General features: G+C 38.7%; 2 protein-coding genes and 3 long non-coding RNA genes across 9 annotated transcripts; 3 read left to right on the top strand and 2 right to left on the bottom strand.

Annotated features, from left to right (window-relative positions):
• The first annotated feature begins 8880 nt into the window (after positions 1-8880).
• LOC138189358 (uncharacterized) lies at positions 8881-10178 on the top strand. Its single transcript, XR_011176030.1, has 3 exons — positions 8881-9057; positions 9179-9306; positions 10002-10178. It is a non-coding gene; the product is annotated as an uncharacterized LOC138189358 (long non-coding RNA).
• A 10855-nt stretch (positions 10179-21033) lies between these two features.
• LOC138189355 (RRP12-like protein) lies at positions 21034-23898 on the top strand. 4 transcript variants are annotated; one of them, XM_069131419.1, is made up of 10 exons: positions 21034-21170; positions 21258-21381; positions 21470-21767; positions 21848-22005; positions 22098-22360; positions 22434-22597; positions 22667-22852; positions 22957-23004; positions 23140-23296; positions 23368-23898. In XM_069131419.1, the coding sequence occupies exons 4-10, from the start codon at positions 21967-21969 to the stop codon at positions 23456-23458; spliced, it is 948 nt and encodes a 315-aa protein (XP_068987520.1). In that variant the 5' UTR covers positions 21034-21170; positions 21258-21381; positions 21470-21767; positions 21848-21966; the 3' UTR covers positions 23459-23898. The 4 variants fall into 4 exon arrangements, with proteins under 4 accessions (XP_068987520.1, XP_068987519.1, XP_068987518.1 ...); XM_069131418.1 differs by having other exon boundaries at positions 23137-23296; XM_069131417.1 differs by having other exon boundaries at positions 22957-23067.
• LOC138189357 (glutaredoxin 3-like) lies at positions 23711-25124 on the bottom strand. Of its 2 annotated transcripts, XM_069131421.1 has the most exons (3): positions 24998-25124; positions 24012-24648; positions 23711-23932 (listed from the first exon to the last, which is right to left on the bottom strand). In XM_069131421.1, exons 1-2 carry the CDS (start codon positions 25045-25047, stop codon positions 24024-24026), a joined length of 675 nt encoding a protein of 224 aa, XP_068987522.1. In that variant the 5' UTR covers positions 25048-25124; the 3' UTR covers positions 23711-23932; positions 24012-24023. The 2 variants fall into 2 exon arrangements, with proteins under 2 accessions (XP_068987522.1, XP_068987521.1); XM_069131420.1 differs by having other exon boundaries at positions 23711-24648.
• A 13139-nt stretch (positions 25125-38263) lies between these two features.
• On the top strand, positions 38264-40998 carry LOC138189359 (uncharacterized). The gene is made up of 4 exons (XR_011176031.1): positions 38264-38551; positions 39059-39188; positions 40658-40747; positions 40850-40998. It is a non-coding gene; the product is annotated as an uncharacterized LOC138189359 (long non-coding RNA).
• Positions 39026-40122, bottom strand: LOC138189360 (uncharacterized). The gene is made up of 2 exons (XR_011176032.1): positions 39704-40122; positions 39026-39578 (listed from the first exon to the last, which is right to left on the bottom strand). It is a non-coding gene; the product is annotated as an uncharacterized LOC138189360 (long non-coding RNA).
• Positions 40999-57106: the final 16108 nt, after the last annotated feature.

The following is a 57106-nucleotide window of genomic DNA, read 5'->3' as shown; positions in this document are numbered from 1 at the left end:
AGATTCTCTCCAATGTTGATAGAAGGCTCGACATACACTTCGTTCTTGTCCCGAAGCTTTTCGACGAGGAGAGCTTTAACCTCGTCGTTCCTTTTTATTCTTAAGCCCTTCGTATGTTGGCAAAGCCCCAAAATGTGTCCTAGGGTCTCGGGCTGGGCATGACACCTCCTGCACGTTGTATTTATCTTTTTATCCGCTTTTGCTAGAGCTACTCTTGTGCGAAAGGTATTAGTTCTTAACCTTAAGGCGTTGATAAAGCGAGACGGCCTCAACAGGTGGTACTCTTTGAGCCACACGTTGCCAAGTTTCTCTCTTGCGAAGTCTGCCACCCCGTGGTCTTGACTCCGCAAGTCAGCCCATTGTTTTATATACTCATTTTTCAATCTCTTTTTGGCCTTTTCAATGTCCGCGGAAGTGGCGGGCCAATTAATCCTCAAGGAGTTGCGATCCTTTTGAGTTTCAATTCTGTGCTTATTCATTAAGCTAGATGCTGCTGGATCTAATGAATCTTTGATTTTAATTCCGTTCTTAAGGATACCGAGTTTCACTAGGTGTTCAAATCTCGGTAACCCTAGTCCACCATTATTTTTGGGCGTGTAGAAGAACCCAGCCGCCGTCGGAGGTGTTAAATGAAGAATAGCTTTGGCCTCTTGCCTGATTTCACTGTCCAAAAGTTTTAAAACACCCTCGCTAGGTGGATTGATCAATAAGTTAAATATATAGCGAGGGAATATATATTTTTGCAGAAGCTCCATTTTCTGGCCTGACTTTAATGACAACTTTCTCACTCTCTTAATTGTGCCTAGTATTTCTGGCACAATAATGCCACATTGCAGGCCTTTCCATGGTCCAATTTTTGCGCCGAGATACCTGAAGGTTTCCTCGGGTGCGATGTTCGGTAGCCTTTTATTATTAATTTCTATCTCTGGATCCCTTTCGTACCAGGTGTCCTTCTTTGAGACCACCTGGAATGGTTGGCTTTTCCCTTCAGAGATACTCATCCCGAGGCCCTCCAAGTATTTTTGGACTATCGATAATTGTTTTTGAGCTTCTTTGCCATTCTTTCGCGATAGGAGAATGTCATCAGCAAAGGCCAAAATGGGGATTTCATAGTTTTCGTTTATCTTGATCTGTTCGATGGATTGCTGTGTTGCTTCCAGCAGCGGTTCTAAGCATAGGTTGAAAAGTAGTGGTGATAGGGGATTGCTTTGTTTAACGCCCCTGAGGATTTTAATATCAATCGTCTTGCGCTCTTTTAGTTTTATATTTGTACTGATACCTTTCTACATTTGCTGGACCAGGCTAATAATAGACATTGCTATTCCCTTTTTTGCCAGACACGGTTTAATCGCTGAGGGGGCACTGTATCAAAAGCTTTGGAGATGTCGATAATGGAAAAGACACCTCCTTTATCCCTCTTACTATTTTTAAGGGCTGCGTTAAATAGTTCTACGTTGATTTTACATCCGTTTTCGGATGTAAAGCCCTTTTGCCTTATGGTTTGCTCACTGCCCCTTCTAATTTTCCGGTCAAGAGTGGAGGAACAAATTCTCGCCAAAATAGGACCGATAGTTATAGGCCGCCAGTTCTCGGCCTTATTTAGATCTTTATTGAACTTGGGTATTAATACGGTCCTATTTTCTCTCCAACTCTCCGGATAGTGAGAGATATAAAACAGCATATTGAATAACAATGCTAGAATAATGTCCATGCCCGGGATTGCCAGGTGTTTCTTTTCTATTCCATCGGGGCCTGCTGCTGTTTTATTCTTAATCTTTTTGACTCTCTCAACTATTTCCTCAGCGATAACAGGTGGAAAATATTCATGTAATAATACTCCCGAAGCACAATTTGGCGGTATAGGAGGATCTGAAGGACCCTCTATACCCCATAAATTTTTATAAAGCTTGTCTATCTCACTGGCTTCGGGAGATTGTCTGGCAGGAGCCAAATATGCCATATCGTCATTAACAACTACATCCGCCAGCTTCTTCGGACATTCCTTAAACATATCCTAGCAACGTGCGTAGGGATACCGTCGCCTGAGATTCCTGTATATTTTTCTGTTTCTCTTACTAATTCTATTATTATTCTGAGCACTAGTATTTTTGTCAGAGATCCTGCTTCCCTTTTTAGCATTATCTTTAAATAATGCCTTATGTAGAGATATACCGACGAATTCATCTATTTTAGCCGCTAAAATATTCGGATCATCTTTAAAATTGTCCCACACCATCTTTCATTCGTTATACAATTTTTGTGTGGGAGGAGGGACTTCGGAAGTCTTCTTTATAGCTATTTTCAGTCAACGACGCCACTCGTTAATAGATTCTTCTTCAAGGAAATCATTAACATTCGTTACTGGCGCATTGCCTGAAGTAACGGGATCGCACCCTCCCTCTGTTTCCTGAGCAACCTCCTGAGAGCTCGTATCCTCACCACTTGCTTTCATTGCCAATCTCTTTTTCTTTATTTGTTCCACCGTTTTCGTGGTGAGGATTTTGCTTATTTCCACGTTGGGAAATCGGTGGTCTTTGTAAATTTCATTAAGCTCTCTCAGGAGATTTATTTCTTCTACCTTCCATAGTCTTGTATTTGGGGGGTCCGTTACCCTTCTTTTAATGTTACGGATGGCAGGGTGCGCGTGCCGTTCATGTGTGGATAACCCCCTTTGTGTGCCGAAGCTCATGGGACAGGCTTCGCATTTAAATAAACCTTCTGTACTTGTGCTGGTGCCTTTACATTTTGGTAAATGGCACCTTGCCCTAAGAAGCTTCGTAAACGATCTATTGCAATTTACGCACCCCCATTGGATTTGGGTATCCACATGGTGAAGACGTAGGTGCGCATCCAGGTCAGATAGTGTGATAAAATAGAGGTAGACTCCCCTCTTTTCGCAGACCGGACACGCCACCTTGTCCCCCACAAACGGCACCATTACTTTCGTATTCGTAATCATGGACACTGTCAAGTCGTCATCATTGGTCCCCTCCTGAGCGGATGAATCGGCCACAGCGCCTCCGGTACCGAGAGACGCTGCGTCCGAGGCATCATTATTTGTGGTATCGAATTTTTGGCATAAATTTTGCTCCTTGCATGGTTTCCAATCATATCCAATTCTTAAGCCATTAACGAGCCTGTCGTCATAGATCAATCAGGGAACAAGTTCCCTTAATTAAATGATTCTTCTTTAAGAACTTCACGGTAATTTACCGTTAATCGGCAAGTCGAGATTGAGCTTTTCGCCTTTCGCTCCTGCATCGCCGCAGTCCATTTAGCCATGCCAGCCGCATCCGGGAGATTATACCCCACATTGATGCGACTTAACGTGTTACCGGCGGTACCACTGGGAGGTAGGAGTGCGACTTGGGCAGGCGGAACCTAGATCCCCCTGCCCCTGAGTAACTATGACACCTATGTAGCTTGCGACATGCCGTTTATTGGCGGCATGCCGTCTGGCAAACTCGCAAGATCACAATACCCAACTAGCCCAGCACCACATAGCTCCTCAAACTCACGCATAGACACCAGTCACGAACAACTTTCCAGCACCCGCGGCCAAGTCCCAGCGGCGTATTGCTTTCTCCATACCGTCACTAGCCAGATGACGAGGTAGTTGTTCACCTTTTTCTTTTTATATAAAATATAAAAAAAGCATAAAAAAAAAAATAAAGCAATATGACGCCGAGACCAGCAGCGTATTGCTATATAAGCAAACGCGACTTAGCTCCAGCAGCATATCGTCACTTTTAATAGCGTCACTAATTAGATGACGAGGCCTTTGGGTACAACCTGTGGAATCTCAAAAGGGGCTCCATACTTCCGAGGTACCCCCTCGTAGGGAATTAAAATTAAAATTGTAAATTATTGTCAAAAGTCAATTTTAATAAATAATTTTGATAAGATCTTATGTACAAGTTAATATGTATAATAAATAATAAATATATAAAACTTTATTGATCTAAAAATATATTCCCCATCTCTATGGAACTCCTTAATACATTCATAATTATTGTTTTTATTTCACTTTTATTTAATCTCAAGTCTTGTAAAATTTCTTTTCTCTTTGTGGGGATAGCCCCTCTATTGCCGAGCACAACTGGCAATATTGCACCTTCTCCCTGGCCATAAGTAGACTTTAAAAAACTCAGGCATGGCCGGTATTTGTCGACCTTTTTTTGATAAGCTCTTTGGAGGTAATATCTGTTCTCATAGCGGACTGTGACGTCGACTATGAGAATCCGTTCCTCGTTTTTAACGACGAGGTCCGGCTTATATTGATTACCTTCTACGTTAATAGTAGGCTCGACAAACACCTCGTTTAGTTTCCTGAGTTTCTTCGCCAGAAACATCTTGGCTTTGTCATGCCTCTTGATTCTGAGGCCCTTAGTAAATTGGCATAACCCTAGGACATGTCCTAAGGTCTCCGGTTAGGCATGGCACCTCCTGCACGTTACATCTATGTCTTTTTTGGTTCGTGCTAAGGTGGTCTTGGTGCCAAAGGTGTTGGTTCGGAATCGTAAGGCATCGATAAACCTCGAAGGTTTCAATAAATTGTGCTGTTTTAGCCACACGTTGCCAAGCTTTTCTTTTGCGAAGTCGGCCACTCCTTGTCCCTGACTTCTAAGCTCAGCCCATTGTTTCACATGTTCACCTTTAAGTCTTTTGCTGGTTTTTTCAGTGTCCTCTAAAGTGGCCGGCCAATTAATCGTCAGAGAGTTGGCAATTTTCTTTAGCTTCCTATCTGTGTCCTCGCCGATCAAACTTGCTGCTGCTGGATCTATTGAGTCTTTAATTTTTAATGCGCTCCTTAGGGTACCGAGTTTTACTATGTCCTCGAATCTGGGTAATCGTAGGCCTCCAAAATTTCTAGGAGCGTAAAAGAATCCGGTGGCAGTTGATGGAACTAAATGCAGGATTGATTTAATCTTCTGCCTGACCTCGCTATCCATAAGCTTTAGAACACCGTCTTCTGGTGGATTTATTAAAAGCTGGTAGATAAATCGAGGAAATATATATTTCAATAATAATTCTATCTTCTGACATGGTTTCAAGGAGAGTTTTCGGACTCTCCTCACCATGCTAAGAATTTCAGGCACAACTATGCCACAGTGGACGCCTTTCCAGGACCCAATCTTTGCGCCCAGATACCTGAATGCTTTCTCTGCGTTAACCTCTGGTATTTTGTTTGAGCCAACTTTGATTTCTGGGTCTTTAATGAACCAGGTGTCCTTTTTTGTTACCACCTGGAACGTTTGGCTTTTTTCTATCGATATTTTCATTCCCAGGCTATCCAGGTATCTGTGGAGCTCGTCCACTTGACACTGTACTTCCCCTCATCTTCACCAAGTAGGACGATGTCATTGTAACACCAATCTTATCCCAACCATAAGATGTCGACCTCGAGTCTTAGGCACATCACCACCTTGTCATCATAGCCTACACCAAGGCTGTGACGCAGCTTAGTCCACATCACAGATAAAGTGTTCGACCCCTGACCTTCGAACACTTCTCCGACTACACAGAAGCTATGACACACCTTAGTCTACATCATAGATAAGACATCGACCCCCGACCTTCGAACACTTCTCCACATCACAACCCACACCTAGTCCCTCAACATCCTAAAACCAAAATATATATAAACCGAGACTTCACCCAGCTCGGGCAGTTCTAGTTCTTGTTCTTGTTCTAGTGGCTGTACTCATACTACCTCTTTTCTCCGGTTCAGTGTCATCTCTGTAAGTGTTAAGATTTATAATAAAGCTTTATAAAGGAAAACTAGTAGTTGGGTTACGACTCAAACTCCTTACTACATTCCAAGTACCCATTTTACGTGACATCTCCTTGGTAAAACCGTGAATTAACTATACCGCGTGACGCAACTTTCGTCGTGAAATATCGATCGATTAATTTTTCAAGTTTACTTCCGAATTTGGAAATTCCGCACCGCAGACGTGGGCTTAACGATGCAAAAATGTAATTGGCATTTATGGTATGTTAATTGTACGAATTGGTAGCAACATAAGGAACGGGCCTCGTTCAACAGAATCCTCTGGCATTAAGAAGGATTTGTATCTCAAGGTGTAATAAACGATAACGCAATACTTCTACGATAGCCGCTCGGATCATTACAGCACATGATTGAAAGATCGACGCAAGATGCATTTTATCACTGTCCTCGATGTGATTATGTGAAACTTGTTTTTAGCATGTTCGTTTGCGTTGCTAAGTAAAAATGTTGCCCGCTTGCTTAGAAAAAGAAAGATTCTTTTATTTATTATTAATTTATTGTTATTTATGCATTATTAAACAGTCAGCACTAGTATCAGTTCTAACTTGAAACTCGTGACCTACGAAATATTTTAATTTAATTTTTGGATCACAGATCCAAATTAAAAGTTATTTAAAAAATTTAATGTTCTTCGCTAAGGGGAATTTTTGTAACACTATAAATTTTTTAATTATTCTATCAACTTGTATCGTTGTATTTTTATCACAACGATCTTCAAAGTATTCTGAATATTAGCATAGCCATCTTGGTATCTTAACTCTAGGAGATGATATAAACTTTCGAAAATCCACATCTCAAAAACAAGAGACACGAAAAAATAACTGACCCGTCCACCAAATATTGATCGAAAATGTTCGAAAAAGCCATTCCTTAATTACGAGTAACGTAAATTCCTGGATAAGGTTGGATAACCGGAAGCTAGCTAGGAACGAGGAGGAATCTCATGAATTCGGCGGCACGCTTATTGCGTGGGACGTGTTTTCGTGACGTCACGGAATCAATACGCCATCCAGTCTCAGCTCACCACTTACGTCACCAATGACACCATCGCTTCTTGTCCGTGTTCAATTACTGGAAACGAGGGTACCTTGTCGTTGTGGGTCGAACTTGTTCTTTTAATGCAATTTGCCAAGAGCACGGTGTCGTTTGCAACTGACGAAACACGCGTTCAATTACCACGGCAAGCAAGATCGTACCCTTCTTCCTTAATTTCACTCTATTCATTCGTGGATCTCTGGTGAGAAAGGTTTCTTAAATCGCAAACGTAGTCTTCGGATCGAAGTTGAACAGAAAACGTGATTCTTCCAGGAAATTCTTCTTTGGAAAAATTTCCCAGTTTGGAGCATTTGTCACTAGTAGATCGTTTGATCGATCGGACTGTTTGGAAGATTGATGGTCTGGATGTTAGAAAAGAGATCGAGAGGATTTTTGATCACTCGACGCGTGAAACCGAGATATAGCATAACGAGCAACGGGTCTACGTTATTTTTACGCTCTTTAAGAAAGTAGAGTTTTTTGTATTTTACGCTGTGTATCTTTCGCCTGTATTCCTCGTATCTCTGCTTTGTTTTAATAATGCCACAATCCAAGAAATGTAAACTTTAAAGAGGAAGTGTTTTGAAATTTATAAAGACATTTTCCTGAGCCATAGCCATACTATCGTATGTTATCGTATAGTTGTAAGGCCAAATTGATAACGATATGTGAAATAATTTTGCCCTCTGACGTGAAGCATTATAAATATGCTGCTTTACATGATAGAACATGCTGGTAAAAAAATTCTGTAAACTTTGTATGCAATAAAAGCAAATGCGAAAGTTTTTGAGTTGCCCCGCCATAAAAGCAAAGCAACTATACGAAATCCAAAATATAGTAGATGAAGTCAAGAATATGAATTTGTATAAAAATCAGCGGTCTAATCAATCTAACACGTTCAAGGACATAAATCGGTACATACCATTATTCACATTCTATTCTTCCATCACGCACAATATACTATATGCAATATGCAATAATTACAATATATTTAATATAATTAATGATAATACAATAATACATACTATGTCAAACGCTTCTTGAAACGGACAATTCATTCACGATGGTCATGGCCTCATGCAAGGAGGATCTATTCTTTACTACCTGTTAATGATTCCATCCGGCAAATGTTTCCTTCACGATCGAATAACATATGTATCTCCATCAAACGAGAACGTGACTGTTGATTCATCTAGACTCATAAGTCTAACTATGACCGTCCTAATTACACGCTTAATCATCGATAGTTACGATAAAGATCATAACGTGAATAATCATTCCGAGCAACGGACGTTTAGATTCTTGATTCTCGATTTGCTTTCCAAGATCGAGTCTCCTTTAATTTGTAGATAAAGTTATTTTTATTATTGATAGATCTACAAACTTAACAAACTTAGATAGATAGGTTTGAAACTTAACAAATTTCCGAACTTAAGAATTTGAAAATTTCCAATTTTGAGAAAATAAAACTTAAAAGCTTACGGTCTTGGAAATTTGAAACTTGGATGTCTTTCTGCCTTGAAGGCTAATTTGGCTGGTCTGCTATGACATCTGTCAAAAGGTCAAAAGTACATGCATAGAATATGATGGCTCCCACTTATATTTAAGTTACACAATGGTGCATACATGCTGCCATCTTTCGACAGTCATTAGAATATCGTAGCATTTTGCCATACGACGCCATCAATAGCGTTGTAACAATACTTGTAGCACGTGCAGTATGGATTTAACCTCTCTCTATCGTTGTGGATAAAAGAAAGAAATATCTGTCTTGATAAATTTCGTACCTTTCAAGTATATATTACTCAAAAATTAGGTAGGAGAAGATGGGTAAATTGGGACCGCGGTTAAATAGCCGAAAAAAGGCGAAACGTTGGCCGAAGGGTCAGAGCTCCAGTTCTAATCCACAAACTAAAAAGCATCGGGAACAGGCATCCTGGATGTTCTTTAGAGATTCAACAGATATAAACTTACAAATATCAATGATTAGAATTTTTTTATGAATTTTCTTTTGTCTTTGATATTATATTAAATTTTGTAATTCTCTTAGCCCCTGCGAAGCCTGGTATAACAGAGGAAAATTAAAAAAAACACAATGCTATTCAAGGGATTGAATCACAGGTAGAAACACCTGATAGCGAAGGTAACTCTTGGGAAACATGTACAGAAAACACTGCTGATACCTTTGCTACCAATTATAGTAATTGTTCAAATATATCATTTAGTAGGTTAGTACATAATCGTACTTAAATCAAACTTAGCTTTAAATATCAGCAATATGTATTCGAAGATATTATTAAATGTTAAATTGAGCGATTAATTGAATATTATTGAATAATGATTTTACAGGTTTTTAAATCATTTTCAATCGAAATCACTGTTGCATAAGGAAATGTTAGCTGTGTTGTCCGCTTGTAACAGTGATTATAAAACAGCATGGTGGTAATGAGTCTAGCACAGAATATTTTGCTGCATTGGTATGTATTATTATACAAAACACTTTTTAACCCTTTGCGGACGGGGCTGCTCGACGAGCGGATGTCGCTGTGGATAAGAGGTATTGGCACACACAGTTGAGAAAATATACACATTGAACGATTGCGTTGTTGAGGGTTTATATTTAGTTCATCATCGCCGTGACTATCACTAGAAATATTGAAATGTCTGAGCCATGTCCTAATTGAACAGAATTCATTTCCAATGTCTGAAGCACTGTTGTTGTCTTCTATCTTGTTACGTTCAAAATAATATTCGTCATCACTACTGTCAATATCGAACCTTTTCTGAATCTTTTAGGCATTGTGTACATATAAGGTATTATAAAAAATATATAAAATTTATAAAAAGCTTGCCGATTCGTCTGGTAATGCCATTGAAAGACTGAAATTCGTTCTCACTCGGTCACCATCCTGCATCGCGAGTTTACGTTAAACGGAACATAAGATTTCTAAAGATCTATAATTTTCTCCCATTAAAAACATAGCACTGTTTAGTTTACTATACCCATGTGTAAGTACGCATAAGACTATCCCTCAGAAAAATAGACGTACGTCAGACATCTCAAAATAAGTACCCGGAACTGTGAACAGACTCTGGCGGCTATATACCGATACTCGTTCGCAAAGGGTTAACAAAGGTATGCACAAACTAATTATAAATATTCATATCTTAGATGAGCACTTTGGAAGCGATTGAATCGGATACGTCAATCGCAGCCACGCTCTCGTTATTAGACATGAGCCTAAAAACTGTCCCAAAAAATGTTTTAAATATCCAATTTGGAGCTGCAAGAGGAATTTTCTTACGTATCTTTGTTAGATATGCATCGTCGGAAGAGTACATAATACTTCGCCATGTAAATCGTTTTTCATTCTATTTCTTTATATGATTTTAAATATTACACCAAGGCATACTATCTATATTTTTCATTTTTCACAGTGTATTCATTGTTTATCTGTGCTCCTTCGGGCACAAGTAGCAGCCACATGGTCTAGTTCATGTACGATGCAAGTGTTAGAGACTATTTTGTCATTTAGTATACATTGTAAACCACAATTGAGAAAATCAGCACAACATGGAATATGTGCCATATTAAGCGGTAGCACAAATTTGAATGAAGAAATTATTCAAGTAAATTTCAAATAAATCAATTTTTGAAAGGGTTAACAAAGGTATGCACAAACTAATTATAAATATTCATATCTTAGATGAGCACTTTGGAAGCGATTGAATCGGATACGTCAATCGCAGCCACGCTGTCGTTATTAGGCATGGGCCTAAAAACTGTCCCAAAAAATATTCTAAATATCCAATTTGGAGCTGCAAGTGGAATTTTCTTACGTATCCTTGTTAGATATGCATCGTCGGAAGAGTACATAATACTTCGCCATGTAAATCGTTTTTCATTCTATTTCTTTATATGATTTTAAATATTACACCAAGGCATACTGTGTATATTTTTCATTTTTCACAGTGTATTCATTGTTTATCTGTGCTCCTTCGGGCACAAGTAGCAGCCACATGGTCTAGTTCATGTACGATGCAAGTGTTAGAGACTATTTTGTCATTTAGTATACATTGTAAACCACAATTGAGAAAATCAGCACAACATGGAATATGTGCCATATTAAGCGGTAGCACAAATTTGAATGAAGAAATTATTCAAGTAAATTTCAAATAAATCAATTTTTGAAAGGGTTAACAAAGGTATGCACAAACTAAGTTATAAATATTCATATCTTAGATGAGCACTTTGGAAGCGATTGAATCGGATACGTCAATCGCAGCCACGCTCTCGTTATTAGGCATGGGCCTAAAAACTGTCCCAAAAAATATTCTAAATATCCAATTCGGAGCTGCAAGTGGAATTTTCTTACGTATCCTTGTTAGATATGCATCGTCGGAAGAGTACATAATACTTCGCCATGTAAATCGTTTTTCATTCTATTTCTTTATATGATTTTAAATATTACACCAAGGCATACTATCTATATTTTTCATTTTTCACAGTGTATTCATTGTTTATCTGTGCTCCTTCGGGCACAAGTAGCAGCCACATGGTCTAGTTCATGTACGATGCAAGTGTTAGAGACTATTTTGTCATTTAGTATACATTGTAAACCACAATTGAGAAAATCAGCACAACATGGAATATGTGCCATATTAAGCGGTAGCACAAATTTGAATGAAGAAATTATTCAAGTAAATTTCAAATAAATCAATTTTTGAAAGGGTTAACAAAGGTATGCACAAACTAATTATAAATATTCATATCTTAGATGAGCACTATGGAAGCGATTGAATCGGATACGTCAATCGCAGCCACGCTCTCGTTATTAGGCATGGGCCTAAAAACTGTCCAAAAAATATTCTAAATATCCAATTTGGAGCTGCAAGTGGAATTTTCTTACGTATCCTTGTTAGATATGCATCGTCGGAAGAGTACATAATACTTCGCCATGTAAATCGTTTTCATTCTATTTCTTTATATGATTTTAAATATTACACCAAGGCATACTATCTATATTTTTCATTTTTCACAGTGTATTCATTGTTTATCTGTGCTCCTTCGGGCACAAGTAGCAGCCACATGGTCTAGTTCATGTACGATGCAAGTGTTAGAGACTATTTTGTCATTTAGTATACATTGTAAACCACAATTGAGAAAATCAGCACAACATGGAATATGTGCCATATTAAGCGGTAGCACAAATTTGAATGAAGAAATTATTCAAGTAAATTTCAAATAAATCAATTTTTGAAAGGGTTAACAAAGGTATGCACAAACTAATTATAAATATTCATATCTTAGATGAGCACTATGGAAGCGATTGAATCGGATACGTCAATCGCAGCCACGCTCTCGTTATTAGGCATGGGCCTAAAAACTGTCCCAAAAAATATTCTAAATATCCAATTTGGAGCTGCAAGTGGAATTTTCTTACGTATCCTTGTTAGATATGCATCGTCGGAAGAGTACATAATACTTCGCCATGTAAATCGTTTTTCATTCTATTTCTTTATATGATTTTAAATATTACACCAAGGCATACTATCTATATTTTTCATTTTTCACAGTGTATTCATTGTTTATCTGTGCTCCTTCGGGCACAAGTAGCAGCCACATGGTCTAGTTCATGTACGATGCAAGTGTTAGAGACTATTTTGTCATTTAGTATACATTGTAAACCACAATTGAGAAAATCAGCACAACATGGAATATGTGCCATATTAAGCGGTAGCACAAATTTGAATGAAGAAATTATTCAAGTAAATTTCAAATAAATCAATTTTTGAAAGGGTTAACAAAGGTATGCACAAACTAATTATAAATATTCATATCTTAGATGAGCACTTTGGAAGCGATTGAATCGGATACGTCAATCGCAGCCACGCTGTCGTTATTAGGCATGGGCCTAAAAACTGTCCCAAAAAATATTCTAAATATCCAATTGGAGCTGCAAGTGGAATTTTCTTACGTATCCTTGTTAGATATGCATCGTCGGAAGAGTACATAATACTTCGCCATGTAAATCGTTTTTCATTCTATTTCTTTATATGATTTTAAATATTACACCAAGGCATACTGTGTATATTTTTCATTTTTCACAGTGTATTCATTGTTTATCTGTGCTCCTTCGGGCACAAGTAGCAGCCACATGGTCTAGTTCATGTACGATGCAAGTGTTAGAGACTATTTTGTCATTTAGTATACATTGTAAACCACAATTGAGAAAATCAGCACAACATGGAATATGTGCCATATTAAGCGGTAGCACAAATTTGAATGAAGAAATTATTCAAGTAAATTTCAAATAAATCAATTTTTGAAAGGGTTAACAAAGGTATGCACAAACTAATTATAAATATTCATATCTTAGATGAGCACTTTGGAAGCGATTGAATCGGATACGTCAATCGCAGCCACGCTGTCGTTATTAGGCATGGGCCTAAAAACTGTCCCAAAAAATATTCTAAATATCCAATTTGGAGCTGCAAGTGGAATTTTCTTACGTATCCTTGTTAGATATGCATCGTCGGAAGAGTACATAATACTTCGCCATGTAAATCGTTTTTCATTCTATTTCTTTATATGATTTTAAATATTACACCAAGGCATACTGTGTATATTTTTCATTTTTCACAGTGTATTCATTGTTTATCTGTGCTCCTTCGGGCACAAGTAGCAGCCACATGGTCTAGTTCATGTACGATGCAAGTGTTAGAGACTATTTTGTCATTTAGTATACATTGTAAACCACAATTGAGAAAATCAGCACAACATGGAATATGTGCCATATTAAGCGGTAGCACAAATTTGAATGAAGAAATTATTCAAGTAAATTTCAAATAAATCAATTTTTGAAAGGGTTAACAAAGGTATGCACAAACTAATTATAAATATTCATATCTTAGATGAGCACTTTGGAAGCGATTGAATCGGATACGTCAATCGCAGCCACGCTCTCGTTATTAGGCATGGGCCTAAAAACTGTCCCAAAAAATATTCTAAATATCCAATTCGGAGCTGCAAGTGGAATTTTCTTACGTATCCTTGTTAGATATGCATCGTCGGAAGAGTACATAATACTTCGCCATGTAAATCGTTTTTCATTCTATTTCTTTATATGATTTTAAATATTACACCAAGGCATACTATCTATATTTTTCATTTTTCACAGTGTATTCATTGTTTATCTGTGCTCCTTCGGGCACAAGTAGCAGCCACATGGTCTAGTTCATGTACGATGCAAGTGTTAGAGACTATTTTGTCATTTAGTATACATTGTAAACCACAATTGAGAAAATCAGCACAACATGGAATATGTGCCATATTAAGCGGTAGCACAAATTTGAATGAAGAAATTATTCAAGTAAATTTCAAATAAATCAATTTTTGAAAGGGTTAACAAAGGTATGCACAAACTAATTATAAATCATTCATATCTTAGATGAGCACTTTGGAAGCGATTGAATCGGATACGTCAATCGCAGCCACGCTCTCGTTATTAGGCATGGGCCTAAAAACTGTCCCAAAAAATATTCTAAATATCCAATTCGGAGCTGCAAGTGGAATTTTCTTACGTATCCTTGTTAGATATGCATCGTCGGAAGAGTACATAATACTTCGCCATGTAAATCGTTTTTCATTCTATTTCTTTATATGACTTTAAATATTACACCAAGGCATACTATCTATATTTTTCATTTTTCACAGTGTATTCATTGTTTATCTGTGCTCCTTCGGGCACAAGTAGCAGCCACATGGTCTAGTTCATGTACGATGCAAGTGTTAGAGACTATTTTGTCATTTAGTATACATTGTAAACCACAATTGAGAAAATCAGCACAACATGGAATATGTGCCATATTAAGCGGTAGCACAAATTTGAATGAAGAAATTATTCAAGTAAATTTCAAATAAATCAATTTTTGAAAGGGTTAACAAAGGTATGCACAAACTAATTATAAATATTCATATCTTAGATGAGCACTTTGGAAGCGATTGAATCGGATACGTCAATCGCAGCCACGCTGTCGTTATTAGGCATGGGCCTAAAACTGTCCCAAAAAATATTCTAAATATCCAATTTGGAGCTGCAAGTGGAATTTTCTTACGTATCCTTGTTAGATATGCATCGTCGGAAGAGTACATAATACTTCGCCATGTAAATCGTTTTTCATTCTATTTCTTTATATGATTTTAAATATTACACCAAGGCATACTATCTATATTTTTCATTTTTCACAGTGTATTCATTGTTTATCTGTGCTCCTTCGGGCACAAGTAGCAGCCACATCGTCTAGTTCATGTACGATGCAAGTGTTAGAGACTATTTTGTCATTTAGTATACATTGTAAACCACAATTGAGAAAATCAGCACAACATGGAATATGTGCCATATTAAGCGGTAGCACAAATTTGAATGAAGAAATTATTCAAGTAAATTTCAAATAAATCAATTTTTGAAAGGGTTAACAAAGGTATGCACAAACTAATTATAAATATTCATATCTTAGATGAGCACTATGGAAGCGATTGAATCGGATACGTCAATCGCAGCCACGCTCTCGTTATTAGGCATGGGCCTAAAAACTGTCCCAAAAAATATTCTAAATATCCAATTTGGAGCTGCAAGTGGAATTTTCTTACGTATCCTTGTTAGATATGCATCGTCGGAAGAGTACATAATACTTCGCCATGTAAATCGTTTTTCATTCTATTTCTTTATATGATTTTAAATATTACACCAAGGCATACTGTGTATATTTTTCATTTTTCACAGTGTATTCATTGTTTATCTGTGCTCCTTCGGGCACAAGTAGCAGCCACATGGTCTAGTTCATGTACGATGCAAGTGTTAGAGACTATTTTGTCATTTAGTATACATTGTAAACCACAATTGAGAAAATCAGCACAACATGGAATATGTGCCATATTAAGCGGTAGCACAAATTTGAATGAAGAAATTATTCAAGTAAATTTCAAATAAATCAATTTTTGAAAGGGTTAACAAAGGTATGCACAAACTAATTATAAATATTCATATCTTAGATGAGCACTTTGGAAGCGATTGAATCGGATACGTCAATCGCAGCCACGCTCTCGTTATTAGGCATGGGCCTAAAAACTGTCCCAAAAAATATTCTAAATATCCAATTCGGAGCTGCAAGTGGAATTTTCTTACGTATCCTTGTTAGATATGCATCGTCGGAAGAGTACATAATACTTCGCCATGTAAATCGTTTTTCATTCTATTTCTTTATATGATTTTAAATATTACACCAAGGCATACTATCTATATTTTTCATTTTTCACAGTGTATTCATTGTTTATCTGTGCTCCTTCGGGCACAAGTAGCAGCCACATGGTCTAGTTCATGTACGATGCAAGTGTTAGAGACTATTTTGTCATTTAGTATACATTGTAAACCACAATTGAGAAAATCAGCACAACATGGAATATGTGCCATATTAAGCGGTAGCACAAATTTGAATGAAGAAATTATTCAAGTAAATTTCAAATAAATCAATTTTTGAAAGGGTTAACAAAGGTATGCACAAACTAATTATAAATATTCATATCTTAGATGAGCACTATGGAAGCGATTGAATCGGATACGTCAATCGCAGCCACGCTCTCGTTATTAGGCATGGGCCTAAAAACTGTCCCAAAAAATATTCTAAATATCCAATTTGGAGCTGCAAGTGGAATTTTCTTACGTATCCTTGTTAGATATGCATCGTCGGAAGAGTACATAATACTTCGCCATGTAAATCGTTTTTCATTCTATTTCTTTATATGATTTTAAATATTACACCAAGGCATACTGTGTATATTTTTCATTTTTCACAGTGTATTCATTGTTTATCTGTGCTCCTTCGGGCACAAGTAGCAGCCACATGGTCTAGTTCATGTACGATGCAAGTGTTAGAGACTATTTTGTCATTTAGTATACATTGTAAACCACAATTGAGAAAATCAGCACAACATGGAATATGTGCCATATTAAGCGGTAGCACAAATTTGAATGAAGAAATTATTCAAGTAAATTTCAAATAAATCAATTTTTGAAAGGGTTAACAAAGGTATGCACAAACTAATTATAAATATTCATATCTTAGATGAGCACTTTGGAAGCGATTGAATCGGATACGTCAATCGCAGCCACGCTCTCGTTATTAGGCATGGGCCTAAAAACTGTCCCAAAAAATATTCTAAATATCCAATTCGGAGCTGCAAGTGGAATTTTCTTACGTATCCTTGTTAGATATGCATCGTCGGAAGAGTACATAATACTTCGCCATGTAAATCGTTTTTCATTCTATTTCTTTATATGATTTTAAATATTACACCAAGGCATACTATCTATATTTTTCATTTTTCACAGTGTATTCATTGTTTATCTGTGCTCCTTCGGGCACAAGTAGCAGCCACATGGTCTAGTTCATGTACGATGCAAGTGTTAGAGACTATTTTGTCATTTAGTATACATTGTAAACCACAATTGAGAAAATCAGCACAACATGGAATATGTGCCATATTAAGCGGTAGCACAAATTTGAATGAAGAAATTATTCAAGTAAATTTCAAATAAATCAATTTTTGAAAGGGTTAACAAAGGTATGCACAAACTAATTATAAATATTCATATCTTAGATGAGCACTATGGAAGCGATTGAATCGGATACGTCAATCGCAGCCACGCTCTCGTTATTAGGCATGGGCCTAAAAACTGTCCCAAAAAATATTCTAAATATCCAATTTGGAGCTGCAAGTGGAATTTTCTTACGTATCCTTGTTAGATATGCATCGTCGGAAGAGTACATAATACTTCGCCATGTAAATCGTTTTTCATTCTATTTCTTTATATGATTTTAAATATTACACCAAGGCATACTATCTATATTTTTCATTTTTCACAGTGTATTCATTGTTTATCTGTGCTCCTTCGGGCACAAGTAGCAGCCACATGGTCTAGTTCATGTACGATGCAAGTGTTAGAGACTATTTTGTCATTTAGTATACATTGTAAACCACAATTGAGAAAATCAGCACAACATGGAATATGTGCCATATTAAGCGGTAGCACAAATTTGAATGAAGAAATTATTCAAGTAAATTTCAAATAAATCAATTTTTGAAAGGGTTAACAAAGGTATGCACAAACTAATTATAAATATTCATATCTTAGATGAGCACTTTGGAAGCGATTGAATCGGATACGTCAATCGCAGCCACGCTCTAGTTATTAGGCATGGGCCTAAAAACTGTCCCAAAAATGTTTTAAATACCCAATTTGGAGCTGCAAGTGGAATTTTCTTACGTATCCTTGTTAGATATTGTTAGAATTTAATCTTGAAATTAAGATTAATAAACTGTGGAAGACACAATGTGTGTATTGAAACAATACTTTATGATTTTTATTAAACAAAGTTACAAGTAAAATACAAGTAAGCGTTATGAATGTTGACAGTTGGCTAGTTGTTCACAGACTGGCTTGCTTAGTGACCCATGGTCCTTAAAAAGGTTTAGAACTCCACTCTGTATGCAGTAATGAGTGTGACCTGTGTGAGTGTCTGTGTGGCGTCACATGTGCTACAGAACCTTCTAGTAGCTTCTCGACGTGCCCATCGAGAATGCTCCATCCATATCCTTAAGCTTCTTCCGCCAAATTCTCGAAAGAGCATGCACGTGCCAGCCGCCATGGTACATCTCACGAACGCACTAGTGGGGATAGCGTTGGACAACGAAGGGAAGAATCCATACGATCAACCACCTTATCTGCATGCGATTGATATCGTTGTATTCCAACAGATATGCATCGTCGGAAGAGTACTTAAAATACTTCGACATGTAAATCGTTTTTCATTCTATTTCTTTATATGATTTCAAATATTACACCAAGGCATACTATCTATATTTTTCATTTTTCACAGTGTATTCATTGTTTATCTGTGCTCCTTCGAGCACAAGAAGCAGCCACGTGGTCTAGTTCATGTACGATGCAAGTGTTAGAGGCTATTTTGTCATTTAGTATACATTGTAAACCACAATTGAGAAAATCAGCACAACATGGAATATGTGCCATATTAAACGGTAGCACAAATTTGAATGAAGGAATTATTCAAGTAAATTTCAAATAAATCAATTTTTGATAAACTTTAATGTTACAATGTTAATAATTATAGGAGGTGATATCATGTAAGGTGAAAACCCACCGCGATATCATCCAGCTACTCCATACATTGCAAAATTCTGTATTGGTCAACTTGACTCCGAGTACGATGGTATTACAAATGTTCTTCATTTCCTTACACTACTAAAAGACATTTTCCATCATTTACCAATGATTCATGTGAAGGTATTTGTCAACATTTGTTAAGGAAATACATATATTTATATTATACAACTTTTATTACGAACTTTTGTTTTCCAGACTATCAGTGAATCTTTATTGAAGCTTATGACTATGAAAAATGTGTTAGTAACTTCATGTTGTCTACAAACCTTTCATGGTTTGTTCGTTTCTCGACCATCAGAAGCTATTCTACCAGTACAAAGAAATGGGCAAATCATTACTGCCTTATATGATTATCAACCTCCGGCAACTGATACACAACCAACCTTAGCGTGGCTAACCGTAATGCAAGAAGCGTATTTAAATTTAGCGCAGTAAACAAACTTTTATATTTAAACTCCTTATATCCAATTTTATTGAAGAGATAGTAATTGCTGAATGTATTTTTCCTTTATAGCAATTCATTAAATTTATGCGCAGTTCCTTTACCAAGAATTTTAGACAGATGCATGCAATTGTGGCTTTCGGACAAATCGGAAGTTATGTCTGGTTCTTCGCACACGATAAAAATTTTATTACAAGATTGTGTCGGTAAAATATGTGAAACCGAAGAATCAATGAAAACGTAAGATTAGATTTAATTATTATTCTTTGTATCTATTATTTATATATCATCATTTATATCAAACTTTTAGATATAAGGACACTGTCAATCAGATAACTTTTATGATCCATCAAGCATTAGGTTATCAATATTTGGAAGCTTGGTATCATATTCTTCATTTAATAGCCCTACTGTTTCAGGTAATATCGATTTTCTGCTTCTTACCCTTTTGTCAGTGTTGTACAATTCAACGTTCCCTTTTATTACAGGTAACTGGTAAAGCGAGAAGTCCGCAATTAATAGAGATATTAAAAAGTCTTGCTGAGTTACGTGATTCTTACAATTTTGCGTCGAAAAATGACGCTGAGTACGCTATTGGAGCTGCGATAAGAGTGCTAGGACCGGAGACAGTATTAAATTTGATTCCATTGAAAGCAAGTAATTCTATATGAACCGGATTATGCTTAGAAAGAAAAACTTTATTTTATAACTACAGTAATATAAATCTATTTTATAGGTATCGGACAATGCGATTAATTTAAAAAGAACTTGGCTACTACCATTATTGAAAGATTGTGTGCTAGGTGGGTCACTTACTTTCTTCATGGAAACATTGCTACCTATCGTTGCATTGTGCGAGTAAGTATTTTAATCTATCTTTATTATAAGAGTATAAATTATCTTATATTGATATTTTTAATGATAATTATACTCAATTTTAGAAAAAAAGCAACCGAACCTGTAGGCGGAAAAACTTACGAATTTCTCGTTTGCCAAGTCCGGGCTATTTTACCAAGTATATGCAACAACGCTACCGATGTGAAAGATAATTTCAAGGTATATATCAGAGATAAATATAAAAGATATAGTATCAAGTATCCATGAGATAACTTTTATCTTGTTTAGAATATAGCTAAACTGTTAGGAACAAATTTAAATGAGAGAAAGAATTTAAGGATGTCGATAATGTCTGCCTTACGAAGATTAATAACGAAAGCAGTCGAAGACGACAAAAAAGAAGATATACACGAACTAGCTAGATTTGCAAAGAATTATTTACCATTGTTTTTAAATCTATACACTACTAAGCCACTTGGTACTGACGAAGAAGGACAACGCTTCGCTACATATGATACAATAAGAGTAATTTGTGAATAGAAGAAGTAATTTTCTTTAAAGAGATTAACTAATATTTTGTACAATTACAAGTGTATCTTACAATTACGGATAAGGAATTGGTACACGAATTATTCGATCGTGCGTTATTTAAGTTGAAATAACCTGATATCGATGATTTTTTCAAAGAAAGTATTCACGATATAATAAGATTATTTATTAATTATACTGACATTAATAGATTAAAGACGTTTTACGATATGTGTGTACCACTTCTTAAAGAAATTTCTAAAACCAAGGAACAGAAGAAAGCATATAGGTAACTTTTTAATATATTTGGAATTAAATATTTTAATTATCTTTTCTGCAAAAACAAAAATTATTTTTTACTTGTATGTTCTTTCAGGTTTTTAGAAGAGATATGTGGCAGTGAGAAGGAAACGTGTAAAGAGTTTGTAGTTTAATACAGACGCGAGATACAAAAATTATTAATATCCTCGGCTACTGAAGTCGCAAAACCAAGCAGAGGAGTAAGTGCTAACTTACAAACATTGCTCTATAATATCAATTTCTTATGAAAATTTTAACAAATAAGCCTTACTCATTTTTTTTAATTAGGCACGATTAAGATGCTTAATTCATCTGATCAAAATTCATCCACAACTTGAGAAAACTAAGTTCTTAGAAGCCATTGTGCCCGAAGCAGTAATCTATTTAAAAGATTTAAATACGAAATGTCGAACTTCTGCATATCAACTTTTAAACACTATTGCCGAGAAATTTTTAGGAAATCCTACACATCTTAAAGATTATGTTAATATGCTCATGGTTGGTTTGAGTGGTGCGATAGAAAATGTACAAAAGTATTGTACCGCATCCTTGCTGGCACTTTCTTCTATCACTTATCATTACAACGGTACAGTTTATTTCAAACTAAAGTTAAAATAAATATTTCGTATGAAAATAAATAATAGCATATTAAAAATATTACAACAGGATCTTTAGGTATAGAGACAGTTAAAGAAATCTTGTGACAAGCTTGTATTTTTGTTACAAGTCCGACAAGAGAAATTGCAGAAGCTGCATTGGCATATATCAAAGTCTATATTACTGTGATGCCATCTCAGATTGCTGCTTTGAATTTAAAATTGTTGGTTAGTAACAAAGGCGTTCAATTAATAACAATAAAAGGTTAGTAACGAAATCCCATATAGCTCAATAAAAAAACGAATTAATGAATTTGCAGATAGACGCTTTATGTGCAATGAACGATGACTGCCATAGGCATTTCAGACAAAAAGTACGAGATATTCTCGTAAAGTTAATAAGAAAATACGGAATGGAAACAATTTCTGGCATGATTCCAGTTTCTAATGCGATGTTACATAAGAGATTAAGAAATATGAATAAGGCAGAAGAGGCGAAGAAAAAGAAAAGAGAATTGAGGAAATTGAAAAAACAAGAAAATGACGAGGATACTGAATTCAATGCAAAGAGAAAACCTAAAAGGTAACTTTGTATTTTACTTTAATCGATATTTTTCTTAAACCGAAAGAACTCTATAATCTTTATTAAAATTCAGTATGGAAGAAATATTGGCGGATAGCGATGATGAGTTCGTTGAAGATATGGACAATGAAGAGTCAAGGAAAAGGAAGAAAAGAACATCGCGAAAGGAAGCCTGGATTTATGAGAATGAAGAGATCGTTGATCTCGTTGATCCTGCGGCTGCTCGAAATATATCAAGTAAGTCTAGATATTTTTCAAAATTCGATTAGTCGAAGTTGGAATTAAATTCACAAAATAATTTTTTAGCAACGCAACCTACAGTCGCTATAAATTCAAAAATAGCGGCTATAAAACGGAAAGATCGTGAATTTAAGACTACGTCTGATGGCCGTCTTATTATCACAGTAGATAATGAGAAAGATAATGAACCAGAACCCAAGAGAAAGAAGAAATCTGCTATTTTGTTGCACAGTGATTCAGAAGACGATTATGGTAAGAATTAGGGTTAGATTTGGGGTTAGGAATTGTAGTAAAATGTAAAGTAATTCAAAGAAACAAGTGAACGAAGCCAATGAATTTTTATGTTACATGATCAGAAGATGATGTTCAGTCTGTAGCCATGTCGCAAGCAATGGATAAAAAACGTAAATATAGCGATAGTTATGATAACATTAGCGTAAGGAGTGGATCCACATTGAAGTATCAAGGTATAATAGTAATGTATAATCTATAGTAAATTTTGGTCTGTTGTTTAATAACAATTTTGGTATCCATAGCAGGAGGGTCTGGAATACATCGACCATTGAAAAAATCAAGAACAGAATATATACCAGGAGCGGAATATAAAGCATCAAAGGCTGGAGGTGATGTTAAAAGGAAAGGAAAACCAGATCCATATGCTTATGTACCTCTGTCAAGAGCAGCATTAAACAAAAGGTAAATAATGATAACATGAATTTTGATTTAAATTGAAGATAAGCATTGAATTGATTCATTTTTATCTTTAGAAAAAAGAAGCAAAATGCGAGTAAATTTCAAAACATTATTAAAGGAGCGAAGAAAGGTGCGAAAATTGGAATGAAGCAAAGGAAAAACTAATGTATAAATTACCATAAAAAAATGTTCAAAAACTATGCTTTTGTGGTATGAGTCTCTAATTGTGATTAGGTTTCACTGGCTATAAATTTGTACATACATAAAATATATAATATAAAGATGTACAAGAAATGACATTGAATTAAAAATCTGTGACGATTTATAACATACGTGGATTAATATATTAACAGGTAAACACTTGAGAAATTGACATATTGTTTGAAAATAAAGTGACTTTGTTATAGAGCAAAAGAATTCCTATATTACTATTTATTTGTCTTGTGCAATCTGTTGACTACAAATTAGCGCTTACAAAAAGATCCTTTTACACAGATGGTTTAATTTATTGCATATTTCCATAGAACAAATATTGAAATCCTTACAACTGATACAAAATAACTTACAAATAATTATATTAATATAGGGACTGGTCTTTTTTTTTTTTAAGAAATTAATTATATGATCCTTAATTGTATCCTAGAATTAATTAGATCCTATAATTAAGCACTTCTATTAAGCTAAAAGTATTTAAATATTTATGTAAACAGAAACTCACGTTTCTTTTGCATTAGCTCTTCTTAGGCAACATTCTTTCCAGCTGTCCAGATTCGTTCATTTCTTTTACAATATCTAATCCTCCAATGAGTTCTCCATTCACATATAATTGAGGATACGTTGGCCAATCACTAAATTTTTTAAGTCCTTCTCTAACATCATTATCTTGTAAAATATTAAACGTCTGGTAATCTGTCTTACAAGAGTCTAAAATAGAGACTATTGTTCTAGAAAATCTGCAACGTGGAGTGGTAGGAGATCCTTTCATGAAAATCATACAGGGCGCTTGATTTATTAATTTCTTTAGTCTTTCTTCGAGTTTTTCTTTAGGTTTACATATATCAAACGAAATAGAATCTTTATCGGTCAATAATTGTCGCTTAATTTTCTCCGTTATAACTGCAGGATTAGCTCCATCGATTCTATCGACTATGGTGTTATTTTTTGTGAGAACAACTGTTGGTACTGCACTGATACCAGCTTTCAAGGGTACATCAGGTATTTTTTCAGCTTCAATCTTGGCGAACCTAACCCCCTGATACTCGGCCAGTTTGCTCATTTCTTCGATCACATCATTTATTTGCGAACACTGATCGGCCCAGAATGCGTAGAAATGAATGACAGAAAGATCTTGTGACCTGACACGACAAACGAACATGACCTTGAAAATCACCTACTTAGCTACTTCCTTAGTTTATCACAGAATTACATCGATAAAAAATTGTGAATTGTGAACTTTTTCACATCGAACGAAAATAATATAAAGTCGTAGTTATCTTTTGTTATATTGCAATATTTAATCTATTTCATCATAAAAATAAAAATAAAAAATATTTTCTTTCGCTACTTTGAACAATATTTCGAGTCAAATTGAATTGAGATTAACTGAATTTTTTATACAATAATATGTTAAACAATGAATGATATTCATCGAGTAGGTTATATTGTTTCTAGAAACTGAATTACTTATTATTTAGAATTACTCACTTGAGGTAATTCTTGTATTCTTGTTCAGAATTAAGATTAGTGGTAGACATCCTGTCACTTTACTTTGTGTAATTGATAAACACGTGATAATATTAACAAGAAATATTTTGCAAATTCGTTTATTCACTACGACAACTTTTTTTTTTATTATTAACGTGGAGGAAATCTGCACGGACACCAGGTCGCTTCTGGGGAAAAGCGGCGTGGTAGTGCCGGACTCCAACCGACTAAAACCTCCACGCTGACCGTTCCGGCTGCGATCGAGAGGGGCCCGGGAACCGGTGTAAGCGATACACCGGGCCCCACTACGACAACTTCTACGCAACTTTTAACATCGCTCTTATAAACGTTTTATATTCACAAATGAGAAACTACCGCGGCTGTGCAGTAGTTCGCCAATCCCCTACATTCTATAGTAGAATAGTTCTACTACACATGGTATTCTACAACAAACTTCATTAAATTATTTTAATAATTTGTGAACAATACTAATTTATGGCTTAATTATCGTTGCTATTTCTCTGTTATTTGACGAATAAAATAAATTGAAATGTTGTTAAGGAAATTATATGTATGTACACTAATTTTTGTTTGAATCGTCAATAAAAAAAAGCACATATTATTTAAATTTAAACAATTTAGAAAACATTTAATCCAATGTAAAAGATATAACATTTTTTTAATGAAAATGGAACGAAAAGACAAAAGTATTACATATTGTGAACTTGAGTTCGCTATTGAGTGCCGAAGCGTGCAGACGTGTGTCTAGTGCTCTATGAAGTTCGTAAAACAACACGTGTCGCCCATCCGTCGAAAGTGAACACAGCCAAGTGTTCCTATCTTTTAGAAAAAAAATTCTACGCTCCTAACCTCTACCCGAATACTAGCCTCATAGCCTCTCGACTAGTTATTCAATTTGAATTAACTAACTCGATGATGGCCCAGGAATCACGACCAGGCTCTTGTCACGTAAAATGGGTACTTGGAATGTAGTAAGGAGTTTGAGTCGTAACCCAACTACTAGTTTTCTTTTATAAAGCTTTATTATAAATCTCAACACTTACAGAGCTGACACTGAACCGGAGAAAAGAGGTAGTATGAGTACAGCCACTAGAACAAGAACAAGAACTAGAACTGCCCGAGCTGGGTGAAGTCTCGGTTTATATATATTTTGGTTTTAAGATGTTGAGGGGCTAGGTGTGGGTTGTGATGTGGAGAAGTGTTCGAAGGTCGGGGGTCGATGTCTTATCTATGATGTAGACTAAGGTGTCTCATAGCTTCTGTGTAGTCGGAGAAGTGTTCGAAGGTCAAGGGTCGAACCCTTTATCTGTGATGTGGACTAAGCTGCGTCACAGCCTTGGTGTACGCTATGATGATAAGGTGGTGATGTGTCTAAGACTCGGGGTCGATATCTTATGGTTGGGATGAGATTGGTGTTACACTCTCCTGAGCAAATCCATAATTGCTCCGCGCTACCTCCTCCGTGGCAAAAATCCCCCGTACCAATGACGCCAAAAACTTTAAGAAGCGAAAAATAGAAGCATCAAAAACAAACACAAACGCCATCCAGAACGAACAGACAACAAACAAAGTAAACACATACAACAGATACGTCATATTGGAATACACAAACAACTCCATGGAAATTGCAGACCCACCAACAAACCAACACGCCCAAAGAAATTCCCCGCCCCACCAATATTTGTTGATGATGTCATCGACATACAAACGATGATTAAGTCCATAGAGAGAGAGAGAGATATCTCTAAAGAGGACTACAACCTAAAAACTAACAATAACAAAGTAAAAATCCTGCCGACAAACCCTGATGCATATAGAAGACTCACCAAACTACTAAAGATCATGAACGCCAACTTTCATACATACCAGCTCAAACACGAAAGACCTTTCCGAGTGGTTCTACGCAACATCCACCACTCAGCAGACATAGATGAACTCAAATTCGAACTCTTAAAACACGGCCACGCAGTTATCAACGTTAGTAACATAAGGCATAGAGTCTCGAAAGACCCGTTATCCTTATTTTTTATTGGCATAAAACAAAAGCCTAACAATAAGGAAATATACAACATCAGTCGTCTAATGAAGTCAATAGTAAAATTCGAACCACCGCTTGTTAAAAAAGAGATAGTGCAATGTAAAAGGTGCCAAAGGTACGGTCATACGCAGAAATACTGCAACCATACCTTCCGCTGCGTTAAATGTGCAGGTACACCACTGACCAATGCACTAAATCACCGGAAATCCCAGCGAGGTGCATCCACTGTCAAGGTGACCATCCTGCTAACTACAAAGGCTGCTCAGCCTACAAAACCCTGTACATAAATAAGTACCCTAAACCCAGAGCAAAAGAGGTAACCAATCAAATACCCAGTCCTCCTAAATTCACTACTACTTCAATCTCCTTAACCAATCAAATACCCAGTCCTCCTAAATTCACCACTACTTCAATCTCCTATGCCCAAGCAGTACAGGGAAACCAAAATAATCCGAATAGCCACAGGGACCATTCTCAAAATAGTGTCCCCAATTCACCAAACACAGACAACGTCTCTAGACTTGAAAAGCTAATAGAAAAACAATCTGAACAAATAAATAATTTGCTATCACTATTGGACACTCATTATGGATAAATTAATACGCCCCGACGCAAAATAAAACCAAGACGCATAGCTCTTTGGAATGCCAACGGTCTAGCTCAATACAAATTTGAACTAGAACTCTTCCTTAAACTGCAGCAAATCGACGTAATGTTCGTATCTGAAACCCACTTCACCGACAAAAACTATCTGAAAATAAATGGTTATAACTTCTACCATACCCAACATCCCAGTGGAAAGGCCCACGGCGGCACCGGAATCATAATCAAATCCAGCCTTAAGCATTACGAACTTCCATCATTCCAGAAAGACTACCTCCAAGCAACAAACGTAGCAATAGAAGACTGCCATGGTACAATCATCACTTCAGCAGTATACTGCCCTTCCAGACACTCCATCGCCAAAGAAGACTTTGATAACTTCCTTGACATCCTGGGCAGTAGATTCATAGCTGGAGGAGACTATAACGCCAAACATACCCAATGGGGCAGCAGACTGGTCACAGTAAGAGGCAAAAATCTCTTAAACAGCATAATAACTAATAATCTCAACTACCTCACCACATACGAACTCACACACTGGCCCACTGACACTAACAAAATACCTGACCTACTTGACTTCTTCATAACAAAAAATATCTCGCCAAGATACGTCCAAATCAACTCCTCGGCTGATCTCTCTTCTGATCACTCCCCCGTGTTAGCAACAGTCAGTTCAACAATTATCGAGAATACACCTAATGGCTTTATTCATAACAAACTCACCAACTGGCAGCTCTTTAGAGAAGTCTTTAATCACTCAACTTCAGCTTTAACTTCACTAAAAACTAATGAAGATATCGAAGCAGCCACGGAATACTTAAATGTGAGCATGATAAACGCTCTCCGCTTCTCCACACCTACTAAGACTTCTATCAGCAAACGTGTTATTTCGACCAATCGCGGGGAGACGCAATCGCGAGGAGAGACGTCAACGGGAGTCGTAAATTCCCGTTACGATTATACTAATCGACACCACGAGTTGATCGATCCCCTGATTTCCGTTAAGATAATAGGGGTGATTAAGTTTATATAACACTGTGATTCACAGAATTATAAAATATATATTTCCAACACTTAGACTACACTGTTGAGTAGATACAAATCGTCGATAACCACTTGTCGCACGAATATGAGATAGATATGACTAATAGAGCAAGGTTCGTACAATCGAATTTCGTATATTAGTGGACGTAGCACTAGAGGATACTTGATAGACACTAGATTTTGATGCTAGACTTCGACGTTGTAGTATGTAGAAGAAGTAAGTTGATTTGACCTAGCGATGTTGACGAAATAAGTTGACTTGACCTTCCTGATGTAGCAGGAGAAGTCTGCGACTTGACTCTCCCAGAGTCGTAGGAGAAGTATGCGACTTGACTCTCCTGTGGTCGTAGGAGAAGTGATGAGTAGGAAGCCTCCGACCAACGTGGTTCGTGAGTGACCTTGTGCATGGGAAAACCCAGCCTGTTCTATTCGACAGATGTTCGATTTTTCCTAATGGGCGCGTACCCGCTTTCTCCGTGTTTTTAATTGCGCCTAATAAACCCAAGGACCTCTCTAAAAACCAGATGTGCGTCGCAAATATTTTTAGCCTTAAGAAAGCTTTCAGGACGACGGATTGAATGAAGATACATGTGTACACAATGAAAGAGAAAGTTATGGTTGGTCCTCAGGTTTATTGAGGGTCGAAATGACGTTACGCAGGCCATCGGCTGCCCGGTCGCGAGAGCTGCAGCGCAGATGTTTTAGGCGACGTAACAAAACGTGAATATCCCTATTACATATTAAAAAAAAAATAGCAGAAAAACGTAGACTAAGAAGAGTATGGCAGACCCATAAAACACTGGATGACAAACGCGAACTAAACAACGCAACTAGAAAGCTAACCAAAATCATCAAAAATTACAAAAATTACTGTTTTCATAAATATCTCGTCTATTTGTCCCCCACAGCTGACTCCAACTACTCACTATGGAAGGCTTCCAGAAAATTCACGCGCCCCCCGCAAATAATCCCTCCAATCCGCCGTCCGCAAGGTGGATGGGCGCGTAACCCTATAGAAAAAGCCAAACTGTTTGCTAAATATTTGTTTAAAGTATTTAAACCCCATTCCTCCAAAGTTGCCGCGGACATTACTGAATACCTGCACTCCCCCTTCCAAATGTCTTCTTCTATTGAACCCTTCACTTCTGCAGAGATTATAGAATCAATCAGTCGCCTAAATCTCAAGAAAGCAGCAGGGCACGACCTAATAGACAATCAATTCGGCTTTGGGAAACAACATTCAACAGTAGAGCAAATCCATCGCATAACCCACATGATCAGCCAAACCCTTGAAAAGAAAAAATATTGCTCAGCGGTATTCCTAGACATTCAACAGGCATTCGACAAAATATGGCATGAAGGGTTACTATACAAACTTAAAAAAATCCTACCACACACCTGCTATTCCATCCTAAAGTCCTACCTAACCAATAGACAATTCATGGTTAAATGCTTAGACGCCACTTCCACAACATTCCCAATAGAATCTGGCATACCCCAAGGTAGTGTCCTCGGATCCCTGCTGTTCTCCATCTACACTGCCGATTTACCTATATCAACTGAGATAACGATAGCAACATTTGCTGACGACACAGCGCTATTAGCTTCCCACGCAGACCCGGTAATTGCTTCATTCATTCTCCAGCGATGTCTCGACTCTATTTAAAAGTGGTTTCATAAATGGGGCTTCAAAATTAATGAAAAAAAATCCTCACATGTATCCTTCACGTTCCGAAAATAAACCTGCCCCCAGGTCACCATCAACAATACAACAATTCCTAGCAAGGACTCAGTCAGATACCTGGGCATGACCCTGGACAGGAGACTAACATGGAAAAACCACATCACAGACAAAACGAAGCAACTAAAGGACAAACTAAAAAAATTCTATTGGCTCACGGGCCGACGCTCCAAACTAAACATACAGAATAAAATTACCCTCTACAAGACCGTAATAAAAACTGTCTGGACCTACGGAATCCAACTATGGGGAACAGCAAGTAATTCTGACATTGAAATACTTCAACGCTTCCAATCAAAAACGCTAAGATCCATTATAAATACACCCTGGCATGTCACCAACGAACTAATACATCGCGACCTCAAGATACCAACAGTCAAAGAGAAAATAGCAAAATATAGCGACAAATATAGCAAAAGAGTCAACAAACACCGAAACCCCCTAATCACTGGACTACTTGATACGTCGGACCAGATCCGCAGGCTGAAGAGACACTACCCGCTAGACCTAAACGCTAGATTCAATTAGTTATTTAAATTAAGTAATATTTACTTATTCATAATGCTTACTTATAAATTATACTTATCTATAATAAGTATTAACTTATTATAAATAATTAGCCATGTCATTGCGTCACGCCAGAAAAAATTACTGAAAATTCTCAATGCGAGAATTGATTGTAAATTTTAATAAATAAAAAAAAAACATTGTGAACTTGACTTGAAGCCACTGATCCTCAACTGAAAGGTAACGTAAACAAGAATTTATTATATAATTTATTCCACGGTCATATAAGATCTCGACACTCATATACCGAAGCCTAGGGAAAATCTGGAAATTAAATCTCGACTAGTTATAAAAAATCAATGTGGAAAACAAGAAGAAGTTCTGTGCATGCGTGACATGCTATGAATGCCTTAAATGGAGACAAAGACGTTCTACTTATCTCTGTCAGTCTCGCAAGAACGCGGACTTTGTTGATCTTTCAATGTTGATTTTTCACGGCTAGATACGACTCAGTTTTCGGGCGGATTTCCCTAATGAGTGTGCAAATCTGTTTATATAATCATGGTTTATCCATGGGACGAGTCGGAAGAGGTATATAAAATCTCAAAATCTAGGGGAAACCAAAATTCAATTTATAGTTTGTAACACATATGAAATGGAAAGCTATTTTACCAAACATTAATTCCCCAATGAATATATCTCTATAAGATGTTAACTGTAATAACCTGCAAAGAAGCTATACAACGATATTGAAGAACGTACTATGATAAATCGTAGTATAACTTGACTTTTACTTGGTCAAGCAGTACAGTAATGTTCCGTTAATTGTTCAAGTGAATGGAACCTTATATGTGCAGTTATGGAAAGAAATACATTTCTAAGAAATCTCACGTATTTCTCCCTTTATTTAGATAGTAAAAATTCGCTCCACAAAAGGAATTAAAAAAACTAGTAAGTATAACGATGGCCACTTAAAGGAACAAGAAGCCAGTTAATTTGTCATTAGATATTACCGATTTTCGTTCAGTAACTCTCGAAATATCGTAAGGGAGGAATTCTGCAAACTGAGAACCACTGGTACCAGATCGTATCGGCTAAAACAGGTGCACCATAAGAAAGTGACCAATCGGAATGAAGATGATTAGCTCGTCATACGTATGAATGAGATAGTCGTCAATGGACGTCAGTAGAATGGGGTGGAGCAGGGGAGGAAAATACGAAGTAGCGAGGGTTGTCAAGAGTCAAGACTCAAGACTCAAGACACCTCGCCCACAAAAACCAGATGCCAGATGCAAATGCGACTGGGCGGTGAACACGCGCGACGCTTTTTTGTCACAGTCGCGTGAACTCAAAACTGATAAAAGTTATAAAGCAGTAATCAAAGGATTATACCCAAAAACAAATACAAATAACATGTGCGAGGAATTAGCTAAAATCGGGCATCAAGTAAGAGCAATAAAAAACATAACCAGGTACGATACCAAACAACCATTACCGCTATTTCTAATAGAACTCGAACCCAAAAACAACAGCAAGGAAATTTTCGATGTTAAAAAAGTACTAAACACAGTAATTACAGTCGAGCCACCCAGACACAAAAAAGACATACGGCAATGTATGCGGTGTCAACAATATGGACATACAAAGAATTACTGCAACAGAAACCCGGCGTGTGCTAAATGCGCAGAAATGCATCTAACAACGAACTGCCCATACACGGGAAAAACAAACGATGTAAAATCCTACAACTGCGGTAGAAACCACCCAGCCAGCTACAAAGGCTGTGTAGTCAGAAAGCAACTTCAAAGTAAACTTTTTCCGCCGCTTCGTAACAGGACATACAATAACTACCACACACAACAGGATAGCACAGTAACTGAGACAGCATGTAATGAACATCAACCATAATAATACCAACTTCTTTGGTAGCCGAAGCTACGCGCAAGTAGCCAAACAGTCAACACCATTAGATAATCAAAATCAGAACAATTACTGCAACGACACTACAGAAATTAAAGAACTACTAAAACAATCCATCAAAAACACCGAAATGCTAACAAAAATGATAAGCGAACAAAACGCAGTCCTCAGACAGCAAACGGAACTTACAAACATGTTGAGCAAAAAATAAAAATGGACACGCTTAAAATAGCAGCCTGGAACTCCAACAGCCTACAACAAAGGGCCCTAGAAACCAAAACATTCTTGTACAACAATAATATCGACATACTACTCGTATCAGAAACACACTTCACTACAAAAAGTTACATAAAAATAACGTACTACACCATATATGATACCAAGCATCCCTCAGGAAAAGCACACGGAGGGACCGCAGTAGTAATAAAAAACGACATTAAATATCACACAGCCTACACAGTCACGTCATTAAGGAACATATATAATCAACCACCGTCACTGTACAAACTAGCAGCAACCATTTACAGTTGTCAGCAGTATATGTACCGCTGCGGCACAAAATTACATTACAAATGTGGGAAGAGTACTTTCAACGCTTAGGTGACAAGTATATCGCAGCTGGAGACTACAACTCAAAGCATACACTATGGGGATCAAGAATCACTACACCTCGTGGTAGAACCTTGAAAAAATACATTAGAAACAATAACCTCAATATATTATCCACAGGAAGACCGACATACTGGCTGACAGACCTGAGCAAAATACCTGACCTACTTGATTTTGCAGTTACAAAGGGACTAAACGCAAATAAACTAAATATAGCACCCAGCCTCGAGCTTAACTCCGATCATACACTCATAATAATTACATACAGAAACAAACCAATACTTTATAACAATTCCGAGACACTATGCAATAAAACCACCAATTGGCAAACATTTAAAGAAATAATTGAGAGCAAAATCAACTGTAACATCCCATTGAAAACACCTGAACACATCGAACAAGCAGTAACAAAACTTACAGAAACTATTCAGGAAGCAGCACGGGCAACCACCATACCCGAATCAACAAATAGACAAACAAAAGTAATTCCGCCAGACATCCTCGAAAAAATTAAAGAAAAAAGAAAAGCGAAAGCAAAATGGCAAAAACATAGATCAAAAGAAAACAAAAAACACCTAAATAAACTTGCAAAAGAAATAAAAAACAAAATAAAAGAACACAACAACAACGAGTTCACAAAATTCATAGAGTCACTATGCGCACACGAGAACACCAACTACTCCCTATGGAAAGCAATAAAAAAATAAAGAAGCCAATAAAACTAGTCCCAGCAATCAGAAAAGCAAATAACACATGGGCAAGAAGCAATGAAGAACAAACTGAAGAATTTTCCAACCATCTAAGCAACACATTTACACCACATAATATCAATAACAGCAACCACAATTGTCATACCGACGAGGATGCGTTAACCACTAGTACCTCAACTGACAAACACTACATCATACCTAAAACAACAGCACAAGAAATTAGAAACATAATCGGGAAAACAAAAAACAATAAAGCACGAGGAATCGACCTAATCAGTGGTAAAATCTTGAAAAACCTTCCTCCAAAAGCGATACGACTAATTACAATAATTTACATTGCAATATTAAGAATCCAATACTATCCTAAACTATGGAAACTAGCACAGATCATAATGTTACCTAAACCAGGCAAAGACCCACACCAAACAGCATCTTACAGACCAATATCACTACTTCCCGTATTTTCTAAAATACTAGAAAAAATATTGTACGCCCGCTTAAAACCAATAATAATCTCTTGTAAAATATACTGCAGCTTCCCCCCTTTGTAACTTGTGTACTATTAGTTCTTGAGGCATTTGTTTTCTATTAATTCTCGCAGTTCCACATACGTTTGTTTCATGTCATGTAATTCTCGATACAATGTCGGTGAACTGTACCAATTATCAATAAATAAATAATATACTTTGTGCAATAACTCACTCTCTTCCAACAAATTCATCACAACATTTCTGCTAGCAGATCTGGTATCAGCTTTATCTTTGCCTGTATATATATTGCAATTGTGTATGTATTTCAACTTCAAATCACACAGTTTATAAAACTTAATGTTGTGTATTTAATTTGTTTGTCGTCGTTTAATTTGATCAAATTTTTATTTTAATTTTGTTTAATTTAATTTTTGTTTAATTTACTTTATATTAATTTAATAGGAAGGGAAAATTGAAATGATACGATTGTATATGAAATATGGATTTAAGATTTCCGATTAATACGGTAGTTGCTGCCATCAAAAATAGCCTAAGGATTATTTCAAAAAAATTTTTTTTACTTTTTATTATTTCTATTCCTTTTCTTTTATATTTTTTTTTTCGTTTTATTATTATTATTTCCCTTTATGTTAGGAGTGTTAGTGTGTGATGGGCATTGTTCGTCTATCGTGTCTTTTGGTAACTACTAGATTGAATTCCCAGTCTGGAAATGCATCTGTAGCACCTTCTTGGCTGTTGGAAAACAAATCCTTGTACCTTCGTCCGTCGTGGTTTGTTCAGAACGTCGTAAGTTTTATCCGCTAATTTATGTTTAATGGGTAGCGTTAACTAACGTTCAATGCAACTGGCAAATGAATTCCACTTTTCCGCTAACCTGCTATGCGCAGGAGTACTGGCACGGGAGAGGATTACAGTTATTCGGAATAGACAATTGGTACTGACAAACGTATTTATTTCGTCCGACTGGGTTATATTGATATAAATATGTTATAGTTCATTCGATTTTAGTCGATTAAAGGTATTACAATGTCGGTTATAAGTATCGTCGAATGCAAATATAGATATGTCGGGGTGGCGTTGTGGATAGGGTTGTTGGTGTTTAATGAGTCTTTATTGAAATTAGTCATCGTTGCGGTATAATAAAGATACAGTTTATTAGCACAAGTGTGGATCATACAAATTTGACAATCGACCACGGCGATTAAGCACTGGCGATATTAGTGACAATGGTCTCGGGTTCGATAACGAATCCGCGGTCAACGGGATGATGGATGAACGTTCTCACGAAGTCTAAGTCTGAACAATTACAGGTCGTAAACATGTTACTCTTTAGTCGATGAGATCGCGCGAGAGAATGCCTTTCCTGTCCCGATGATGCCACAGAGGAAAACTATATCGGGGTGTGTCTAAGGGCACGAGATCATCGGATTCGTCGAGGATAGCCTTCGTTCAGAAAGTAAGGGAAATTTGCGTTGCTGCTAATTGGTCAATTTCCATATCGGTGGTTAGAAAAAGATGCTAGTTACCCTAGAGGAAAAGTTGCTGGTGGGAGACGTCGTTCGTTGAAGATAGGTCTCCTCTATCTTCTCGTAGTTGGGACAAAGACTGTTTGTTTGGAAGACTTTAGTTAGCTAAGATATGTGTGTCGCCAGAGATATTTCTTTTAAGGAGAGCTATAGAATTACTCCATACCTTTGTTAGGTAAAGCGTTCATCCCTTGACCGCGGGCACGTTGGCGACTGACTGTCGCCTCGAGCCCAAGCTCACTATCACAAATCTCGAACAATTACAATTGGGTTGAATAACTACAATTGTTTAATTACAGCTATAGTAGACTCTAGATTACAATGTTGCGGGATTATCCAGAATTCTAGAGGCTCCGGTGTTCTTTCCTCTCCGACAGATATATTATATGATAGTATATAGTAAATATGTATGTAGATATAGTAAATACTCGAGTTTCTGATAGGATAAGTTTTACAAATGTTTGGTAGGGTAAGATTTATTTATTTCAATAGGATTAATGACGAAAGCTAATTTTCACTCGTTCGGGCGATTAACATAATGCGGTATGTGACAAACGCTATCGTATGATGCAGGCGACGCCGATCGAGGTCGGAAAGAATGCGTCTCGCAATGTTCGAAAATAGGTGAACTTGAGGCTGAAAAACTAGCTGCAGGACCTTCGCTATTTAGTCCTAGCTCCTTTCGGCGCCTCTTTTCTTCCCTTTTAACTTCTGCAGCAATCAATCGTTTGTGCCAACGTTCGGCTCGCCTCTTGCTGAGGTGACTTTTATCTTTTTGATTCTTTCTTGATTTTGTCATCTAATATGATCAAGATGAAGTGAATATCACTCTCTGTGTGTGACTTGTGCGATTTCGCAAGCCTTGCCCAAAGACGGGCAATATTTGCCAACGATGGGAGGAGGAATGCGAAGATCGATAAGTGTTTTCGACAATCGAAAATACCGTTAACACAGGTTTAACACAGCGAATAATCAGTTAGATTTAATAGTTTGATTCGAATGATGATGAACGTTCGGAATTTCGAAACTAATCACTATCGATACTCGGGTTCAACGGACCGAGTCGCAATGTGAACACTGATTCTCGAATAGTTATTCGACGCTCGGATTTTCGAAACTTAATTAACTTTTCTAATACTCGATTTTCGACAAACAGAGAGTCGACGTAGACGGACCGACTTCCGAATGAATAATGAATATTTCTTACACTCTAATTAATTTTTCTAATATTCGATTTTGACGGACAGAGTGACGATGTGAACGGTCTGAATTTTGAATAAGGACTCTTTTACTCTATGTTATTCCCCCTTATTTATAATTTTCCTAATTGTCACGTGATGGATCATCTCTATGGGAATCACAGCATTGCTACGTGACAAATTATGAATATTGTAACTGCCTACTTTCGCGGATTGTGCTGAAGTTTCGTCTTCTTGATTATCTTGTTTACGCTATTTGTAATTTCTCATATCCTTGAGACACGTAGATGCTGCTGAAGTTTCGTCTTCTTAATTTCTCATGTGTCATTTGGTGTTAAGGACATACAATGTAAATATTGTAGTGGCTCGTCTTTTGCTGAGGTTGCGTCTGCGATGCTTCCCAGGCCTTCCCTACTGATGCCAGTGGAACGTGCCAGGCGCGTGGCAACTTGTCCTTGCTAAAGTTGCATCTGCGATGTATCTGGTAACTTCCTTGCTGATGCCAGTGAAACGTTCTAGGCGCTCTTAGTATTTGTCGAGTCTTTTTATGCGTTATTTCCTGTTTCTTTCAATAAAATATTATTTTTTTTATAATAGTAAGTTTAATATATTATTTCATGGTTTATTTCTCACGGCTGGTTTCTATTAATTTCTAATATTCCTGTTATCATATAATAATGTGTCATATTGTATTAATTATTATTTATTCTTTTCTCGTTACGATCTTCCATTTGTATTATCATCTATTACATATTTACTTCTTCATCGAAAATATAATTTATTTTGTAACGCATAAAAGTTACTATATGCGCGTGTTGATTATTCAAAATGGCCGCCTGTGAATGTCCCTTGTATATAGTGACTTTTATTAATGTCGAATCTATTATTTATCTGTTAATTATTTGTAACTTTATTTTAGTAGTTGACGTATAATCGAAGTGGGAATAATATTGTTTCGCATTTATTTAATGTGTTTAATTATTGCATGTATTCCGATGCGCACGTGTAAGAGCTATCCTATGTTCATGACAATCCAAGATGGCCGCTCGTGAATGTCTCCAGTAAAAGTATAGTGATGCGTCCTTAATTTGTTTAATACTGAAATAATTATTCGTCCGTCGCTTATTTTCCTCTATTTTAGCGCAGTTAGAATTTTTTAAACGACAATAGTATTATTTGTGTAATTATTATAATGTGTATATATACTATATGTTATTTTAATATAATAGCATATGGATTATGTTATTGTTAAATTTTATAATTTATCAATAGCACTTTATTCTTTTATTGTTGTGTTTTGAGTAGTTTATTTTTATAGAGTGTTCATTAGAGCTTAATTAATTTAATACTGATATGTGCATAGTGTGTTATCACCAGTTCTACTGCGTAAGATAACCTTATTTCTCTACGCCAGACTTAATACAATTATACTATAATAACTTAGTACAATATAATAATTTCTTATCTTAATCGCGTTTATCGTTGGTACTCGGTTAATCGGACTTGATTAATTTCTAACCTATTCCTATATTATTGGCTATTTTCTGTTTCTTTATGAAGTTGTTGTTACCTTGCGCGTGTAATTTGCCGCCTTTACATAGAATTTTAGAGCTAATCTATACATTGTTAGTTAAAATCTTTATTGTTTATAGGTTCTACAATTCTAATCCTTCAACGCTGAGTCCTTTACTTGGAACAGTTACATGGTGCGTGTTTGGTATCTTCTGGTTCTTCGTTACATGTCCAACACTTATAATGACTACTTTTACTTATCCTAGAATTGTAAGTATATATATAGATATATATAAAACGCTATATTTTATAAATATCTGCATAGTAAAATAGTCCGTCCACTATCGTGTTTGCTAAGACGTGTTTGCTTCGTTAGCATTGGATTGTTTTGTTATGATGTCACAAATTTTTCCTTGATTTTCCAGTTTCCTGTTACCGTCTTGACTGTTTCGGTGGTATCTGATTCAGTATTCCATAAGTATTCACTTAAGTTTGGTAGTAGGCTTGTTGTAACTGCGTCGGTTTTAATGTATATCTTCTGATATGAGTAACAAGCTTCTTATTACTATCAATTTCTATTCTAAGATGGTTTACAACATTCTTCCCTTCTTAGGTTATGGTTGTTTACCTCGGTATTTATTACCTTCGGTATCTTCATACCTGTGAGTAGAATGCTCTTAAAATTTTCCAATAGTCAACCATAAGCTATGTTATTTTGTAAATGTTGTTATAAATATTTAATATTAGTGCAACTGAGGTTAACTTATCCGTTTGTTTCAGCTGACCGTCGTATATTATGTTTTGCAAAAATGGATCCATAGCCAATCCTTGTGGAGTTCCTGCATATACACTTCCTTTTACAATGATTAGTTGGATATAAATCTCGTTAACTTATAAGATACATTTTCTTGTTTGCTAGGACCATTCCATTGATGTTGAATTGTTTGTTATAATGTCACTAATTTTCTTGATTTTCCAGTTTTCTCACGTCTTTTTGACCATTCCAGTACTTCGATTCAACTTTGATTCTTTGTACACATTTACTCCAGTTTGGTAGTTGGTTTCTCATAACTGCGTTGGCTCTTGTATAAACCTCTTCGATGTGAGTAGTGAATTATTGTTGTCATTCACTTAACCTATCTTAGTTATTTTTTAACTCTTCCTACACTTATTAAGTGATTTTATTTCTTCTTATTGAAGACCGCTGAGTTATTTCGTTATAATGTCACTATTTTCCTTGGTTTTTCGGTTTTATCTTCCATTGGCCAACTGTAAGTCTGTTGTCGAACATCAACTATTGATTGTTATCGTGCTTCATTTAGTTTAATTGAGATATTATTGTAAGTCTTCAATAGCATTATTTTCTTCCATATATATTAAGACAATTGAGGTTAGTTTATCTATTCGTTTCTGCTGACAGTCGCATACTGTTATATGGAGTGAGTCCACAACTTGTTTCTGCGGAATTCCTGCATGTACGCTTCCTTCTACGATGATTAATTGTGCACTAGGTACTTTTAACTTTCACTGCTTTTAATTATATTATTGCATTAACATGTTGTGTATTTAAATAATGGTTAGAACACACACATAGTAATTTTCCTTTTTCTTTTACTATCTGCATGATTCGATAAGCAGTGTCACACTTCTTCTGGTTTAGGCACAATATTGTTATAAACATTTAGTAGTATTACGTTTTGTATTGAAACGATTGAAGTTAATTCTTCCATTTGTTTCAGCTGGCTATCATACATTATGCTCTACGGATATGGACACATAACCTGTCTTCGCACATACACTCCCTTCTACGATGAGTAATTGTTCACAAGGTACTTTTCACTTCCACTGTTTTGTAATTATTTTATTGAATAACACATTTTATATTTAAGTAATAGTTAGAACACGCATAGTAATTTTCCTTTTTCTTTTAGGTTACTACTATCTGCAGTATTCGACAAGCAGTGTTGTTCCATGTACCACCATATTACGTTGCCTCTTGAAATCGTTCTGGTGGTCTGTTTCGATTATGTGTTAGTTTTAACTTGTTCAAGTGTACTGTTCGCGGAATCCCTTTCTTCCCACTTTTCGTCGATTAGCTTTCTAACTTGTGCATCTTCCTTGATTTGCATTTCGACACCGACAAGTAACTGGAAAGGAGTTTTTCCCGTGCTTCTGTTTACTGTGGAATTCAAATATTTCTGAACCTGGTCAACATGTTTATACCAATCATCGGGTTTGGGGGCAGTCAGTTTAGTTAGTAATGGTATGAGTGTCTTGTTGACCCTCTCTACCTGCCCATTCCCCTTCGGCGCCCCCGTCGTGATTAATACATGTTTTATATTTTCTTCTTCGCAATACTCGCGGAAGGCGTTGGATGTGAACGCTGTTCCCCGATCGGAGATGATTCGTCGTGGGTTCCCAAAAATAGCCGCCTGCTTCTTCAGTCGGTCGATAACATCTGCGGTATCAGTAGTTCTAGTGGAATAAAGCCACGTAAACTACGTGAACGCATCCGCTACTACAAAGATGTGTGCGTATCTCTTCTTTGTAGCTGTCATAGGGCCCATATGGTCGATATGGTAAGTGTCTAAAAGTGTCTAAAAGTGTCTAACGGCGTGTTACCTTTGTCTAAAAGATTTAAATATCCTTCTGGCTTGTCCGACTTTCGTTCAGCTAGGATACAATCAAGTTGAATATCACATGCTCGACCTTTTCACGCAGCCCCTTAAACCAGAAATCCTTCTTGACTCTGTTTTGGTGACCCCAAAATGCCCACGCTCGTGCGCCTTCCTAATTATTTGAGTCTGCATAGCCTTCGGTACTACCATTAACAAATCATCTTTACAATCCTTGTATAAAATATTATTTCTGATTACATATTTCTCGACCTGGCTGCACGTTACGGCATCTAAAATCTTACGGACTTCAATGTCCTTGTTCTGTGCACTTCTTAACCGTGCAATCAGCCCGTTCTCACTTTCAGTTATATACATAATACTCGGCAATGGATTTCTACTCAGGGCATCCACATGCTGCATATTTTTACCCGGCCGATGACATACCTGATACTTAAAATCACCCAGCAATAAAGCCCATCTGGTTACACGCAAACACGAATCTTTTTTTCTCATTGTCATAGCAAATGCTTGGCAATCCGTGACGATAGTAAACGGCATACCTAACAGATATACTCTAAACTTATTTAACGCTTTTACTATCGCTAGTACTTCCAGTTCGTAACTGGTGTACTTTGCTTCGGCGGGAGTTGTTTTTCCGCTGGCAAAGTAGACCAGATGGAATTTACCATCGTCCAGATCTAGTTGCATTAGGATTGCTCCGTAACCCTCTGCGGACGCGTCTGTATGCAACTCAGTCTCTCCGCCCATTCTATACAACTTTAACACCGGTTCGCTGCCAAGCGCTGCTTTTAAGGTTTCAAAGGCCTCTACTTCTCGATCCCCGAACTGAACCTTTACCTCCTTTTTCAACAAATCCGTTAAAGGCTTAGCAATCTTCGCGTATTCCCTAATAAATTTTCGAAAGTACCCCGTAAGTCCCAAGAAACTCTGGACCTTTTTAACAGATGTTGGCTTGGGAAAGTTTGCAACTGCTCTAGTTTTATGTATGGACGGCCTTATGGTATTTTTTGAGACTATGTACCCCAAGCACTCAATTTCCTGCTGCAGAAAACGACACTTTCCCCAGTTTATAATTAACCCATACTGTTCAGCTAACTCTATGACCATTTGCGAGCGTTCCCACGCCTCCTCTAAATTCTTTGCGAGAATAATAATGTCATCCATGTACACGATGACAATACCTTTACATACTAGTTCCTTAAAAATCATCGAAATATACTTTTGAAACACAACGGGTGAAATCTTTAAACCAAACGGCAACTTCAAAAATTCATATTGCCCCGTTTGCGTAACAAACATGTATACTTTTGGCTGTCTTTGTCTAAACACACGTGGAAAAAACCACTCTTCAAATCTAACGTCGTGAGAAACTGAGTACCCTGCAATGCATCTAAAATAGCATCAATTAAAGGCAACGGGAAATGTAGACTCTCGATAAGTTCATTAAGCTCGCGAAAATCAACGCAGACTCTGATGGAGCCATTTTCTTTCTGACTACAACTATGGGACTTGCATATTCTGAGTTGGACGGTTTTATTATACCTTCACATGTCCATAATTCCATCAACTCGTCCACCTCTTTTTTTTTCCGAAGGCGCCAATCTTCACGGCCTTCGAACCACAGGTTTGTTACTATTTAAAACGATTTTTGCCGTTATCCTGACGTCCCGAAAAGAAAAGGGTCTTGGACTCTTGAGAAATAAAGTTTTTATATATATCATAAAGAGAGTTATATTTTTTACGTGACATTTTGGCCATCCTGCCAGGATACATCGACGTTGTGTAAAACAAGACTACGGTTTTGGCCTACGGGACATCCGACCAAAGGTGTATCAAGCAACCTGCACTGAGAACGACGATTTTACTAGTGAGTAGAACCATTTATTTTAAAAAAAAGATCGATCGACTGTATTCGGTAACGTCGGACTCCGACGATCTATTACTCTGAAATGGACAAGAAAGACGATAAGAAAATTACACTTGCCGCTTCGACTAGCGTTGATCCAAACCTACGGGAAATTTTGGATATGATGCAGCGCCAGAACGAAGAGCATAAAGCAACCGTAAATAATTTATATAAATTAATCCGCGATGAAAGCACTCAACGCATTAAAGAGATAGAATTAACAGGGAAAACTATGGCCGAACTTAAGCTAGGGGCACAATCCTCCGTAGACGCTTCCGAATTTAACTCAATCATAACAAACGATACTAGTGTTGCCAGCAGAAGCACTACCCAGAACACTCGTATAGCGAAACCTCCAGTAAAACGCGTACGGACCAAAGAAACTCCAGAAGCCTCCGACCCGGCGAATTCCGAGGATGAAGAAGAAGAACCAGCCTCGTACGAACGACCCATGTTCGACGCGAAAATCAGTATCGAGTTCATCCCAATCCTTAACGGTCAAGATGACATTGGGGTGGCAGGATTCATCAAACGAGTAAGAGAAGCTAGATCAGAATGTAAAGAAAAACATGCTCTATTAAGACTAATTTTAACCAAACGTATTGTCGGTGAAACCGAAAGAAGCATTAGACATTCAGTTATCGAGACATATTATGGCGATTTATTCGAAAACCTGAGAAAATTCGTGTCAATTAATATAATTTCAAATGGGGCACGCGATAAACTACAAAGAACCCTTCAAAGTTCTAACGAATCAGTACACGGATATGTCAAAAGATTGCGACATAATCTCAATGAGCTTATATACGATGTAAACAAACTCAGCCGATTCATGACCGCCGAGCAAAGCACGATTGTAACTCTGAAATTTTAAGCGCAGAAAACACTGTCAAATTGTGTAAAGTAGTAGTTTATAACATTGAAGATATAACTTTCATTCCATTAAATGCTGAGAATCATTTTATAGCTATACCAGAAAAACCGATAGATCTGAGCATTTTCGAAGAAAAGGCACATCGAATTATTAAACTAGAGAAACCATCTTTGTTACAAACCAATAAAACTGTAGACATATGGTACAAGAATAATCATATGAGAATCAGTGGTAGTACCAAGGAAATTTCTCACGAGATTAAAATCAAAACAGTCAATGTAACCAATAATTCAGATTGGACTATTTTACTAGATAAACTAAAGAAAACTCCGAAACTCACTAACGATAATTACGGACACAAAAGCACTCTGGATGAAATCGAAGATCGAACGAATCAACGAGCTTGGGCTCGAGGCGACAAGCAGTCGCCGAACGTAGCCGCGGTCACGGGATGAACGCTTTGCCTAACAAAGATATGAAGTAATTCTATAGCTCTCCTTAAAAGAAATATTTGTGACGACACGCGACAGTAAACATTCCAACGGTTTCTGTCCCGTGGCTCGCCATACGCAGACCCTATTCTTCGGGTATGATGGTTACCAGATGCCGATGCATCTCCACAGTACATGTTCAGCTAGCCTGAGGGCCGTTATAAACATTAAGATTTAGTTACCTAAATTATGAAATCGAAGATCGAATTAATTAACTAACTTTTGCTCATAGAATCGATCAAGTTGAATCATGGGGAATATCTTTATTACAAATTATAGGGTATTTATCCATTGCTCTCATATGCTCATACTTCCTCAACAAAATAGGAATGCCAAAATTGTGTTTCCATTTATTCTGCTGTAAAATCAAGCGAAATACGACAAATAACAATCCCCCAAGCCAGCGCTCCGATACCAATCAACCCGGTACCCATCAATATATACACCCCGGTGGTACCTGTGCCCAGCACCACCAACGATTCACACGTAACCTTCGACCTGGAGACACCCAAGGCAAAATTCCACCCATCCATCTTAAAGAGGAGAAGGAACTTCGAGGACTAAGTTCATTCTAAGGAGGGGGGAGTGTAACCCCAAAATCTTTTACCCTGACGTCACCTTAGGCGACCACTCACCTCTAGATATCCTCCGGACAGTTGACACCTCGCCACCCTGATAAAGAACTTCTAAGAATAATATCCCCTCCACCATTTCCATTGTTCTCGCTGATATTTAGACTCCGAATAATGACGGCCAAGTCAGTCTGAATAGCAAGCCGATATTTGAGCATTGTAATATTGGTACTAAAAGGGTCTTGGACTCTTGAGAAATAAAGTTTTTATATATATCATCAAGAGAGTTATATTTTTTACGTGACAAACGCGTTGACGATGTCCAGAGACACCGCCAAGGCCACGCCGTCACGGGAAACCATTTCTTCCGTGAGTACCCGTACGCGCCTGATCGCGTCGATCGTCAAACGTCCCTTCCGGAAGCCGCACTGGCTGTCGCGCCAACCCGGTACCCGCACCGACATGTGTAGTTCCAGACGGGCGACGACGACTCTCTCGATAAACTTGCCGACCTCGTCTAGTAGGCATATCGGCCGGTATGCCGACGGCGAAGTCGCTGGTCGGCCCTCCTTGCGGAGCAGGGCCAGCCACGCTGTTCGCCACGCCCGTGGGTAGACTCCATCACTCAGGCGTCTGTTGTAGAAGTGCCGAAGTTTGGGAGCCGCGACCCCCATTGCTTCGCCCCAGATCCGGCCCGAGATCCGGTCCGGGCCCGGCGCCACGTTACGGGGGGTCATTTTCCTGGTCGCCTCCCACAGCTCCTCCTTGGTGACTTCCCACTCCGTGTTCCATTCCGTCGTGAGGATGGATTCCCGCGGCTGTTCGAGCGCGGCGTCCTCTTGCGGGGGGAACAGCGTCCCGATGTCCTTGGCCAGCAATGTCAGTTCCATCGCCGACGTAGGCGGGGGCCCTTGGCGCGGAGTTTACGCGTCGGACTCGACCGTTCCTACCAGGTCCGACCAGGCACGGTCCTTGGCGGCCCTGATTTCTCTCTGCAGCGAGCACCTAAGTTCGCGATACGCTCCGTAGCGCAGAGAGATCTCTTCTTCGTCGCGTCGCCGTCTGCGGCGAACCCTCATATACCGTTTCCGAGCCTGGACGCATCTCGCACTCAGCTCTGCGAAGTCGGGGTTCCACCAGTGGACCGCTCTGCGTCGCATCGTGTCCGGTGTGACTCGCGGCATGGACGCGTCGCAGATCGCCGTCATGGCTCGGCGACGGTTCTCAGCCTCCTCTTCCACACCTGTTTCGGTAGTCGTCGTCGTGGAGGCCTCCCAGCTCGAAACTGTCGCTATCGCAACCGCCCGGAGTAGATCTTCGTTCCTCTCCTTTACCTTCCATCTTGGCGGCGGGCGCGCGCGTCCCGCTCTTGAACGGCCGCGGCCATCGCCAGCGGACGTCGTTCCAGGTCTGGGTGTTTCCCTCGCCTCCATGAGTATGTAGAGGTGGTCCGACAGTGTCACGACTCCTTCGGCCACTCTCCGGCCTGAAACCCGTCTGAACGCGCCGGGAGTAGGCCACGTGATTTCCACAACGGAGCACCCCATCCGCGCCACGCAGGTGCAGGCCGATGCTCCTGTTTGCCAGCAGGAGCCCGAAACCCGCGGCCCAATCCGAGAGTTCGCGACCGCGCGCGTTGGACCAGGGGTTTCCCCATTTCGTGGAGTGAGAGTTAAAGTACCCCAGGACGAGCACCTGCCAGGGGAAGGTACCGCCTGACGCAGACGGCCCACTCGACCGCGACGTATCCGTTGCCGCGCTTCAGCGAGACCCCGTGGGCGGGTGCCCCCGGCGCTGATGTCAAGGTGACGGCGACCATCTCGTCCATGTCTCCGGTCCAGTCCGGAGCGTCCAGCATACTGTACGGTTCGGCCACCACCGCTAGGGCGACCGCGTTCTCCCGGATAGTTTGAAAGAGCAAGTCTTGCGCTCTTCTCGACCGACCCAGGTTCGTTTGGAGGATGCGCATGTTCTTAGTCCCCTAAGTTCATCGTTTCGATGGCGTCCTCCGCACCAACCTCCCTGCTCGCTGGCTCAGGTTCTCAGGTCCCTGCATCGGCGAGCCTTCCTTTTCACCACTTGTAGCCGCGGGTGGCTCTTCTTCTCGTTTCCTTCCTCGGTGGAGCGCAAACCGGTCCTCCCATTCTGTGCGCCGACGGTGCCCAGAGCGCCTCGCAGAGCAGGCGTTTCGGGTTTGCGGCGGTGCATCCTATGGCTCGGTGTCTCGAGCCACCGCACCTGTAGCACAGGTGCCCACTGTCCTCCTTGGAGTTGCACGTCCTCTTCACGTGTCCGATTTCCAGGCACTTGTAACATTGAAGAGGTCTTCGCGCGATGGCCTCGATCTTCGCTGTCGACCATTCTATCGGGACCTTGCCAGTCTGGGTCAGTATCCTCACCGCCCCGGCCGGGCCTCGCATCCACACGGATCCAAGACCGTTTCGGGCGGACCGGACCTCGACCAATTGGACGTCCTCCGCCTTGCAACCACCCTCCTTCGCCAGGGTATCCCTTATCTCTCCTTTGGTGACCGAGATGTCTATCCCGATCACTCTTGCTTCCGCGGCTCGAAAGGGTACCGCTACTCGGACCTTGCTGGGATCCAAGATCCGCGTCAGATGTGCCGCGAGCGCGGCAGCTTTTCCCCCCTTCTGGCCTTGGGCGAGGTCTAGTACGACTCCTCCGGTCATGGCTATCCGCATCTTCAGCGCCTTGACGCCGACCTTGGCCAGAGGGATGCTGCCTCTGGTAAAGGCCAACACCTCCACGTAGGATTGGGCCGATCCTTCCTTCGTCGTGATGGTGACCGCCGATGTTCGCGGTGTGCGCGGGAGGGGCGACTTGTCTCCCCTTTTTTCCGCGGTCTCCGTTCTTCGCTCTGGGGCTTTCCTTGGATTTTTCGACCCTGACACCGCGGTCGTCCTCGCTGGTTGTTTTTCGGCCGTCGCCTTCTTACTTTCCCTTCTTCTTTCCACGATCTGCCATTCCATGGCAGCTGCTTGACCATCCATGGTCGCTGGAACGTTTGGAGCTTCAGTGTCCACCCTTCTCGAGGTTTGCATGGGGATGGCCTCCGTTTCCTTTTTCCCGTTGATGTCTCGTAGGCGTCCCTCTGCTAGTCGGGTCAACGCGGTGCCCATCTGCTCCATCTTGCGCTCGATAGCAGTCAGGGGCGACTCGCCGCTCTTCTTCGTCGCAAAGTGCAGGGGTATCTTCTCTCCGAGCGCCGCGATCCCCGCTTCCATTGTCGTCAATCGTGCTTCCATTGTCGTCAATCGTGCCTCCATTGCCGTCATTCGTTCTTCCATTATGGCGAAGCACGGGGCGGCCTCCATCCTTCTTGTCAATTCTGTTGCGTTGAGGGTGAAGAACGTTGCCGCGTACTTTAGGGTGTTCACGTATCTGCTCTTGAGATTGCCAGATTTTTCGGCAACCATAACCATCTCGTCAGCTAGCCGGATCTGTTCCGCCCCTAAGTCCGCCGTTGTGGCTGTTCTGAGTTCCTGGGCCATTTCCTGGTAAGACCCAGAATGTCCGCCAGACTTCCTCATCCTTGCGCGTCGCACTCGGACGATGAGGGGGGTATCCTCGTCATCCGACGTTTCTTCGATGAGTTGGCTCCGAGTGCTTGATGGGAGGCGGAAGAACCTCTCCTTGGGAGTGCCCAACTCTGCTTCAGCGCTTCCACTCGCGACTTCCTCCGTCTTTTCCTCTTCGTTCTTTTTACTCCTTGCCTTGCTCTTGATTTCTGGATTCATCATCTGGTTCTTTCGGCACCCAATCACCGAGGCTTCCGGCTGCCTCTAATTCCTTGCGGACAGGGAGTCACCCCCGGCAGAGCCGCTTACCGGGGGAAGGCTGATACCGTCGGGGGGTCGCCAGGTATCCCGCGGTTGGCCGCTAATGACCAATGCACCCATCAGCCACTTCGCAATGCCCTCGACTACGAAGTACCCCGTCGCCGCTCACCGCTGCTTGGGGTTAGGGATTTTTTATAGAGGTTGTCATCCTCGTGGTCCGGCCGATGAAGGCAAGACCCCCGGCCCATTGAGACATGACCAATGGGGTACGGTATTTGGGCTAAGGTTCCTTGGAGTCAGATGCCCGTACTGCTACTCGCCAGCGAGTCCGCAGCCCCTGAGGGATTGGAAGGTATGGGAAAGGAGAGGAGAAGTGGGAGAAAGAAGGGAGAGCCGTGATCTCCGGGTTCCTCGATAAGACAACACATACTGGCCGAGAGTCCGGGACCCAGTCATGTCCGTTCCCGAGTCAGAAACTTGACGTAGATCTGGCGGGATGCTAAGCCCGCGACGGCCACCTATCGGATCCCCGTCGTGTGTGGCTTTTATGCCACGTTGTCTTCCTGTTCTGTTCCTCGGGAATGGTGGGTTCCTAGCCCACGTCGCCATCCTTGTACAGTCGACATCTTCCTTCGGGACCTCCTGTCGCTGCTCCAGGAAGGGATTGTGATAAGTGGACGTGAGAGAAGAAGGGTGCTTGGGAGAGCCATTGCTCCGTTAGCCACCGACATGGAGGAGGAGTTGGCACTTGGCACTGGTGGGCGTGAAGAGTGCAATGCCACACCAGCGCCTTCAGGTCCCGCCTGCAGGCAACCTAACCCCAACCTAACCCCATATCTAGCGCGCGTACTTCGTTCAACCGCTCTCCTCGCCAAATACCTCCCCCTTTATCATTTCTCACCGTAAGCGGCGTGCTCAGGACACCATCCCCGGCGCCGAACACCAACTCCACCTTCCGATTCCGTTTTCATCTGGGTCGTTCGGCACCCATCCACCGAGGCTTCTGGGTGCTTTCAATTCCTGCGGAAAGGATGTCGTACCCGGCACAGCCGCTTACAGTCTCCTAGATGGTCTACACGTACAAGTCTGTCTATTATAATGAGGCAATTTGTTTCTCATATTTGGAGAATAAGGGTGACTTTAGTAGGTTGTACTGCCAAAGTACAGTTGTGTCACTTTACCCACAGAAGTACCATTAATGCCACATAATGATATACATATTGATATAATAATATCAAATGACTTTTATAAGAACATTGTTTTTATAATTTCAATCCCTTATGAGTTCTTCCGCGATACTTACTTAAACCGAACGCTCTGTACATACAAATACATTTAGGTGTGTACACATGTGTATTTGTGTGTGTAGTTACAAGTTTGGCTTCGTTCACTTCTCCTTTCTTAGTTTTCATTTGTCAGAATATATTTTATTCCACACTTTATTCTAGTTAAAACAGCATATTCATTTATTTTCTTGTTTATTCCTCTAAATAACAGATTCTATTTTACTCCTACTGGTAAGTGCAAAAATGTTTTAAGATTTGCTATATAAGTTATTTTATAATATGCCTTTCTTTTCTATCTAGATTGTATTTATTTTGATTGTATTTTGAGAACATGTCAGATTTCCGTAAAAATAAAGATCCACAATCAATATTGAAAAATTTAATGCCAAAAGAAATACTTACGACTGCTTATTTTCCTAGGAAAGAATATGGGAAAAATGCATATTTTCCAAAAATTTATGTAAACCTAAAATGTCATTGAAAAGGGTCAACCTTGGCTATACAGAAAACAGATTTCTTAAAAATAATTATGAGAGGCTTGAACAAGATTTCGTTTATTAAAAAAAAAAAGAAAAAAGAAATGAAGAAAAGGAAGCTGATATCTCATTTCATCAACAATTGTTATTTTTTTAAAATAAAAATTTTATCTTAAATGAATCATTAAACTCAAATAAAACGAATCTGCATTAGAAAGCACGCTTACATCAGTGCTTAGAACGTAATGAATATAATAAAAGCATTGAAACCTTTTGTAAGAAAAGCTGTTCGTCAAACAAAAAACAAATTACACTGTATTGAGCATAAAGTGTGTTTATTATGGCTGACCTCCAAAAATTTCAATATAGCAGAATCAGAAATGGGACAAGAAAGTGCGAGATTAATCATATGGTAATAACGGTCATCATATGATAATATATTAATAGAAAAGGAGATAAAATGTTACTACAATAGATGCAATGGAAGCATTTGCCAAGACAGATCTACATTGTAGAGATGGCGTGAAACGTAACTTGTTAATAACGAAGTGATTCGATCAAGTTCGTTCCCAATCAAGACGATATTTCATAGCGCCTTGTACTTTCCATAGTCGTTTTTAATTGATGGAGAGCATAACTGTTCTTTGTACGTATCAGATGATCTGTAGGTGCTATTATACTTTTTATATTAACGACATTGTAATTTCGACCAATCGCGGGGAGACGCAATCGCGAGGAGAGACGTCAACGGGAGTCGTAAATTCCCGTTACGATTATACTAATCAACACCACGAGTTGATCGATCCCCTGATTTCCGTTAGGATAATAGGGGTGATTAAGTTTATATAACACTGTGATTCACAGAATTATAAAAATATATATTTCCAACACTTAAACTACACTGTTGAGTAGATATAAATCGTCGATAACAACTTGTCGCACGAAGATGAGATAGATATGAATAGTAGATTAAGGCTCGTACAGTCGAATTTCGTATGTTAGTGGACGTAGCACTCGAGGATACTTGATAGACGTTAGATTTTGATGCTAGACTTCGACGTTGTAGTATGTAGAAGAAGTAAGTTGACTTGACCTAGCGGTGTTGACGAAATAAGTTGACTTGACCCTCCTGATGTAGCAGGAGAAGTCTTCGACTTGACCTTCCTAGAGTCGTAGGAGAAGTGATGAGTAGGAAGCCTCCTACCAACGTGGTTCGTGAGTGACCTTGTGCATGGGAAAACCCAGCCTGTTTTATTAGATAGCTATTTAGTTTTTCCTAATGGGTGCACACCCGCTTCGCGTCGAAAATATTTTTAGCCTTAAGAAATCTTTCAGGACAACGGATTGAATGAAGACACATGTGTACACAATGAAAGAGAAAAGTTATGGTTGGTCCTTAGGTTTATTGAGGGTCGAAATGACGTTACGCAGGCCATCGGCTGCCCGGTCGCGAGAGCTGCAGCGACGATGTTTTAGGCGACGTAACACTGAGTAATGAGCTTGCAGTATCGAAGCTGGCAGTCGAGTCCTACGAAATGGTGCTTGTGTATTAAATTTGATTTGAGTTTATGGATATACAGGGGGTGCCAGTTTTCCCTACCAAACGTTGTCATTATATTCTATAGGTCAAGACAAAAAGAAAATGTCATATAGACATATGCCATTGGAAGCATCGTTAAAAAGAGTTATAACAAGAAGAAACGATATACGAAATGAGCAGTGATAAACGTGTGTTATTACGGTGCGTTATTACGATGCAAAAAGTAATAGTCAGAAGGTATCACGATACTTTTATGACTTCAACGCCTGTACTCTACGATTTCATAGTGTCGATATAGTAATAACTGAGATATAACACTTTATCACGTCTCGTTATAACGGACCTCACTGTAGATCGTTGTCTCGATTGACATTATTTTATTAATTTTTAAAATTTTAAAATTTTAAAATTTTTAAATTTTTATTCTATATTTTCGACTTCTTTTTTCGCCTAGAATCACCCTCTTTCCGCTTGTACCGCCAGTTACCAACCACCCTGTATATCATAAGCAACGGTGTAACCTAAGTGGAAAAAATATAAATTTATAATCACAGTGTTATACCCTCTTAATCACCCCTATTATCTTAACGGAAATCAGGGGTTCGATCAACTCGTGGTGTCGATTATTATAATCGTAACGGGAATTTACGACTCCCGTTGACGTGTTTCCCCTCGATTGGTCGAAAATACACATGGTACAAAAGGTAAATAAACGTCTAGAAGCGGATTTGGGAAATACTTCTACTTTCGATCAGCCTTCTAATAATTAGAATAACGAAAAATTAGACATTACAAAATTACGTAGTAACGGTGATAAGTTTCACATATAAGAGCTATCTAAATTATTAAATTGGTCGCCACTTCTAAGAAAACTCTACATCTGATCTTTTTTAGTTTTCTCAAGCACTGAAGCCATCGACAGCGTGTAGACAAAAGACGGCGACGAAGACTGTAACGTCAATTTTTATCAGAGGCCACCGCGTATCCTCAATTACCCCAGGGATCCACCATAAACTTAAACTTTTTAAGTTTATTATTTCTGTTATCTGTTTATGAATGGTCCTTGAAACAGCCCTTAGGTTGTTATACGTCCTTACTAATTATGGAGAAAGCAGGTGGTTTCTCCTCCTATCTTCATTTATTAACATGACCTATAACCAATTGGCATCGTGGATCGTTACCCTCACTTTTCCTAACGGAAGGTGCGAATAGCGAATCCGCGTTGTTAATTAAAAAGGGCACACCCACATCGAGCTTTCCTCCGTAATGAGACGAGAACACCTAGGGGAAAATTAGAAAAAACCATCGAACAGTGAACATCTCTCCGATCAGTGTAAACCTTCTAACGTCTTCGACGTCACTTGTCGCCGATGCAATGTAACCGTTTGCCGTTTTCGTGGTGGAAGCGATGCCGCGACATTCAACCTCATTCTCCTGACGAACGAGCATGCTTACCTGCTCGTTAGACCTGCGAAAGATCGTCTTACCGCTGTTAGAATCGAATGGACCATCTATCACCGTCGTGATGATCGTTCCCGAATCGGCTGCCGGGAACACGTACGTCTCGTTCGCGATTTCTTTACCAGCTTTCAGCGATTCTGCCGCCACTTTCGAACTCTTTATGATCAAAGCGGTCGACCTGACCACCTTCGGACTCTTTTCGAGGGCGTTTATACGTTGCCTGACGACGTTATTGATATTACGGCCGACTAACTCCTCCGAACCTATCACTATCTTTTGACTGTACAATGGCTGAGGTCGGTTCGCCGTGCTCCCGGGATATTTCATTCTAACTTTCGCACGATTTATGGTGGTGTTGAAAGTGATGGTGGTGGTAGTGGTGGTGGTGTTGTGGGTGGCTCTCACATGCGTATCATTTTCGTCTACTGCTAAACGAACAGAAAGAAAAAGAAAAGACAAATGAACGATCTAAGAAGCCAAAGAAGCGCCGATTCTATGTCGTTGTTTCTTTTTCTCTTCCCTTTCTCAAATAACGTGTTTACGACCGGCAACGTTTTCTATTTAATTGCCAATTATTCGATATCGATGCATTTCCATCATTTCCATCCGAATTATGACCAATTTCTTCTTAAAATTATAAACCAAAGAGATACCACGCCAAAATAGACTATCGACTTTTAAGGAATTCCACGTTTTTATCTTCTTGGCGTATCACAAAGTATTTTTAAGCTGGAAACATTATGATTCGTTTAATTCGATCGTACCGCTGGAATAGAATTACTTTACTTACGCGATATTCCTTAAATAATTTCCGTTCGAAATATCGTCGACCGTTTCAATCAACGGTTAAATATAAATAATGAATTTCTCGAAATTCAAAGCCACGGCGAAAAGATAGCAAACAAATAAATGTAACGGATATGCAAGCGTCTATCGCAAAGTACACCGAATATTCTGTGAAGATACGTTTCGTATAATACGAAGTGGTTGGTAACTGATGGTACAAGCGGAAAGGGGGTGATTCTACGTAACAAAAAAGTCGAAAATATAGAATAACAATTCTTTTTTTTAATTTTTCCATCGAGAGAACGATCTACAGTGAGATCCGTTATAACGAGACGCGATAAAGTGCACGCGTAACGACCGAAAATTCAAAGTCGATTTTCTCGAAAACAAAGCTTCAAACGAAAAATGTTTATTCTATATTTTCGACTTCTTTTTTCGCGTAGAATCATTCCCTTTCCGCTTGTACCACCAGTTACCAACCACCCTGTATAATTGGAGACAAAGCTTCGATCAAAGCGAGACAAATTCTCGACTGCGATACATTAGTTCCGAAATAATCGATCGCAAAATAAGTTTCTGTAAATGCGGAACGAGGAACGTTCGTGAAACTTTAGGTCATTTAGGTTGCTTTTCCCCGTACCTTTTACGATTCGTTGCCCATTTCCCTGTTAAGCTTTTCCTCCTAATTTCTTAAAACTCCAACAGTAGCAACTTCCGTTGCTTTAGACTGAACTCTTAGAAACACCGTATTACTTATCGGATGATCTAATATTATCCAGTGGATTGCTGAGACTCGTTCGATAAGGACGAATTATAACGACGTACGTAGATATATCCAGTTGCATACAAATCTATCCATCCACTTTCTAAATCGGTTACAACGACGTTTCTATGCAAAAATCGTTGGCACAATCGTTGGTAAGAATTTCGCGAAGACCAGATCGAAAATATTCGAACATAGCACTATCTCTGTATTGCCTTGTGTAAAAGGGGATGATTTAAATATCGTGTTGCTTATTCTACGACAATACGAACTACATGTAGCTCGAAAGTAGATAAACAATTTCTTCCTCGTAATCTTTATATTATTTCTTTTTTTATTAATCTATATAAAATTCTTCATATCTTTTAACAATATCCGTAATATCTGTCTAATAGATAGTAAGAATCGTGGTACTTCAGGATAATTTTTCCCTCCTCTTGGCGATAAACTGCAAGCTGTCTTTTATCGAAATTAACATTCATTTTCATTACTTTGATTTCTTCCATCTAGATCACAATGTGCTCTAGTCTGCTGATTTATTTGTCTAAGGGGGTATTCTGGTCTAGAAATTTGAAAAAATCGAAAATTTTTTTTTTCATATTTTCAAAGCTTAGACATTCAAGAATATGTCCTTAAAAGGATTTTTCAAAATTTCAATTATTTTATGAGTTACAGCCACTTTTGTGACGCGACATCTGCTCCGGTCCGACCGGAACAAATGAATAGTAGACGGTAGACGTTGTCCGAGTAAACTTGTCTCAAAACTTTAAACGCCTTTTTCTCGAAACTACTTTTTTCGAGTTGGCGTACACGATATCTCAAGTTCTAACGAACCGATTTATTTTAAATTTGGTGTGAATATTCCTTATATACTCCTCTATCGTCCGGACCACGCTCAGCTCAAAATCTTTAATATTACTATTTTTTAAATGTTCGGAATTGTCACAAAAACGTGCGAAATAAGAAATTTTTTTTCAAACGGCCGTCATTTTGTGAAAAAATGTTGTATTAACTTTTCCAAGGTTCAAGCCATAGCGGCATCCATACTAATTAAGAATCCGTTCGCACTTTTTATTTTAGATGACCAGAAGGTTTGATATCATGCACGCCACGACACCTCAATTTTATTGGCAGCACCCACTTTGCCAGCTCGTAACTTTTTAAATATTGAGTTTTTTTTTTCAGTGAATTTTTTACGTAATCTCGAAATATCAATAAACAAATGCTAAAAAGAAGGATAACAAAAATATTTTTTGTTTCGCTTGTACAGAGCTTTAAAAATCGCCCGATATTCATGCCTCTAGACCAGAATACCCCCTTAATAAATATTTATCGTTAAACTAACTCGAGTGTTCCTTCAATCACTATCACGCCCTATTACCTCAAATCGATTGTCCAGAGCGTCAAGGAATTTATCAAAGTCTTCTTTAGAAATGGAATGTCTAGGAGGACAATATACGGCTGAAGTGGTGATTGTACCATGGCAATTTTCTATCGCTACGTTTGTAGTTTGGAGGTAGTCCTTTTGGAACGATGGAAGCTCGTAATGCTTAATGCTGGCTTTGATAATAATTCCGGTGCCGCCGTGGGCCTT

The sequence above is a fragment of the Bombus flavifrons genome, unplaced genomic scaffold, assembly GCF_040668555.2.
Source record: "Bombus flavifrons isolate JBK064 unplaced genomic scaffold, iyBomFlav1_principal scaffold0026, whole genome shotgun sequence".
Lineage (NCBI taxonomy): Eukaryota > Metazoa > Arthropoda > Insecta > Hymenoptera > Apidae > Bombus > Bombus flavifrons.
The sequence above is the reverse complement of the archived record's forward strand: the minus strand, read 5'-3'. Positions and strand labels throughout refer to the sequence as shown.

Coding starts and splice junctions, on each gene's coding strand:
- LOC138189355 (XM_069131416.1), top strand. CDS start 21,967: ATGCCATCTCAGATTGCTGCTTTGAATTTAAAATTGTTG. Junction 22,853..22,956: donor TGATTCAGAAGACGATTATG/GTAAGAATTAGG, acceptor TTACATGATCAG/AAGATGATGTTCAGTCTGTA. Junction 23,297..23,367: donor AGAGCAGCATTAAACAAAAG/GTAAATAATGAT, acceptor TTTTATCTTTAG/AAAAAAGAAGCAAAATGCGA.
- LOC138189357 (XM_069131420.1), bottom strand. CDS start 25,047: ATGTCTACCACTAATCTTAATTCTGAACAAGAATACAAGAATTACCTC. Junction 24,649..24,997: donor GAATACAAGAATTACCTCAA/GTGAGTAATTCT, acceptor TTGTCGTGTCAG/GTCACAAGATCTTTCTGTCA.